Source organism: Erpetoichthys calabaricus, chromosome 5 (assembly GCF_900747795.2).
Source record: "Erpetoichthys calabaricus chromosome 5, fErpCal1.3, whole genome shotgun sequence".
Lineage (NCBI taxonomy): Eukaryota > Metazoa > Chordata > Cladistia > Polypteriformes > Polypteridae > Erpetoichthys > Erpetoichthys calabaricus.
In genome coordinates, this window is record NC_041398.2 from 28,015,775 (window position 1) to 28,087,863 (window position 72,089).

At 40.4% G+C, this 72,089-nt stretch overlaps 2 protein-coding genes and 1 pseudogene across 3 annotated transcripts; 1 reads left to right on the forward strand and 2 right to left on the reverse strand.

Annotated features, from left to right (window-relative positions):
- Nucleotides 1–15,384: 15,384 nt before the first annotated feature.
- Nucleotides 15,385–30,731, reverse strand: LOC114651572 (zinc finger protein 664-like). Of its 2 annotated transcripts, none has more exons than XM_028801393.2 (3): nt 30,503–30,731; nt 24,203–24,761; nt 15,385–16,792 (listed from the first exon to the last, which is right to left on the reverse strand). In XM_028801393.2, exons 2-3 carry the CDS (start codon nt 24,633–24,635, stop codon nt 15,897–15,899), a joined length of 1,329 nt encoding a protein of 442 aa, XP_028657226.1. In that variant the 5' UTR covers nt 24,636–24,761; nt 30,503–30,731; the 3' UTR covers nt 15,385–15,896. The 2 variants fall into 2 exon arrangements, with proteins under 2 accessions (XP_028657226.1, XP_028657225.1); XM_028801392.2 differs by having other exon boundaries at nt 30,499–30,731.
- A 4,512-nt stretch (nt 30,732–35,243) lies between these two features.
- LOC114651571 (gastrula zinc finger protein XlCGF57.1-like) lies at nt 35,244–43,325 on the reverse strand. Its single transcript, XM_028801390.2, has 3 exons — nt 43,170–43,325; nt 40,365–40,828; nt 35,244–37,053 (listed from the first exon to the last, which is right to left on the reverse strand). The coding sequence occupies exons 2-3, from the start codon at nt 40,666–40,668 to the stop codon at nt 35,912–35,914; spliced, it is 1,446 nt and encodes a 481-aa protein (XP_028657223.1). The 5' UTR covers nt 40,669–40,828; nt 43,170–43,325; the 3' UTR covers nt 35,244–35,911.
- An 8,408-nt stretch (nt 43,326–51,733) lies between these two features.
- LOC114651570 (gastrula zinc finger protein XlCGF26.1-like) overlaps nt 51,734–72,089 on the forward strand; it is a 24,723-nt pseudogene continuing 4,367 nt past the window's right edge.

Sequence of the window (72,089 nt, forward strand, 5' to 3'; positions counted from 1 at the left end):
GAATTGGTCATAAAAAGGGATGTGATCTTCTACAGGTCCTGATATACACAATGAGCTGAAGCCAATCACACACAAAAAGTTCTACTCTTTCATGTCTTTATTTTACAAACACATTCAACGTTCACAGTGGTAGTGGAAAAAGTAAGTGAATCTTTAATAACTGGTTGACCCTCCTTTGGCAGCAATGACCTCAACCAGGCGCTTCTTGTAACTGCAGATCAAACCTGCACGTCATGCGGGGGGTATTTGAGCCCATTCTTCCCTGCAGAACTGCCTTAACTCTCCCATATTCTTTGGTTGTCTTCTGTGTATGGCTCTCTTCAAGTCATTCCACAGCATCTCAATAGGATTGAGATCTGGGCTCTGACTGGGCGACTCCAAAAGGCGGAATTTGTTCTTGTGAAGCCATTGTGCTGTGGATTTGCTGCGATGTTTGGGGTTGTTGTCCTATTGCATCACCTAGCTTTTTCTGAGCTTAAGTTGATGGACAGACACCCTCAAATTATCCTGGAGAATTTGTTGATAAATTTGTGAATTCATTTTCCCCTCAATAATGGCAAGCTGTCCAGGCCCTGATGCAGCAAAGCAGGCCCAAATCATGATGTTCCCTCCACCATACTTTACTGTAGGGATGATGTTTTGATGTTGATATGCAGTGCCTTTACGCCAAATCAAGTTCTGCTTGTTCCTCCCAAATAGTTGAATTTTGGTTTCATCTATTGTTTATATTGTATCAGTATGCTGCTGCTGAAGAATGTGAATTTCCCATTGGGATTAATAAAGTATCTATCTATCTATCTATCTATCTATCTATCTATCTATCTATCTATCTATCTATCTATCTATCTATCTATCTATCTATCTATCTATCTATCTATCTATCTATCTATCTATCACTCCACAAAATGTTTTCCCAGTACCGTTGTGGAGTGTCCAAGTGTTCTTTCGTAAACTTCAGGCGTTCAGCAATGTTCTTTTTTGATAGCATTGGCTTCCTTCTTGGTGTCCTGCCATGGACTCCTTTCTTGTTCAGTGTTCCACATATAGTTGACTCATGAACAGAGATGTTAACCAGTTCTAATGACTTCTTCAAGTCCTTTGCTGTCACTCTAGGGTTCTTCTTTACCTCATTGCTGACTTTGCGTTGTGCTCTTGGGGTCATCTTGGCAGGGCGCCCACTTCTAGGCAGAGTAGCCACAATACCAAATTGTCTCCATTTATAAACAACTTGCCTAACAGTAGACTGATGAATATCTCAAATCTTTGAAATGACTTTGTAACCCTTTTCAGCCTTCTGTAGATTTACAATTCTTGATCGTAGCTCTTCAGACAGCTCTTTTGTGCGAGGCGTGATTCCCATCTGGATATGCTTCTTGTCAAAAGCTCAAACTTTATAGTGTTTGTGATCAAACAGAGTCATTCGAGGCCACACCTCTGAACTCGTTTCATTAAATGGACTCCAGGTGTGTGAAATTCGGACTGCAATGAGCGTTTTAAAAAGTCATTAGCTTAGGGTTCACTTACTTTTTCCAACCTTCAGTTTCACAGTTTGAATGATGTATTCAGTATGGTCAGAAATTCTCTGAAAATCTGTGTATCTTTAGTCATAGGAGACTGTGTTTGTTCATTATGGTGACTGACATGAAGATACGACCATGGGACCATTTATATGGGAATTAGACATAAATATTGAGAATTCCTAGGGGTTCACATATTTTTTACTTTGACTGTATATATATATCTATATATATATATATATATATATATATATATATATATATATATATATATATATATATATTCACGGCATTCGTAGTCTGAATCACAATCTGATTGTATGGGTGGTTACCTAACAGGTAACACTTGTGGTTGGCCAGCACGTCAGCTAACATCCGCCACGGTGCCCTCAGTTGTGAGAAGCAGATCATAGAATGGTTGAAATAGTTTACTGTCAAATAATGCAAAGAGTACGCGACACGTGTTTCGCCCTAATTCTGGGCTCATCAGGCGTACACACTCACTGCATCCCCTCTCAGGAATCGAACCTCGAACATCAGCACCAGAGGCGAAGCCCCTAACGTTGCGCTACGGCGTGTGGCTCGTTTATTTGACAGTATGTAGATCGAGGTAATTACATTCATGGCATTCATAGTCTGAATCACAATCTGATTGTATGGGTGGTTACCTGCCAGGTAACGCTTGTGGTTGGTCAGCAAGTCGGCTAATATCCGCCACGGTTCCCTCTTTTTAGTTGCGAGAAGTAGATCATAGAATGGTTGAAAGCCCAGAATTAGGGTGAAACACGTGTCGCGTACTCTTTGCATTATTTGACAGTAAACTATTTCAACCATTCTATGATCTGCTTCTCACAACTGAGGGCACCGTGGCGGATGTTAGCTGACTTGCTGGCCAACCACAAGCGTTACCTGGCAGGTAACCACCCATACAATCAGATTGTGATTCAGACTACGAATGCCGTGAATGTAATTACCCTGATCTATATGCTGTCAAATAAACGAACCACACGCCATGGCGCAATGTTAGGGGCTTCGCCTCTAGCGCTGACGTCCGAGGTTCGATTCCCGTAAGGGAGTGCAGTGAGTGTGTACGCCTGATGAGCCCAGAATTAGGGTGAAACACGTGTCGCGTACTCTTTGCATTATTTGACAGTAAACTATTTCAACCATATATATATATATATATATCCATCCATCCATCCATCCATCCAGTTTCCAACCCGCTGAATCCGAACACAGGGTCACGGGGGTCTGCTGGAGCCAATCCCAGCCAACACAGGGCACAAGGCAGGAACCAATCCAGGGCAGGGTGCCAACCCACCGCAGGACACACACAAACACACCCACACACCAAGCACACACTAGGGCCAATTTAGAATCGCCAATCCACCTAACCTGCATGTCTTTGGGACTGTGGGAGGAAACCGGAGTACCCGGAGGAAACCCACGCAGACACGGGGAGAACATGCAAACTCCACGCAGGGAGGACCCGGGAAGCGAACCCGGGTCCCCAGGTCTCCCAACTGCGAGGCAGCAGCGCTACCCACTGCGCCACCGTGCCGCCCTATATATATATATATATATATATATATATATATATATATATATATATATATATATATATATATATATATATATATAATATATATATAATATATATATATATATATATATATATATATATATATATATATATATATATATATATATATATATTCATTGCATTCGTAGTCCGAGTCCCGACGACCTGAATTGTGTGGGTGGTTACCTACCAGGTAACGCTTGTGGTTGGTCTGCCATTCGGCAAACATCTGCCACGATGCCCTCTTCAGTTACCTGCTAGTCAACGGAGGATGTTCAGTTATTTCTCCAAATATTTTTTGCCTTTCTCAGACATTTTATGAATGTGCACTTCTCTTTTAATTCCATTGCAAACGCATAAAGCTCTGATCTCTCCCCTGTACACTAATACATTAGTCTATAACATTTTTACAATTGGGCAGGCAGCATAATCATTTTTATTTCAAAAGGAAAAAGAGCATTTTTAACTATAAACAAAATACTCTAGTACCTCATGAGAAGATAGTTACACTTTAGGTGGGCAGTCTTTATCATTTTCGCAAATCCTAATGAGGGTAAACACCAGTATTTAGAATTTGTACACTTTGGGAGACCAGAGTGGTTTTGAGTCAAAGATGGACTCTTCTAGAAATAAAGAAAATGTAGAATTAACATTTGTTACAGATATAAGGCAAATTATGAGTGTGAGGAGGTATTTTTGTGTGAATCACATCCAGTCCCAGACATGACACACTCTCAAGTTCAGTCAGATAGTCTTTTAGTTTGATTCTGTGAGTTCTTCTAAAGGGGTTTCATTCATTCATTCAGACGTCAAACAAGTCAATAAGTAATTTCCTGCACTCCGATTATTCAATACATTCCGAGAAGCATTTTGTGGTGTTTTAAATGTTAATTTATTTACGGTGTAAAGTTTTCAGTTTCTCTGAAAAAAACTTTTTTACTTGCTTTACAAATTTCTTTTCCTAGTGAAGGTGGCTGGTGTTACTGGCACCCTCTCTGAAATATATGTGTATTTTTTAAGCTTTGGGGTGTATCATGGCGTGTGTCAGGAGTCTTCAGGTTGGGCTCTGCACCTCCTCATCTCCTTAAACTGTTGGTTTGTAACAGACAGAAAGAGTGGGCGCGTGTGTGTGTTTCTGTGTGTGTGTGGTTGGTCAAGGACTGACACTCCGAAATAAGAATCCTCTGAAGAACGTGTGTGTCATCATTCTCCCAGAGATCATTGCTATCAATGCTTCTTCTCCTCTATCAGTTGACTCTTCTCCAAAGTATCTGCTTTATGCTGATTATGTGTTGTAGCATGTTGCTGAGTTGAACTGATCTCAGAATTACAAGTATTAGATGGGTCTGCATTTCAAATAAAAATATATTTATTGCACTGGACAATATTTGTGGGGATTGCCTGCCTCATAAACATGTTTGTTTTCTTTCATGGGTGAAGACATGGCAGCTGAGTAACACCACAGTGTAATCTGATTTTGTATTCAATTCAAGTCAGTTTACCTTAAAGCTGTCCATGCATCCTGAACTTTTTGGTATTTTAACCAGGTGGTTCAGGATGTGGCCACTGCCGTGATTTCAACATGTATGCTTTGTGTTTGTCTTTTGATGTTATGTTAATCTATTACTTTATTAAAGCAAAATCTCCCTTTGGTATATTGTGTGATTATTTGCCATCCACATTCAACACAGATTGATTTTTCTCCCTCAAAGTTTGAACAATTTGGACATTACTTTGAGTTAGTTGTGTTTGTGGAGTCTATTGAAATTTTTATTTGTGCTAATCACGCTGCTGTTGTTAAAGTTTTAAACATGTTAAAAGGAGTCTGAGGCTATTAGAAAAGACCCAGAAAACAGGCCAAGACCTTCAATGGCTTGCCAAGAAATGGCCTCACCCCTGGCAGTCAGCCCCCAATCTAACACAGTTCTATGACATAACTAACACTTCATTTCTTTTCTCCTTAATTCAATGTGCTTTGCAATATAATGCATGATATTTGCTGATTACAATCAAACCAGAAACATTTTTTCCACTCAGACAAAAGTTAGAATCACTGCTTCGCATATACAGTGTGTCACAAACTCCACAAAGAGCCATGGCAAGGTTTGGGGCAGCCACCCGTATATTTGGTTCCCTTGCTGCAAATTGCAAGTAAATGATAGCACTGATGTGCACAAACTGGAGTCCAGAGCAGAACTGAGCGAATAGGGGAAAGGTGGAGGCTTTTAAAGGGGAAGACCGGAAGTGAGGTCAAAGGGGCCGGGATCGGAAAGGTCTTCAGCCATAGGCTCGAGCCTGGACGTGACATCAAGGGGGCCCAGAGCCAACAAGGCCTTCGTCTATAGGTCTGGACCCAGAAGTGACGTCAACAGGGTCAGGTGGAACTTCCAGTGAATGGTCTGCAGGAAAGCGAGAAAAAGAGTCCGTGCATTCTGCTACATCCCAGTCAGATTCAGAATTGCCCTCACTCAAGCCCTTTAGCTGTCTCCCATGCGCACGTGTGTGACAAGTGGCATGCAAAAGTTTAGGCCCTCTTGCTTGAAATGTCTGTTACTGTGAATAGTTAAATGAGCAGAAGACAAACTGATCACCAAAAGGCATCAAGTTAAAGATGACACATTGTGTTTCAGCATGTACAGTATCTCACAAAAATAAGTACACCCCTCTCATTTTTGTAAATATTTTATTCTATGTTTTCATGGGACAACACTGAAGATGTGACACTTTGCTCCAATGTAAAGTAGTCCATGTACAGCTTGTATCACAGTGTACATTTGCTGTCCCCTCAAAATAACTCAACACACAGCCATTAATGTCTAAACCGCTGGCAACAAAAGTGAGTACAACCCTAAGTGATAAATGTTCAAATTGTGCCCAATTAGCCATTTTCCCTCCCCGGTGTCATGTGACTCATGTATATGGGGTTCGTGTTAAATTTAGTGTTATCGCTCTCACACTCTCTCATACTGGTCACTGGATGTTCAACATGGCACCTCATTGCAAAGAACTCTCTGAGGATCTGAAAACAAGAATTGTTGCTCTACATAAAAATGGCCGAGGCGATAAGAAGATTGCCAGCACCCTTAAACTGAGCTGCAGCACGGTGACCAAGACCATACAGCAGTTTAACAGGACAGGTTCTACTCAGAACAGGCCTCGCCATGGTCGACCAAAGAAGTTGAGTGCCCGTGCTCAGCATCATATCCAGCGGTTGTCTTTTGAAAATAGACGTATGAGTGTTGCCAGCATTGCTGCAGAGGTTAAAGGGGTGGGGGGTCAACCTGTCAATGCTCAGATCATACGCCCGCCACACACTGCATCAAATTGGTCTGCATGGCTGTTGTCCCAGAAGGAAGCCTCTTCTAAAGGTGATGCACAAGAAAGACAAGCACACTAAGGACATGGATTACTGGAACCACGTCCTGTGGTCTTATGAGACCAAGATAAACTTATTTGGTTCAGATGGTGTCAAGCGTGTGTGGCAGCAACCAGGTGAGGAGTACAAAGAAAAGTGTGTCCTGCCTACAGTCAAGCATGGTGGTGGGAGTGTCATGGTTTGGGGCTGCATGAGTGCAGCCGGCACTGGGCAGCTACAGTTCATTGAGGGCATCATGAATGTCAACATGTACTGTGACATACTGAAGCAGAGCATGATCCCCTCCCTGGGTCGCAGGGCAGTATTCCAACATGATAACGACTCCAAACACACCTCCAAGATGACCACTGCCTTGCTAAAGAAACTGAGGGTACAGGTACTGGACTGGCCAAGCATGTCTCCAGACCTAAACCCTATTGAGCATCTGTGGGGCATCCTGAAATGGAAGGTGGAGGTGCGCAAGGTCTCTAACATCCACCAGCTCTGTGATGTCGTCATGGAGGAGTGGAAGAGGATTCCAGTGGCAACCTGTGAAGCTCGTGTGAACTCCATGCCCAAGAGAGTTAAGGCAGTGCTGGAAAATAATGGTGGCCGGCCACACAAAATATTGACACTTTGGGCACAATTTGGACATTTTTCACTTAGGGGTGTATTCACTTTTGTTGCCAGCGGTTTAGACATTAATGACTGTGTGTTGGGTTATTTTGAGGGGACATCAAATTTACACTGTTATACAAGCTGTACATGGCCTACTTTACATCGTATCCAAGTGTCATATTTTCAGTGTTGTCCCATGAAAAGATAGAAGAAAATATTTACAAAAATGTGAGGGGTGTACTCACTTTTGTGAGATACTGTAATTCAAGATTAGTGTATTGTTTATGTGTTGTATAATTGTACAGTGAAAAAAGGAAAGGAGCACCATGCAATAGTTTGTGCACCCCAAGATATTTGTGGTCTCAGATAACGTTTCCCAAAGTGGTCTCAATGCTTCATTAGCTCATTAGGGCTATGCCTTATTCACTGTCTTCATTGGGAAACCCCCTGTGAAACAAAGTGTAAAGCTGTATAAATTCTCGGACTCCTCAGACCTTGTCCTAACAATCAGTCGCCATGGGCTTCTCTAAGCAGCTGCCCAGAACTCTGAAAAATAAAATAAGTGATACTCACAAAACAGGAGAAGGCGACAAGAAGATAGCAAAGAGTTTTCAGGTTGCTGTTTCCTCAATTCATAATGTTATTAAGAAATAGCAGTTAACAGGAACAGTGGAGGTCACATTGAGGTCTGGAAGATCAAGAAACCTTTCTAAGATCTTAATAGCCTTCTCTCTATGTTCATAGTAATGGTGTCTTGATTTAAAAATTAGTTGTTTTGTTTCTTTAGTTGTGAAGAGGTTGAGTTCTGAATGCAGAGCCTGCCTTTTCCTATGAAGTGCCTCATTTGGAGGCCTGGTGGGTTCTTGATCTATTCTGGTAATTTTGATGGTTAGCTCTGATACCTTCTTGGTTTCTGATTTATTTTTATGGGAAAGATATGAGATAATCTATCTTCTTAAGAAAGCCTTCAGAGTTTCCCAGAGTATTCCTGCAGAGACCTCTGAGGATGTATTTGTCTCTTAAAAAAACTCAGTTTGCTTGGATATAAATTCTGTAGAGTTCTCGTCTGCTAATGAAAGTGGGTTAAGACGCCATCTCTGAGATGAGTATGTGGGGCAAAGTGGTTTAAGCTTCAAGATCAAAGAGGCATGGTCAGAGATAACAATAGCGTTGTACTTACAAGATTTAATCGTAGGCAAGAAATTGTTATCTATAAAGAAATAATCAATTCTTGAGTAACAATGATGCACTGGTGAATAGAAGGAATATGCTCTTGAGTTTGGGTTTAGAAATCTCCACGGATCTAATAAGTTGTGATCAGTTACAAACAGCGTAATTGTTTTTTCAGTGTTAGATTTCGTCGCCCCTGTGGCAGGAGACCTGTCTAGGTCCGGATTTAAAATACAATTAAAGTCACCAGCCATTATAATTTTATGAGTGTTCACATTGGGATGCAAATACATTTTGGATGAAGTTCTTATCATCCACATTGGGTGCATAGATATTTATCAAAATCACTTTACAGTTAAATAAATTATCCATGACGATCACGTATCACCCTTCAGGATCAGATACTCCATCTGATACTACAAATGAGATTGTTCTATGTATGAGAATTCCCACACCTCTAGTTTCCTTTGTAAAGCTGGACTGGAATATATGGCCAGTCCAGTCTCTGTGCAGCCGAAACTGATCCTTGCTTAATAAGTGAGTCTCCTGTAAAAATACTATTTTAGCGTTTAGACCTGTTAGGTGAGAGAATACTTTCTTTCTCTTTAATTCGTGATTGAGACCTTTAACATTCCAAGAAACCTTTCTGAAAGAACTGTTCGTTGGATTGCTAGAGAGGCAAATAAAAACCCCTGTTTGACTGCAAAAGACCTTCAGGAGAATTTAGCCGACTCTGGAGTGGTGGTCCAGTGTTCTACTGTGCAGCGACACCTCAACAAATATGACCTTCATGGTAGAGGCAGCAGAAGAAAACCTTTCCTGCATCCTAGCCACAAAAATCAGTGTGCCTGAAGCTTGCAAATGAACATCTAAACAAGCCTGATGCATTTTAGAAACAAGTCCTGTGGACTGATGAAGTAAAACTAGAACTTTTTGGGCACAATGTGCAAAGGTATGTTTGAAGAAAAAAGAGGGCAGAATTCCAGGAAAGGAACACGTCTCCAACTTTTAAGCATGGTGGTGGATTGATCAGGCTTTGGGCTTGTATTACAATCAGTGTCACAGGGAACATGTCATTAGCAGAGGGAATAATGGATTCAAATAAATACCAGCAAATTCTGGTAGTAAACATCACACCATCTGTACAAAAATTGAAGTTAAAAAGAAGATATGTCCTACAACAAGATAATGATCTTGAAACACACCTCAAAATCTACAAAGGAATCGGTGCAAGCTGACAGTTTTGCCAAGGCTTTCACAGTCCTCCAACCTAAATATCGTTGAAAATCTGTGGATAGATCTCAAAGGGACAGTGCATGCAAGACATTGCAAGAATCCTACAGAATAAGAAGCCTTTTGCAAGGACAAATGGACAAAAATAACCCAAGTAAGAACTGAAAGACTCTTAGTTGGCTACAAAAAACATTTACTAGCTGTGATACTTGCCAAAGGGGGGTCTTATTAAGTATAGACCATGTCGGGTGCCAAAACCTTTGGTTCAGGCCCTTTTCATTTTTTTGGTATTTTGTACCTGTGAATGATGAAAATGTAATCTTGCTTAAAATATTAAAGAAATGTGTCATCGTTTTGGTGATCAGCTCATCTTCTGCTCACTTAACTATTCACAGTAACAGACATTTTAAGCAAGAGGGCCCAAACTTTTGCATGCCACTGTAGATATTTTATAGTTAAATTCAGTACATAAAAAGTCCGTCCCTGATCAGCAGCCCACTATTGCTGCGATCCATCATGACTACTTCCATGAGACACTAATAAATTTTTTAGGTTACTGTTGGCCAATTACTAATTAATGGATTTAACAAACTAGTAAATGCTTTGCCAAGGCTCTGAAGTGCTCTTCACTGGGGGACATGGGATTTAGACAGGGTTGGATGGTGTGATCTTGGATGAGTATTGGGCCACTGGTCTGTGAAAACACTCACTCAGTTCTCTAACTGCCCACTTCAGTCATTGGTTCTTTACAGCTTTTATGCTTAAACACATTTATGGTATTTGTACCAAATTAGTAAACACACTGTATTCTGTGAATCTAGGGGAGCAAGAGAAAGAAAAATGGAATTGGCACGTTACATAAGTCCGGTGGTGTGCTGCCCTAAAGTGAACATCCACTGGCTTCTTCAACGTCCTCTTCAGCCACAACACTCGCACTAAATTGTTCCTGCCAGATGCTTGGTATCATGTTGATTTATGTGATTTATATTCCTCTGTCCATCACACAAATAATAGAAATCACATCCTTACCTAAAGAAAAATAGTACCAGGACTATGCCATCAGGTGATTATTTCCAGATCCCTTTTGTTGTTACAAACATGCAATGGACATATGGAAGACATGTTTTCTTACACCAAATCTGCTGCTGTTTCAAAGTGGATGTATTTGGTAAGTGTTTAGGCTTTTATTTTCTGGAAGTGCTCTGTGCCCCATAACCTCCATTAAGCCTCCACCAAGATCAGGCCAGGCAAGATATTTTTTAAAATTTATAGAACACACTTAACTTTAAAGCACAAATGGCATATGGCAAAAGCATATTTTCCATGTTTATGAAGAAATAACTTGGATTTGACAGGTGGTTGGACATTTTCTTTAAGAATATTCTGATCAATTGCACAATTCCTGCTTCCTTCACTCCAACTGTCTACACCAAACATAGAGGGCCTCTGTGCCACACAAAGTGTTCTACCTTTGGCCCATCTATCCATTGAACAAAAAGCTTGGGGATCATGCAGGTGTGGGAGATGAGCACATCTGTTCCTCCTTGATGGCAGCGATTTCCACCTTCCTCCTCTCCCATGAGTCCCATTTTGACTCCATCTCATGAATACTAACCTTAGTTCAGCCTACAGAGGCCTGCACTACTTTGGATGTCCTTCTGAGATCCTTCTGTCATTGCTGTGCACTTCAGGTCATTTTGGTAAGCCTGCTTTTCCTTGAAGATTCCTCACTGCTCCAAATGTCCTTCTTGTGGAGATAATGGCTCTCACTGTGGAGTCCCAGAGCCTTAGAAATTGCTTTGTAACCTTTTTCTGATTGGGAAGTGTAACATAGTTCGATATATGTTTGTTTTTATTATTAATGTCCAACAATATCCAATTTTAAACATGCAGGGAAGCCAGTTAACCCCAGCTGTTGCTTGGGCACATTTATGATCCTACTAGATCAGATAAGAACCTTTGTGTAGTATTGGACTGGGGGGTTGAAGGCTCTGCATCAATCAGGTTGCAACTGATTGCACAAGAATACTTGGTTGTTACCCACACCCCTGATGAGTATCAAGCTATCTGTGACATCAGAAGAATAGATTTAGTTGGACAGGTAGGATGTAGGAGCCTCCAGAATGAGGAAAGCTATTTGAAACCATGAACACTCCTTCCATGAAGACAGCCTGGGGGAATACATGTGGCCAAAATTAAAGGCCAGTTATGGAGTGTAGGCTAGTGGCTGAGATGAAAGGTGTCAAGGTTCGTCTTTCCAGCTCGTCAGAGGTAAGCACTACCAAACTGGGACACAAGGGAGTGCAGTCACTGATTATCTTGTCAATCTTTTAACCCACAGCTCTGCGAAAACGCCCAATGTTGGCAGCTGAGTCTACCCCTTCTGGTACAAGCACTACAAGAACAGAGCACTCTCAGAAGGCGGCGCCTCATTTGGGAAGGAGCAACCCACCGGATGGAGCTCCAACCTGAAGCCTGACTGCTCTTCAGATCCTTATCGCTATTGCCTATGGCAGAAATTGCTTTTTGTTCTATTTTGTGCCACCTTGTGCCTGTTATTTTGCTCACATTATTATTTCAGTAAACGAGGTGACCCGATTGGCACCCCAAAATTTCATTTGAACCAGTTCATTCCTCTCAGTTGTTGACAAAGGACATTAACAGGCTGACAGGTGAACTTGGTGTGGGTTTTGGGAATGAGTCATGCTGAAGAGTTGAATCACTGACACCGCAACTTGTGCAAGAAATGTGTCAAGGACTAGAAAAATTGATGATGGCAGAAGCAAGCAAAACATCTCTCTCTGCTACCCCTTTCGTGCTGCCATCTCTGCTGGAGAAGAGACTACAATGGACAAGAGGCTAAATCAACACAGAGCCACTTGATAATAGGCATACTGGACACAAGATGAACTTCTTATTATCCAGGTTGTACTGCTATTCTTTTAATCGCACAATTGAAAACCTAAAGTTGATCTATAATAAAAAGTGTAACTTTCTTTCCTGTCTGTTCTTGCACTCTATCTAATTGCCTGGCATGATAGTAGGTTGTTGGGAGCACACGATGATACAGCGCATTGCTGCACCCACCACACGATGAACCACCTGGATTGGGATCCTAGAGCAGCCGTGCAATGGGTGACACCTCAGCACCACAACAGTGTGAGGTTTTTTTTTTATGCTGGCTGGAGTGCCAATCCTACCACTAGTCCCCAAGTTTTCCCTGCAATTCTCTAGAGAGGAGAGGAATGAAGGCCAGTAGGACCACCAAGACAGAATATATGTGTGTAAATGGGAGGGAGGTCAGTGGAATGGTGAAGATGGAGGAAGTAGAGTTGGCGAAGGTGGATGAGTTTAAATACTTGGGATCAACAGTACAGAGTAATAGAGATTGTGGAAGAGAGGTGAAGAAGAGAGTGCAGGCAGAGTGGAAGGGGTGGAGAAGAGTGTCAGGAGTAATTTGTGACAGACGAGTATCAGCAAGAGTGAAAGGGAAGGTCTGCAGGACAGTAGTGAGGCCAGCTATGTTATATGGGTTGGAGATGGTGGCACTGACCAGAAAGCAGGAGACAGAGCTGGAGGTGGCAGAGTTAAAGATACTAAGATTTGCATTGGGTGTGACAAGGATGGACAGGATTAGAAATGAGGACATTAGAGGGTCAGCTCAGGTTGGATGGTTGGGAGACAAAGTCAGAGAGATGAGATTGTGTTGGTTTGGACATGTGCAGAGGAGAGATGCTGGGCATATTGGGAGAAGGATGTTAAGGATAGAGCTGACAGGGAAGAGGAAAAGAGGAAGGCCTAAGCGAAGATTTATGGATGTGGTGAGAGAGGACATGCAGGTGATGGGTGTAACAGAGCAAGATGCAGAAGACAGAAAGATATGGAAAAAGATGATCTGTTGTGGCAACCCCTAACAGGAGCAGCCGAAAGAAGAAGATTGAACTACAATGACCAGGCTGGTAAGAGTAAACATATAAGGACTGGGTTTTGGGGCAATCTGTTCAGGTCTACATAGTAAAGAGTCTAAAGGGGAAAACAGGGTCATCCTAGGACCCCTACCACAACAACATGGGTAATTCCAACAAGTTTTTTTGCTCATCTTTTCTGGAATTGCCTTTGATGGAGGCCTAGGTGTTCTTCTATAATTCTTGTGGCCATGACATCACTCTCATGGTGAGGGTCAGTATGTGCAGGGGATTTAGGTTCAATATGGCTGGCTGCGTTCAGTCATATGAATCAAATAAGCGATTCATGCCAGACACATACTGTAGGAACTATTAAAGATACCTTTCTGTCTGTTCCACCTTCCATTTTCTGACCCAGTTCTCCTATTCTAGGAACAGCAGGCAGGAACAAAGCCCTGTCAAATGTGTGAGGGAGTAACTAAGGTGGAAATAACATTTTCACGTGGGCAATGCAGGTGTTGGATACCAATATTATTTAAGAATATTAATTTAGAAATTATGTTAATATGTTTACTCATGTTCATTTTACCTAATATTACATTTTGTGCAAACATCTGATGCCATTCATGGTAACAGATAATCAAAATAGAGGATATCAGAAAGAGGGCAAAGACTTTTGTATATAGCAATGTTTATACAATGCACTCCTAGAAATGAATAAACAACATAGAAAAACTTTTACTCCCATTAAGTGTTTCTAAATGATTTATTTCAAAGTTGACAAATATAAAATGGTTTACCCTGCTACCTGTTTCTAATCAATTTAAAGATGACAATGATTAAAGTACAGAACAGGACAAGCATAATTGGCAGTGTACAGCAAGTTAAACAGGAGCATTTTATTTAGCCAATGCCCTTTGCATGCTCATTACCCAGTGAGGGCTTTAAAAATACAGTATATAAAAAACAAACAATACACTGTACAGTATTCAGACTCCTTCACTTTCTGCACACTTTATAAACGGAAGAATGTGCTATTTTTGTCATTCAATCTACACTCAATAACCCATGGCAAAGTGAAAACAAGTTTTCAGAAAGGTTGGCAAATTTATTCAAAATCATAGAAGTGTTCAGACACCCTAATTCAGTACTTTGTAGAAGCATCTTTGGCAGCACTCACAGCTTTGAGTCGTCTTGGTTAAGTCTCTACAAGCTCTGAACACCTGGATTTGTGCAGTTTAGCCCATTTTTCCTGGCAGAGCTTCTCAATTTCTGTTAAATTTGGTTTAGAAGAATCTGTGCCCTGCCAGCTTCACGTCTCTCCAGAGATGCTCTATGAGGTTTAAGTCTGGGCTTTGGCCAGGCCACTCAGGAACTCTCAGACACTTGTTCTGAAGCCCCTCTAGTGTTGTCTTGGCTATATGCTTTGGGACATTGAACTGTTGCCCCAGTCTGAGGTCACATGCACTGTGGAACAGGTTTTCTTCAAGGACCTCTTCATGTCTTGCTGCATTTATCATTCTGCAGTAGCATGATGCTGACATTAATTTTTGTTTCATTCAATAAGAGAATTTTCTTCCTCATGCTCTCAGAGTCCTTACAACGTCATACACCTTTTACTCAAGAGTGGCCTGTGTCTAGCCAGGCTTTCATAAATGCCTTAGTGGAGTGCTGCCGAGGCCGTCATCCTTTTGACAAGTTCTTCCGTTTCAGCAGAGGACTTTTGAAGCCGGTTAGTGTGACCATTGGGTTCTTGGTCACCTCCATAACCAAGGTACTTTTCTTGCCTGTTTATTCAGTTTGGCTAGATGACCAACTCTAGGAAAAGTCCTGGGGGTTCCAAACTTAATACATTTTATGATACTTGAGGCCACTGTCTTCCTGGGAACACTGAAAGCTTTGTAAATAAATGTAATCTTTTTTCTCCGATTTCTGCCTCACCACAATTTGTTAGCTGAAGTTTGTCGAGACTTCCTTAGACTTCATGGCTTGGATTTGTCCTGGACTACACTGTGAATTGTGGGGCCTTCTATACACAAGGATCTGTGTGACTTTATAAATGATGTCTGATCAATTGTGTTGGCCACAGTTGGACTCCAAACAAGTACCAGACGCATCTCAAGGAGCATTAAAACAAACAGGAATCACCTGAATACTCCAAGAAAAGAGGAATTCTAATTAATTAGCAAAGCTTTCTGGAAACATGTCTCCACTTTGTCATTATGGGTTATTGAGAACAGACTGACAAATATATCCATTTACAATTAAATCTACAACACAATATAGTATGTACAAACTGAAAGGGCCTGAATACCTTCTGATTTCACTGCTCTTGTTTTAAATATATCTGAGTAGGAAAACTGAGCAAATCCAAGTAGCTGCTTTAGTTTTCTTCTGCTCCAATATCACAACAACACTGTACGTTTTCTTCCCACATTTAATAAATCTAAACAAGGATTTTTAAATTATTGATAATTTTTAAAATTGGAAATACCTGCCTAAATCTCTCATTGCAATCACTCGGACTTGTTTCTAGTGTGAATTCTTGTGTGTTTCTGAAGATGACCTAGCTGTGTGAACCGTTTGCCACATTCAGAGCAGCAATATGGCTTCTCTCCTGTGTGAATCCTCCGATGTATTTGCAAACCAACTACTTGTGAGAATCGTTTGCCACACTCAGAACAGCCATGGGGTTTCTCCCCAGTGTGAATCTGAAGGTGTCTTTGAAGATGGCCTAGTTGTGCAAACTTTTTGCCACATTCAGAACAGCAGTGAAGCTTCTGGCCAGCATGCATTTTCTTGTGCCTCTGAAGGCTACCTATCTGTGAGAAACACCTGTCACATTCACTACAGCAATATGGCTTCTGTCCAGTGTGAATTATCTGATGCATTTCAAGATTCCGTCTCTCCATAAATCGTCGGCCACATTCATAGCAGTAATATGGTCGAAGCCCAGTGTGAATTCTCTTGTGTCTCTGAAGGTTGCCTATGAGTGAGAATCGCTTACCACACTCGCTGCAGTCATAAGGTCTCTCTCCGGTGTGAATTCTCTTATGCCTCTGAAGATGGGAGTTGTCTGCAAATCTTTTGCCGCAATCTGGACAGCAAAATGGCTTCTCTCCAGTGTGAACTCGCAAGTGTTTATCGCGATGAGACTTGTTCTTAAAACTCTTTCCACACTCGTGGCAGTGATGCAAAGTACCTGGATTTGTACGCTGCACCTGATGGCAAACTTTACCAGTGCCTGATGGTGGCAGTGTCACAACATTCAGACAACTATATGGCAAAATGTCCAAATTCATGTTCCCTGACCCAGATGCCATATTTCCATTATAGTCTTTCTGTTGAGAGCTGCACTGAAAAGAATCCTCAGAAAACGAAGACAGGGAGAAGATGCCTTCCTCTTGTAAACCTGCATGGAGAAAAAGACAATTAGTTTTTGAACCGGAGAATTCTCAAATCTGTTTAATATCAGGGTCCTGAAACCTGTCTCAGAAGGAACCAGCTTAGATATTACTATCATTAGACGCAGAAAAGGCATTTGACATGATCGAATGGAATTACCTTTTCACTGCATTGGAGAAATTTGGGTTTGGCCCGAATATTTGTGCTTGGATCAAACTACTGTATACCAGTCCAGAAGCTTCAGTTTGTATTAATAACATTTGCTCAGACTACTTTAAACTAGAACGTGGTACCAGACAAGGATGTCCCTTGTCGCCACTGTTGTTTGCAATCGCTATTGAACCACTGGCGGTTCACTGCCGAAATTCTTATCAGATTAAGGGGATTGTCAGAGAAGGACTGGAACAGAAAATTTCTCTATATGCAGATGATATGGTCTTATATATATCGGACCCAGAAAACACTGTCCCCGCTGCTTTAACAGCACTAACAGAATTTCAAAAGATATCTGGTCTTAGAATTAATCTGAATAAAAGTATACTCTTTCCAGTGAATTCACAAGCATATAATATTGGATTAGACACCCTACCTTTTACCATAGCAGATCAGTTTAAATACCTAGGGGTAAATATCACAAGTAAACATAAAGCTCTTTATCAACAAAATTTTGGCGTCTGTATGGAAAAAATTAAGCAAGACTTGCATAGATGGTCAACCCTTCATCTCACTCTAGCCGGAAGAATTAACATTGTTAAGATGAATATCCTTCCTAAACTTCTCTTTTTATTTCAAAACATTTCAATATATATCAATAAATCGTTTTTTACACAGTTAGATTCAATAATAACCTCATTCATTTGGAACTCAAAACACCCACGTATCCGAAGAGCGACCCTACAAAGACCTCAGGCAGAAGGTGGCATGGCTTTACCTAATTTTCAGTTTTATTACTGGGCAGCAAACATACAAGCCATAAAAACCTGGACACAAATAAATGAACATACACAGGCTTGGCCCGCAATAGAAGTAAAATCCTGTAGTACTTCTTTATATTCCCTGCTCTGCTCTCCAATAAATGAAAGTTATCGCAAATATACTAATAACCCAATTGTGCTTTACTCACTCAGAATATGGAACCAAATTAGGAAGCATTTTAAGATGGAAAATCTTTTATCAGTGGCACCTCTGCAAGAGAACCACCTCTTTCAACCTTCGCAAGTATATCCAGTTTTTAATACCTGGAAAAGTTCTGGGGTTAAAATGCTCAGAGATCTTTATATAGACAACATATTTACATCTTTTGAACAATTACGTTCAAAATTTAACCTCCCAGCTACACATTTCTTTTACTATCTTCAAATTAGAAATTTTGTTAAACAGAAATTGCCCGATTTCCCCCACCTTGCACCCTCCACAATGCTGGAAAAAATACTGCTCAATTCCGAGGAAACAAACACTATTTCCGCAATATATAAAATCTTATTAGATTCCCTACCTTTCAAAGATCCAAGAGGACATTGGGAAGAAGATCTCTTAATCAATATATCAGAAAAGGAGTGGAAGGTAGCAAAGCAGAGAATTCACTCGAGTTCTATATGCGCAAAGCACAGAATTATTCAACTAAAAATTATATATCGAGCTCATCTGTCTCGCTTAAAACTGTCCAAAATGTTTCCAGGCCAGGATCCAACCTGCGAGCGCTGCAACCAAGCTTCTGCCTCACTGGGTCACATGTTCTGGGCCTGCACCAAACTAACATCATTTTGGACAAAAATTTTTAAGTGCCTCTCAGACAGCCTTGGTATCACAATCCCTCCTAACCCATTAACAGCTGTGTTTGGTGTCCTTCCAGATGGACTTGAATTGGAGAAGGACAAGCAAACGGTGATTGCATTCACTACACTCTTGGCACGCAGACTTATTTTGTTAAATTGGAAGAATCCTAATTCTCCTCTTATAAGTCAGTGGGAAACCGATGTTTTATATTATTTGAAATTGGAAAAAATCAAATTCTCAGTTAGAGGATCTGTACAAAATTTTTTCAAAACATGGCAGGGTTTAATCAATATTATTTTAGAATAAGAGAATTAACTATTATTGCATTTAACTCCCTTCTCCATCTCTTATTTATATAGATATTTACTTCTCCCCTTCTTTTGTCTAATGTTGCCTTATTAAAAAGCTTAAAGAAATTTTCCTTTAGCTAAGCTCTCCTTCTCAGGGGTGGGGTTTGATTTGTCTTCAAATTTGTTGGGTTATAAATTGATCTGTTTGTATGGAATGATTACAATGAAAATTAATAAAATAAAAATATTAAAAAAAGAAGGAACCAGCTTTAGACTAAGTGTTAGCCCATCACTCACATCCACATCCATACTCACACAGAACCATTTTAGAGCCATCAGCTAACCTAAGTTCTATATTTTCAGAGTGTGACGTGTGAGTCCCTGTCTTGCACTCCAAAACACGAGGCTGAGTCTCAGTCCTTCTGCAAAACCAACTTTATTCAGCTTGAAACAGCAATAGCAGGGTTATTTATTGCAGCGGGATCTACCGCTCTCCTATACACAGACACAGCAATCCGGCAGGGTCATGGCCAAGTTATACTGTTACCTGCATTTCTAATGTTCCTTGTATCACATATCGAAGACAGGAGCTTATAGCACAATCTCGATCGGCTTGTAGTTGTTTCCGGGGCAATATGCTGCTGAACTGCAAACCTGTGTTTGCCTCGGCAAAGGAGGAACAGTGCCGTCCCGTTGTGTGTGTGCGTATGTGTGTGTTGGGGGGGTCGGGGAGTGGTCCGGGAGTGGTCCTAAAACAGTTCAGAAACCTCACAAGAGATGTGGAAGATAAAAATGGTCTACCCAGTGAACAAACCCTACAAAAAGGACATAGAAGCACTAGAAAAGGTCCAAAGAAGAGTGACTAGGCTGATTCAGGGCTACAGGGGTTGAATTATGAGGAAAGATTAAAAGAGCTGAGCCTTTACAGTTTAAGCAAAGAAGATTAAGAAGTGACATGATTGAAGTGTTTAAAATTATGATGGGAATTAGTCCAGTGGATCGAGACTGTTATTTCAAAATGAGTTCATCAAGAACAAAGGGACACTGTTGGAAACTTGTTAACTCTTTGAGGGCTGAATATTTTTTCCAAAAAGCAGTTTCTGAAAAGCAATGGTTTCACAAAGAAATCAACATAAAACGTCTGTTGCTGCATGCTGTGGCAGCCAGTTTGACAAGAATGTGCGGCAGGCTTGCTGCCAAGCTGTCTTCACATGGCTGAGGCAGCATCAGCAGCAGCGATCAAGGTTTCTACCTCTTATCATTGTTAAGTGACACTCCTCCCTGGCGAACATAGGCATATCAGCTACATGAACCCATTCAGCACCATGATTAGCTGGGGACCAGTCAACTGAAGCTGGAACCTCACATTCGTTTTCGATCACTTGTATGAAAATCAGAGTCCAACAAGTCATAGTCCAGTTCAGAGATAATAAACCAAATGTCGTCCACGCAGTAGTTTGCTTTATGCATTCACTTTGATCTCTCGCTAGATGTCAGTGCCATTTTTGCTGTTGTTTGCGCCTTGCTAGTCACACAAGCGCAGGAAATCTCGATCAAACCAATGAAGCCAACTTTCCTTCTAGCAACAAGAGTCCAGCTAAAACATAACAGTTGGTTTTGTCACAGTTTACAGTTGATTACCATCGTCAGCTCCTCCTTTTGACAAAAGTCGAAATCAGCCCTGAAAGAGTTAAGGGGAAATTTCGCACAAACATTAGGAAGTTTTCTTTACACAAAGAACAACAGACACTTGGAATAAGCTACCAAGTAGTGTGGTAGACAGTAAGGGCTATCCAACCTTTTTTCCCCCCTGAGAGTTACTTTTACAAAATGAAAACGGCCGAGAGCTACTCATATTTTCTAACGTTTATTCTCATAGCTTATTTCAACCCAAACAAATTGAATAAGCTTGTTTTGCCTGAACATTTACAAAATGTTGGTGTCCGCAACTCATATTTTGCTTTAAAACATCACATAAAAATATTGAGTTCACCTGCAAGTGCATTTTGTGTGTGTAGTGCATCTCACACTATTGAATTAAAACATGAATGTTGTCAAAATAGAACAATCCAATTACAAATACACAGATATTCCTTATTAATTTGTCATTTTGTTCCCTGTCACTGTTTCACTTTATTCACATGTCCAGTTGCATGTCTGATGTGTTTTTTAGTCAGATGACTGGCACTGCATGGAGTCAACAAGAGAGGCAGGTGTATGGTGGAGTGGAGCCACTGAGGTTCACTCTTATGGAGTCATTTAAATGTTCGTCTGTCAGTAATGTTCTGAACTTTGATTTCATGACATTCATGTCAGACTCACAGAGGTATGAAGACCCAAACAAAGCAGACATTTTCAGAGCTGCTTGGTGAAGATTCTTATAGTTATCTGGCTCTACTAAGCTCCAGAAATGCTGATGAGAGTTTAACTGCACATTATTTTGAAGGTTTACTAATATACTGTATAATACATAAAATCCAATGTCTCTCTGTCTGTATGTCTGTCGGCTTTTCACAAGAGAACTACTTCACGGATTTATATCGGGTTTTTTTCTATAACTGGCTTGAACATTCCGGTTGATTTTGTGACTTCTCTCATTTTGCTATGTATCATAGTTGACTTGTGGTACTGATTTATTTGTGCGAATCCAAGAAACACGCAGCGGGACGAGTTTGGCGGGGCCTTCCTCACTCACTCGCCAGTTCTGGGGCGTGTGCCTTAACTCTGCTTAGCTAGCGAACGAGAGAACAATTGAATTCAACTTTGTTTGATATTTAAAATAAATTGTTACTTAGGTCTTGATGAGTTTGAGTCCGGATATTCTCTTAAGTGTATGCCACATTGAAAAGATAGATTGCAATTCAGATTGTGGATCGTGAGTTTGTGTTAAAAGGATCATGATATGATTTTTTGGAAAGCTCGCCCACCCCTAATTTGACTAATCAAGTTTTCAAATTTATGTAGGATTCATTAACCCTTTGGCGAGCTACTTGGAAAGGGTTTGTGAGCTATTGGTAGCTTGCGAGCAACATGTTGGAGACCCCTGTTTTAAGGACTTTCAAAACTTGACTTGATGTTTTTTTGGAAGAAATAAGTGAATAGGACTGGCGAGCTTTGTTGGGCTGAATGGCCTGTTCTTGTCTGGAGTGTTCTAATGTTCTAACCCAGTCTGGCACTGGAGAATGTGCCAACTAGTGATGTTACAACAGACCAGCCGTTGATGAAAATCAGATAAGATAAATGATTTTTCTTTTAAGACTCTGCTTTTCTAAACATTATGGCAAAGAAGTTGTAGTGCTCCTCTAGGCTATGTGTTATGAGATGGGTGTCTTCCTCTGAAAATGAAAGAGAAGCTGCTTAGATAAGTTCAGAACTTTTTCATTCTGTCCTCTGACTAAAAAGGATGCTGTGAGCTTGTTTGAAACTAAAGGAGATAGGGCTGAGTGGTGTTTTTGATTAAATAATTTAATTAGAATTAACATTTTAAAGCAATACTCAAATATTAAAATTGTGGTTTTTTTTGTACCAATTGGTACAGTTAGACTGTTGAGCAAACGATAAATATGCCAACAGAGGAACACAAAAATCAAGCTACTAATCATCCCAGTTTGATCAGCTAGACACGTGTGTACAGTTGAAGCATATTAATGCAAAGATGGAGATGAGCAGCATTTCTTTAGTGAATGGACTTGTTGCAAAGAAAGGCTCTGACTTTAATACAGTTGCCTGCAACTGGTTTGGATATAAAAGACTGGATGTTATAGAATTTCAATCAAATGTTTTTTAATCAATACATGATAAGTTTTACAATTTAATATAAGAATATACTTACTGTAAATGAAGTTGTAACAATGGATTAATAAAAGCATAAGGATTGAAGATAACTAAAGGGTTAACTAAACACAGCTTAAACCTTGGGCACGTAAGGCTTTTGCTTCATCTTAGAGGAGCCACCGAAGTAGTTACTAAAGTAAAAATGAAGTAAATGAGTAATGAACACCCCCTTAAAAAGTGAGAACAATCTAGTGAGGAAGCCCAAACACCCTCATTATGAGGCAGTGACCAGATCAATGGGAAAACCATAGGACATTCCTATTAACAAAGTGAAGTTTAGATTAACGGAAGAATCAACATGCATACGAAGTTACTGGTGGCTATAGATGATTGGTTAAAATGATAGAATTCTGTATATTAAGAGTTAGATGAAGTGATGTATTAGGTAAGGTAATGGTAATAGAAAAGTATAAAGGAATTAATTGTATTAATGATTGCTCATTCCATGGACTGAGACATTTGTGTATATCTGTATGCAAATAAGGAATCATTTTGCATTTTCATCTGGTCTCGTGAATGACTTCTTTGATAACAGAGGAAAGATTTTTTTCCACTACAATGCTGTTTCAAAGTGGGAGCATATCCATTTTATTTCAGCACTTAAAACAGAAACAATCAGCAGAATGGAATGAATGTGAAAAAGCACTGGATGAAAACAAGCTTAAGCTTATTTAAGCTTAATAATAAAATTATTACTATTAAGATTAAAGGTGGGTGGCATGGTGGCGCAATGGGTAGCGATGCTGCCTTGCTGTTGGGAGACCTGGGGACGCTTCCCGGGTCCTCCCTGTGTGGAGTTTGCATGTTCTCCCCGTGTCTGCGTGGGTTTCCTCCCACAGTCCAAAGACATGCAGGTTAGGTGGATTGGTGATCCTAAATTGTCCCTAGTGTGTGCTTGGTGTGTGTGTGCGTGTGCCCTATGGTGGGCTGGCACCCTGCCAGGGAGTTTGTTTCCTGCCTTGCGCCCTGTGTTGGCTGCAACCCCCGTGACCCTGTAGTTAGGATATAGCAGGTTGGATAATGGCCACTGTCCCACCCACAACTACAAAACCTTCTGTGTTTATTTCTTCCTGCAGCATTGAAATACAGAATGTAGCCGGTGTGAATTACTGCAATAAGTGATTATCAATTCAAGTGAAAATGCTCAAAAATCCTTAAGGGAAGTGGCACGGTTCAGTTGAGGGAATGACACCACATTTTGCACCACCATGACACCAAGCTCGGCTTGTGGCCCCTGAAATCTTGAACATGGGCCAGATCTGGACTGCCAACTGATGACACTGGATCTAATTCTTACGTCCCGTTAAAATCAGTTGGCAAAGGGTTTACACAAAATTTGTTCTGTGAAACAGAGAGAAGGAGTAACATTTTTTATTTTCTGTTTTTGCTTATTCAACTTTGATGCCAATATTACTGCTTTGAGGATTTATTAACCAGACCATGGACAATTCCATTAACTCTCTGACTTATGTAATATACAGTACACCTCACCTTCACCACATCGTTTAGGCACTTACGTTTTCTATGCTGTCTTGCAGATGATGGTTGTTCACAATCTCCCTTGCACCACATCTCTCCACATGTATTCTGGTCAGAGTCTAAGATCTCAGCCTTCACATGCTCCTGAGGATGGTACTGCAGCCATTGGAGTGAGTCAGAATCAGTTACCTCTTGTTTTACAGCTGAACACATCTTCAAAATGGAGTCATTCTTTAACATTGTACCTTCCTTTAGTAGGTCCTGTAGGTCCAACATTTCATGGCTTTGTGATTGAAGACCTGGAAGTCCAAATTCAGAATTCTCCTCTTTAATGCTAGCATCAGCCCACTGGCAAGCTTCCTGCTTCAAGAAGTCACCCTCTTGGAGCGACTGGACAGATTCCCACTCACAGTCCTCTTCTTTGACACTGACCAATCTTAGTGCTTCAATATCTTCTTTGTGAGACTCCATGTTTGTTCTGCTGTGCCTTGCTCTTCCTCGGTCAATGGCCTCTCTTCTCTGTGGCCCTCTTCCTACTTACAGTTGTTGTCTCAAAGTGCACAATTCTTCACTGCACAGCCAGCTCCCCATTTTGTCCTGTGGAAACAAGTTATAATTCCTTCATAATTTATTTACTTATTTATTATTTTGTTTTTGTTTAAAAGTTATTTTAGCCTATGTTCAGCACTTTGGTCAGCGGCTGTTGTATGTAAAGTGCTTTACAAATAAAGTTGACTTGACTTGACATAATTTCAGAAACAAAACTTAGAACTTTCCATGGCAGCTATGCATATGAAACTTAGACCAGACTTTGGACTGGAATGTTATGATTTCTGTGATTTTCTGTCATTTTATTAAGTTAATTATCAGTCAATCAGTATGAGAAAAATGCTGTTGTGTTGAAAAGTTATTTCCCCCCACCATAAATGTATACATATACTTTTATATATACATATAACATAATTTCCTCCAACTTGCAAGAAAACGTTCCAGGATCGACTATATTATCACACACTCCTATAAATATGCACACTGTACAGTACACACATAGGAGTGGGCGATAAATTGACTGATCCAATACACTTGATGAACTTATTCTTGCAAGTTAAATAAAAATTTTTAAAAAGTTACACCAGTATACTAAAAATATCCTGAAACACAAATTTAAACATTAACGATACAACATGCAAATATGTAGATGTAAAAGAAAATGGGAAATATGATTTTTTTTGTTGGTGTGTCAGTGTTTTAAAGGTAATGCCTTTCAGTGTAGACCTCTATGTGGATTGTGTGTAATCAGCTGGCCTGTCCCCTTTAAGAGCACTAATCACAGTGCTGTGCGTTTTAACATCATTGGCGAGTCCATGTCGGCTCTGCCGTTGATCACGTGCACGTCTAAAGTGAAAGATTTCCGGGACAGGTAAAAAAAAATCATGTCTTGTGTTTGCTCTTTAGTGGTATAAGTCAATAAAATGGAAAGAATGAAACCACATTATGATTACTTCAAGGCTGAGATGCTAGTGAATCGATCCGAATAGCTGAGCCTTTTCATAAATGAAGAGATGTGCCTGTGTGCACATGTAATCATTTACAGTAGATAGATAGATAGATAGATAGATAGATAGATAGATAGATAGATAGATAGATAGATAGATAGATAGATAGATAGATAGATAGATAGATAGATAGATAGATAGAACACAATATGATAAATTGATAGAAGTGAAAGCATGCACTTCAGAACAGGTAATCCACCTGAAGCTAGGCATGTTTGGGCCTTGCCAGTATTTAGATTGGAGACCAACCAGGAAATGTTTAATTTGCTGCTGGAAGATTTGTTGGTGAGGTCAGAAGGGGATCCCAATATCCCGATGCAGTGATGGGGACACTGTGCTGTAAAAATGGCACCATGCTTCAGATATGACGTAAAACCGAGGTCCTGACTCTCTGTGGTCATAAAAGATCCCTGGGCATCCTTCGTAAACAGTAGGGTGTATCTCGATGTCCAGGATAAATTGCCATCCATGGCTTAGTCATTCTCTCAGCTCTTCCCCAACTAACAGCTAATATGTGGTGAGCATTCTGGCACAAAAATGGCTGCCGTTGGATCATCCAAGTGGATGCTACACATTAGTGGTGGTTGAAGTGGCTCCACACTCACTATGTAAAGTGCTTTGAGTAATGAGAAAAGCACTATATAAATGTAAAGATTATTATTACTATATGAAAGATAGATGTGAAAAAACACTATATAATAGATAGATAAATTCAAACTTCAGTCTGCTATGTGTGAGCAGGTTAAACATTAATAAAGTGTCTGTGGTTAGAATGTCCATCTGCCAAACCCAAATATCTAGGGAAGGGTCACAGGGAAGCTGGAGCCTATCCCAGCATAAATTGGGTACAAGGTGCCAGTCCATCGCAGGGTGAACCGTGGTATGCAACTCAGAAAGAATGGCTGTTTTAATAATTTAATAATGAGCGTGCTCGCATTGGGTAGTGGAGCAGGTGCGAGGAATTGTCTGTGAGGATAGCTTGTCTCCAGGTTGGTGCGAGCCGGTCGGCCGTCCATGCTTTGCCTTGCCAGCATGTGCGGGTGGTCTGATTGTCTCAGTATCAGCCCACGGCAGCAATAAGACGATCGCACCTGCAACTGCTTCCCCAGCCTATAAAAAGGGGAGCGCAAGGCGCAAGCTCACGAAAAAAAAAAAAGAACAACAACAACGCAGAAAGAAAGCAAGCCGGTGTAATGCAGGTGGACGGGAGTGAAGCCCTGAGGGGACCGTGTGGCCATCGCTCAGGAAGGGGGGGCTGTAGGTCACTCCTGTTTAGCTACTTTGGGAGCAGGAGCGATCACTACGCTCTAGAGCAGGGGTTCCCACACTTTTTCGGCTTGCGAGCTACTTTTAAAATGACCAGTTCGAAATAATCTACCTATATTAAAAATGCTACAGTATATATAAATAAAAAATGTGTTGTTGTACCTTGCATAACTGAATAACCCTTATGGCACAATAACAATTCCATACATTTATGGTCACTACAGTATCTGGATTTAATAATCTTCATGTGGGAAAAGCAGGGCCGGATTTTCCTATAGGCTAACTAGGCTTCAGCCTAGGGCCTCAAGATCAAGAGGGGCCTACATTCAAATTGTTAGCAAAATTAAAATTACACTATTCTAAAAACAGTGAACACTAAAACACTGAACCGAAAATAAGGAGAAATTCTACGCATATGACTAACAAACATAAAAATGTATTGGTTAAGATCAACGCGTTAATTTTCCACACAGGTTAGTACCAATCACAACATGTTTCATTTAACATATTGATATATATCACTGTAATGATGTATTTTATTATCTCTCATGTAATTTACAAACTTAAAAATGGAAGGTGAAAGGGCCTCATAAGTGGAATAGCCTAGGGCCTCTTTTCATATAAATCCGGCCCTGGGGAAAAGGCTGACTCGCATAAATAAGTAGAGCCTATTAATGCAGTCAAGGAGGTAGCACATTTCCTCATGTGTAGGCACTTTTCCTCTGTGTTTAAGTTCCAAAACTGTCCATGAGCCCCATACTTCAGCTGAATGTCATCCTGTAGTGTCAAAATCTCATCCTCCACTGTTGAGTTTTAGGTGAAACAGTGTTGCAATTTTTGATGCGGGTGAATCACCCTCAAAATCTTCCCTAAATGCAGCGTTCAACCTTTAAGTATTTACGAGTTTTCATAAGTTTTAATCGCGCCCCCTAACGTTTTTTTGAAACCCTGATAAAATGTATTCCTATATTTTTTTCCTGCCGATACACCGCTACAAGTTTAAATTTTTCCTACGAATAGCGAAATTACGCCACATATGGCAACATTCGTGCCCCCTATTGCTTCGGCGTGTCTGCCTTTGCTTTTGAATTCAGCAGAGTGAAAAATGACGGCTGTTCGATTTAACTGTGATTTTAGTTCCCTCTCCTTTCTCTTTCTCAAGTCGCTTTTCAGAAGGAAGTCAGTTTCATAGTTTTTATGAACAGTTCGAAAGTGCCTTTCCACATTTTCCTTCTTTGGAATATCAATTATAGATTGACAGATCAGACAAACGCACTTCGATTGTGACATTGTGAGAAAAAAAAATCCTCTTCCAATTCCACATCTAGCACATACCCCGAACAATTTTTTTTTAAAATCCCTTCTTTAGTCGATATAAACTGGAAGGCTAACTAGATCACTTAGACAGCCGGCGTTTTGCAGTAGCTCGCGCGTTTGATCGTGCGTGCGGGATGACCCGTGTGTTAGAAGAAAAGAGATCTCAGACTGGCCGCCCTGTATGTCAATCAAGGGGCAAATGCCATAGGGAGGATATATGATTGACTGACATTTTAAAAAAAATGTTTTTGAATGCAACGCGATCTACCTGTACTACGATCTACCGGCCGATCGCGATCGACGTATTGGGCACCCCTGCTCTAGAGGTACTTTTGCCGGGTGAATCCAATGGCAACGATAGAAGTACAGAATGCCCGTGCCAGGTGGAGCCTGGATTGGCAGCGGTTCGGGTAGAGCAGGACTCGGGGTGCCCGCGGACGCCATTGGGAATGATGGTGGGGACACAGGCCGGAAGAAATGGGTATCTGCACCCGAGGGTCGACATCTCTCCTGGCTGCGAGGTCCGAATAGGATAAGCCAGAGGGGCGTCAGTTTTAAAGGAAGGCACCGGAGCTTGTCATTTTTAAATGAGTTTACTGCCAGATGATTGGTTTTAACCTCGTTTTTAAAGGATTTTTCTATTTATGGGATTTTAAACTCCACAGCACACTGGAACAATGTTTTGATTTCTTTCTTTTAATAAAAGCACTTGAACAGTGCTTTTTCAAAAAGAATTTAATAGCAATCATCCTGCGTAAAATCGATCACTTTAAGTCCTCCAGCCTCATTTCTTTTGGAGGTTTATACAAAGTCATTTATGCTAGAGCAGCTGTTACTTGTATGATCAAAGTGACCCGCCACATGACGCTTTGTACTTTTAGACCCCCCTTATACTGTAATTAGAAGTCTTTCTTTCCTATAGATAAATGGACAGATAGACAGACAACCTGACTATCCCTGTACTATTAAGCATAAGTTAAAATCCCACCGTAGCCAGGACACCAACACATTACCTGGCCCACTAAGAATCCTGGGTGGTATTCAAACCCAGGACACTGAATTAGTGAGGCAGCAGCAGTGCTAACCACTGCACCACAGTGTCACCCATCACTTCATCAACAACTACAAAAGTGCTATTGACACACATTTTATTAAAGAGCTACTAATTTGCATTATGTGGAAAACTGGATGATTATCACTGACAGCCAAACACCAAGAAGAGCTGAAGGGACAGCAAACCGTGACAACTCTTATCTTGTCCCAACATCATCTCGGAGCACCGGCACATGTCCCATAAGTGCTCAGATCTACCCTTACTAGATATCACGGCCACAGTCAACATGGAGCACCAGTGATGTCATCCTGGATTGACAGTCACACGGATGTGTCCAACAACTCTGCTGATTTTGACCACTTGCACCAGGGATTTTGTTCTGCCAGTCATGAGTCAAATCGCATGCCCACTGGTGAGGAATGAATACAGAGTGTTACATTGGAAAGCGAGTGTATCAGAAGTGGCTCTTTTATGAGACGGTTATGAATTTCCATTTGTAAACAGACATGAAGGATTTTTGCATTCCTCTTATATCAGAGGGCCATGGAGTGTTCCCCTTCAACATTTTGCGGTAAAAATGGGATTGTGTTAGTGTTAGTATAGTAACCCCTTGTTCCAGGAAGACAAATTCATTTGATTCAACATAACTGGAAAAAAAGGCATACCTATATCCTATTCTAAACCTGCTTTATTATAATTATTATTAAATGGCATGACAATTTTAAACAGTGCGTTTTCATTTATTGGGCTCTGAATATTAATTCTAATTCTTTAATAAGGTAAGGACTTTTATTTTGACATGTTGCCGTAGCTGCAGGAGCGGAAGTCCTTTATTTCAATGGATGACTTTTTTTCGATGGATGGACGCTTGCCAGCGCACGCTGCAGTTAATGCTCCCGGTTGCTTTATGCGACTGTCTCTTGTTACTTCTTTTTAAATCCCCATTAATACACCTCCCTCCTAGAATTTCTGTCGCACGTATCAAACTACAAGAAGTACCCCACGAGTGAACTGCTTTTCTAGAGCCAGGCTCTGAAGGTCACATAACACAAATAGAACGGTGCACACGTCCAGACCCAGTGAAGCGATAACTTTTACACGTGTTACGTAAAACCGCTGTGCCCGTCCGACGAATCATTACCTACTTGGACGTCTCATCATGTAGATCGTTAAGCCGGAAACAAGACTCCTGCGGGAAGAAATGATCGGATACTGGACTTCATTTCCCAGAAGTCCTTGGAAGCAACGTTAAAGACTTAACGACAGTTAAAGACCAGTAAAAACTCTATTTCCCAGCAGCACTTCAATCCACAGTATTTACGTCTCACAGCCGGACGTTAAAAGTACAAATCCAAGGGGCACTCGGAACAGCTATGCTCGCAAAGACTCCAAGAAGGATCGGGCGCTAGTTACGCATTTGTAGCTTGGGCTTCTCTAAGAAGTGAAGTCCTTATTGTAGTTTTTAAAGGCTGTAATCGTCAAACCGTTCGTTTTATGTAAGGGCTCATGCCATCAACATAAAGTAGAATGAGAGATAGAGAAGTGGAGCGGCGTCGGTCGATGGGCACAAGCTTCAAGTAACATCCGAGTATTTGGTTTGGGTGACTTTTAACGGCCCGGTAGCTGGTGAACGTTTCCGTTTGGAAGTGGAAGAGGAGAATGGGGACCATTGCAATAACAAAACAGATTAAAGCGAAGCATAGGCGTCAACGTTTGAAAATTATTGAGGGCGCACTTTATATCGACGCACGTCCATCACAGACTACATAAAGGTGTGTCTGTATAACATAGCCAATCGCCTTCTTACTGCCCGATTTCCAGTACGACTGTGAAGTTAGCTACTTGTTCATAAGTAAAACAAAGACCATCCTAATTTTGACAGTATTGTGACAAGACACGCTTTTGTTAAATTGCATTTGAGTTTTACCCATCCGAACGTACGTGCCAGCGTGAAACTGATTGGCAAACTCGGCATCTACAAAGGCGTGTCCGTCAACAGTAAAATGAGACAATTCAACAATGGAGTGGCATAAATGAATACAACGGATGTCTGTAAGCTGTACAGTCAAGAGTCCAGATTTTAACCCTATGAAAAATCCGTGGCAAGACCTCAAAACTCTCATCCACCACTGGTCCTCAAAGCAACTGGCACAGCTTGAGCAATTTTGCACAGAGGAATGGGCAACCTGCTTCATCAGGTTATGAAAAATTACTGAAAAAGATGACTTGCTGTAATCACCGTGAGAAGTGGCTCAGCCTAGTACTGAAAACGTAGACATCTCAGTTATTGTACTTTCATTTTTAACAGCATACAATTTTAAAAATAAACATTCCCAGTCAAGCGGATCAAAATCTCAGATTGTGATAATTATTTACTCGGAAAAACGTTAAATATCTTTTCAAGGCACTGTAGATAGGTAGAAGGGAGATCCACTTCCTCCAAAAGCAAACACAGAAAACACAACATAAAATGAAGTAAAATAAATGACAAACTAATGAGTAAGTGCATGGCCCAGAACACTGCATTGGACTTGGAAAGTATTCAGACTGCTTCACGTTCTGCACACTATGTGTTGTTGATTTAATTTTAAATGGATACATTTGCCATTTCTATCATTAGTCTAAACTCAATAACCAATACAGACAAGGTGAAAACATGTTTTCAGAAAGGTTTGCGAATTTGTTAAAAATCGAAAACTGAAATCTCTCATTCATAATAGGATTCTGAGCCATAATTCAGTACTTTCTAGATAGCCTATTTGGCAGAAATTACAGCTTGACGTCTTTTGAAGTAAATCTCAACAGGCTTTGCACACCTTGATTTAGGCAGTTAATCTTTCTTTCCCTGATGGCTTAGGGTCATTGCCATGCTGACAGGTGACACATCACCTCAGCCTAAAGTGGCATGCACCCTGAAGTGTCCCCCCCCCCCCCTTCCCCATCACTTCTGTGTAATTGGCTGCATTCATCTTTCCCTCAATTCTGACCAGTCTCACCATCCCTGCCACTGAGATTCATCCCATAGCATGATGCCGTCACCATCTTGCTTTGCAGTAGGTATGGAATTAGGCAGCTGATGAGCAATGCCTTTTCTCCAGACTTAGTGCTTGGACCTACTCAGATACTTCAATGTTGGGGTGGCACGGTGCCACAGTGGGTAGCGCTTCTGCCTTGCAGTTAGGAGACCTGGGTTCGTTTCCCAGATCCTCCCTGCGTGGAGTTTGCATGTTCTCCCCAAGTCTGTGTGGGTTTCCTCCCACAGTCCAAAGACATGCAGGTTAGGTGCATTGGTGATTCTAAACGGTCACTAGTGTGTCCTTGGTGTGTGTATGCGCACCCTGTGGTGGGCTGGTGCCCTGCCCGGAGTTTGTTTCCTGCCTTGCGCCCTGTGTTGGCTGGGATTGGCTCCAGCAGACTCCTGTGACCCTGTAGTTAGGATATAGCGGATTGGATAATGGATGGATAGTTCAATGTTTGTCACATCAGACCAAAGAAATGTTTTTCTCCTGCTCTCCAAATCCTTTAAAATTGTTTTATGCCTTTTACTCAAGAATGCCTTCCGTCTAAACATGCTGCCATTGCTATAAACATCTTATTGATGGAGTGCTGCTGATGGAGGGCATCCTTCAAACAGGTTCGTCCATCTCAGCAAAGGACTTCTGAAGTTCAGTTAGAATAAAAATAGTGAAATAAAAAGAAGACGACAGTGTTAAGTGTCTAAAGATATGGCAGAAAATGCAAATATTTGTTCATTTCATATAACTGAATTTAACACAAATGCAACTTTCTGAATACAAAAAAATAAATGAGGTCAATTTAAAATGACTGCCAGATTATGAAACTGACTGTAGCAAAAAACTGCAGATACAGAAGGTCACCCAGGACTGAAGTCAGGAACCGCTGTTCTGTACATCACATACCTCTAAACAAATGTTTTCCAGAACCTAAATTGCAACTAATTTCTGTATATCCTAGAAATTTGATTCTGTTCATCTGGACAAAGTTTTTAAGTGGGAGAAATATTTCAAGACTTATCCAAGTCTCTTCCTCAGTCTCAATTGACTGCCGGTTTCCCCAACCTTATAAACAGTACCTTTGCTTAATCACAGAGACTAGCACCATTGACAAAGGGCCAGTTGATCAGTGATATGCAAATTGTCCACTGATTAGTAGACGTGTGAACCATTCATAGAGGGTTGAGGAATGGCTGCAATCACAGCATTGTAAGATGGCGACAGATGTACCCTTAGGCCCCCTCCTCTGTTCAGAGATGGTCGTTCCTTTTTCACGTAAATGGCCTCCTTGATTCCTCTCTCAAACCAGCGCTCCTCCCTGTCCAGGATGTGCACCTCTTCATCTTTAAAGGAGTGACCACTATCCTGTAGATGTAAATAGACTGCGGAGTCCTGGCCTGACGAGGACGCTCTTCTGTGTTGTGACATGCGCTTAGCCAGTGGCTGCTTGGTTTCCCCGATGTACAATTCACGGCACTCATCCTGGCACTTAACTGCGTAAACTATGTTACTCTGTTTGTGCCGTGGGACCCGATCCTTGGGATGGACCAATCTTTGGCGTAGCGTGTTTTGGGGTTTGAAAGCCACTGAGACCCGGTGTTTCGAGAAAATGTGCCTCAGCTGTTCCGATACTCCTGACACATACGGGATCACTAAGGGTTTTCGCTTAGGCAGTAGATGTCCTTCCTCTCTCATGAATCGCTTGGAGCGTTCTTTAGGTGTCCTCCCTGCTTTGACAAAGGACCGCTGGGATATCCACATTTACTCAGGGCCTTTTTGACGTGGTGTTCTTCTGCTTCCCTGGCCTCTGAGTCTGTGGGAATGGCGTTAGCTCTGTGTTGTAGAGTCCTAATGACACCTAGTTTGTGCTCTAGTGGATGGTGAGAGTCAAACCTTAGATACTGGTCCGCATGTGTGGGTTTACGGTACACATCCACTTTCAAATGTCCCCCGTTGACGATGGAAATTTCACGGTCTAAGAAGGCTAGCTTGTTATTTTTCATATCCTCTCTGGTGAACTTGATGTGTTTGTCCACCCCGTTGATGTGGTCTGTGAACTGTGGTACCTCCTGAGATCTGATTTTCACCCAGGTGTCATCCACATATCTGAACCAATGGCTCGGTGGTGTTCCAGGATAGGATGATAGAGCCCTCTTTTCCACTTCTTCCATATATAGATTGGCTACTATAGGTGAAACAGGGGAACCCATGACACACCCGTGCTTCTGCCTGTAGTACTGGCTTTTGTATATGAAATACGTTGATTGAAGAAACATTACTAATGCATGAATACCTAATAATCAAGTTTTTGCTTTTTTCCCCCAAAAAAGCGTTTTTGAAATGATTCTGCTTAGGGACGGTAACTGCCTCATAATAAGAAGACCAGGGTTCATGTCTTGGGTGCTCCCTGCACAGAGTTTGCATGTTCTCCCCTTGTTCATGTGGGTTTCCTCCCACACTCCAAAGACATGCTTGTTAGGCGATTGCTGCTGTTAAACTGGCCCGTGTGTGTGTGTGTTCACCCTGTGATAGACTAGCACCCTGTCCAGGTGCTGTTCTTGCCTTGTGTTCAGTTCTTACTGGGATAGGTACCAGCTTCTCTGCGACTCTCCCCTGCAGAAGTAGGCTAGGAAAATAGATGGATGCTGCTCAGAAAAAGGCTAGCTCCCAAATGCATCGATTTTTGATTATTTTACATTATTATCACATACACAGAAATGAGACTGAATTATCTGATGACCTGTTCTCTTCAAGCATTCAAATGTATGAGCACATCCATTCATTTATGGGGGACATCAGGAAGATAAAAGCTTTTCCTTATCCCTAAAACACATTTTTTTTTTATCATTGTTAGAACAAAAATAATGTTCAATTATTCCTTCACTATCATACAAATTTATTATTTGCTTAAATAAACAAGACAAACATTGCCATCACATTCACACATTTCAAGCTTGCCCAATGTCCTCTTAGCATTTCAGCCTCTTCTTATTTATATTGTCCTAAAGTGGGCAAAAAGTAAAACCAAAAAATAAAAAAAAACCTGAATGGTCTTCACAAGTAGCACCTTAAGGCAAAAGATATTTTGTTCTTCATTTTACCTACCATTTAGTTTCACAGTCGGTAACTCCATTTCACAGTTCTTAGACCAGGTTTAAATCATAGAATGGAGTTTGTACAATCCACAATCATTTGGAATTCCATTAAAAAACTGTGTTAGGCTAAGATACAGTGCAAGTGAAAATAAAAGTAAACGTGAGTTTACAAGCCCTTTACTAGATTTGTAATTATTGAATAGTAAGTTGGGCTCTTAATAAGAATACATTGAGATAAACTAGATCTCCATCCAGGGTTCATTCCTACCTTGCCACCACTGCTTTCAGACTATGCTTTTACTCCCTGCAATCCTGTGCTAGAAAAAGGGAGTTCATGGAAGTAGCTAAAGAAGAACCTTTCTTACATCTTCACCTCTTATTATTTTATCCAGCATGAATCCAATAGTGTCCTTGTGCAAATATTGGCTTGTAACACTCGCAAGTTTTATCTGGAGTGAATTCTTGTGTGTACTTGAAGGCTGCTGCTATGTCTAAACTGCTTACCACATTCACGGCAGGAGAAGGGTTTTTCTCCCGTGTGAATTCTTGAGTGTGCCTTAAGCTGCTTGTGCTCTGTGAACTGCTTACCACATTCTGGACAGCGATGCGGCTTCTCGCCAGTGTGAATTCTCAGATGAATATGAAGATCCGTCTTTTGGAAAAATTGTTTGCCACATTCAGAACAGCAAAATGGCTTTTCACCAGTGTGAGTTTTTGCATGCCTCTGAAGATTGCTTGTACGCGAGAACTGCTTGCCACAGACTGGACAGCAGTGCAGTTTCTCTCCAGTATGGATACTTGTGTGAGCTTGCAGGCTAGCTTTGTGTGTGAATCGCTTACCACATTCAGAGCAACAAAATGCCTTCTCTCCGCTATGAATTTTTAAATGTGTCTGAAGGTTGCCCATCTGAGAAAATCGTTTTCCACATTCAGCACAACAATGTGGCTTTTCCCCAGTGTGCACTATTGCATGAGTTCTAAGACCACCTTTCTGTGCAAATCGTTTGCCACATTCTGGACAACTGTGAGGTTTCTGTCCCGTGTGAATTCTTGAGTGGGTCTGAAGGTTTCTGAGTAAGGAGAACTCTTTACCACAATCAGAACAGCAATGTGGCTTCTCACCTGTATGTGTCCTCGTGTGAATCCGAAGACTGCCAATCACAGAGAAACATTTGCCACATTCTAAGCAGCAATGGGGCTTCTCTCCACTGTGGATTCTTGAGTGTTTATGGAGGCTACCAACTTGTGAAAAACATTTGCCACATTCAGAACAGTGATAAGGCTGCTCTCCTGTGTGAATTCTCCGGTGCACCTTGTAATGAGATGCACGTTTAAAACTTTTTCCACAGTCTAGGCAGTTGTAAAAGGCTGCACAGTTGCGTCTGTGAGTCTGTTGAGTCCTGTTTATGCTGATCTGTATCTGCTTCTTGACAGGCACAGGATCAAAGTGTAAAGTAGTCCATTTCAGATTCTCTTCCCCCGACATGAACTGATGCAGATTTTCACCATGATCCTCCCGTTGACTCCTGTATTCAAGAGTGTCCACTGTAACAGAAGACAGGGAGCAGATGACATCCTCTGGTAGATCTGTTTTAAGGCACAAACACAAACCCAATTTAGACAGTAGGTCACTCATGGGGGAATGATGATGTGATCTAAAGTGATGGTGTCTTTTTCAAACTGGCTTATAAGTCTTGAATGCCAAAGTCAGTTTTTAATGCCATGCTGGCTCCTGGTGTGCCCTTCCGCTTCCCCTTCCTGAAGACAGCACTGCCCCAGCAAACTCTTACAACGCAATCAAATATTCAAGTCAAGTTTCTTCTTATGCATAGTCAGTACAATGAAATTGATATTTGCATGTCTCCTCAGAAAAGTTGACAAAAATACAATCAATAAATAAATAAAACATATACTTGGCATGGACTGTATTTAGTCATGCTATGATACCCTAATTGACTTAACAATGGAAAAGTATCTAGTTTATTTCCATAAGATGTAATGTCAGAATCCATATTACTAACCGAGAATGGTAAACCGGAAGGCACGGAACCAGGTACACGGCGATGGATGCAGGAGACATAGTGCACAGGCGCCTACAGCTCGCGTCTCATAAACCGCAAGCAAAGTCTGATCCACCGCGAACGAAGGAGTCACGGCTCAAAAACGAAAGAGCTCAACTAATGAAGGAGTCACGGCTCAAAAACGAAATAGCTCAACTAACGGCACACAGAAAAGAGGATTCTGCACTGCACCCCAGAGTCAAACGGAAGACACTACGGCGTCTGCAAAGGTCCACAAAGATAGTACGGAAGGCGCGAGAAAGTACGAAAGGCGCAGGCGCCTACACCGCGCTTCTGAACTAAACGTTCACACTACACAGCATGGTCCAGGTAATAAGAATAAACGAACTCTCCATATTAAACGTACGGCATCCTCACACGTCCAAACCATATAGCATATGTGAATCACATTACAGTGATGCATTATTAACAGTACAAACACAGAAAATGCTCCGTATTAACAGTAAGTGCAATTATCCATATTACTAACGGTAGACAACGGATAACTAATGGAGTCACGGTCACGGCTCCAAAACGATCCAGCTCAACTAACGGAGCTACAAAAGCGAGCCCGCATGGATAAAAACAATAGATGCAGGCGCCTACAACACACGTCTGAAACCGCGGAAGCAAAACTGTCTCGGCTCCAAAACCAAACAGCTCGACTAACGGAGCTACAAAAACGAGCCTGCATGGACAAATACAATGTAGATAGACACCTACAATGCTCGTCTGAAACTGCGGAAGCAAAGCAGGCACGGGTTCAAAATGAAAGACCACAACTGACAGAGATACACAAACGAGCCCGCCTGGATAAAATCAATGAACACAGGCGCCTACAGCGCGCGTCTGAAATGCCGCAAGCAAAGCAGGCACGGCTCCAAAAAGACAGAGCTCGACTAACGGGGCTACAAAAACGAGCCCGCCTGGATAAAACAAATGAACGCAGGCGCCTGCAAAGCACTTCTCAAGCAATGCAACCAAAGGAGTCACGGCTCCAAAATGAAACATCTCAACTAACGGATATACAGAAGCGAGCCCACCTGAATACAATTAATGAACGTAAGCGCCTACAACGCGCCTCTCAAACAGCAGAGTCAATAGAAAAACGGCAAAGAAAGGAATGACAGACGGCCGCTAAACTATTCCGCCAATTAGCTGACAACGCATTCTGTAATGAGTCCACTATTAGTGAACATTCATTAGGATTAATGAATATACTTCCTTCGTTCGTCATCTACACCTTTACACTCCAATATATCTCATACATTCATCAATGTATTTCGGGTTACCCAACACCGGGGGTAGGCGAGCGAAGCCCCCTTGTAATTGCTAAGAGACTGATTTATCACAGCCTTTGCTTACTGTAGCTGATTTTCTATGGGTTTCTGTACAGTTTTTTAGTAGTTCGTGGCCTTGTCTTTGAATTTTTAAGCCTCAATCAAATGGTTTGAGTTGCCGTCCACATGGTTCTCACAATACATGGCAGGACTTGCTGCCCATTCTTCTTGACAGAACTGCTATTAAGTTAGGTAGGTTTGTGGGCCTCCTTGCTCAGACACACTTTTTCAGTTTTTTTTTGGGATTCAAATTGGGGCGTTGTGGTTACCACTCCAAAACCCTGGTCTGTTGTCCAGAAGCCATTTGGTTACAACTTTGGAGATAAGCTTTGAACTACTGTCTTGCTGGAAGACAAATTTGCAACCAACTTTGAACTTTCTGGCCAATGACTTGAGGTGTTGCTTTACAATTTCTAGATACTCATCCTTCCTCCTGATGCCATTTATTTTGTGAAATGCCCCAGTCTATGTATCCCAACAATATAAAGCTGCCCTGCTTCACAGCTGGGATAGTGTTGTTTAGTTTAAAAGTCTCACACTACTTCTTCTATACATCATTCTAGCCAAACAGTTCAATTTTTGTTTCATCTGACCACAGAGCATTTCTCCAAAAGGCCAGATCTTTGTCCAGGTGATCATCTGCAAACTTCAGTCTTGCATTTTTATTTCTCACTTGGGGTATGGGCTTCTTCCTTTTGTGACAGCCCTTCAGGACATGGTGATGAAGGACTTTCTTACTGGTGGATGTAGATACTTTGATATCTGATGCCTCAAACTTTGAAATTCAGTTTAACCTTTAACAACAAAGTCTGTTCATCCCAGGGAGGCATATTGTGCTTCCATCTTGAGTGATGCAATGTCCATGTGGACCCTGCATATTTGTATTTGCGCACAAGTGTTTGTGCAGAAGCTTGTGGTACCTTTAGTTGTTTGGAAATTGCTCCTAAGGAGGAACTGGGCTAGTGGAGGTCCACATTTTTTTGGCAGAGTTCCTTGGATTTTTCCCAGAGACAGCAAGGCACGAACTCTAAATGCAGGTCAGCCCTTAAATAAAGCAACAATGGCACTCTCAATGAACTTCAAGACAAATCATGAGATCAACTTCTTGCCTCACCTTGGTGAATGTCAACCTAGAACCCACTGAAAATCTGACATAGTAAATAAAAGTTAAAATAAATCTGACTCTTAGCTATTATTTTGCCATTACCACTTATGGAAAATAAAGACAATGCCCTAATTGACTTACCATAGGGAATGGTAACATGACATGTGTGGAGGTGTGAAACATGGAGTTAGAAAATATTTAGCCGAGGTGGATGGAAACTGTAAGAGAAAGGTAGGGAGAAGGAGTAGCTAATGGAATTAAATCAATGAGAGGTAATGTATCTGGAACAAAACAATGCATTCACATGGAACACTGAGAAGCTATCTGCTTCTCAAACTCACTGTGAGGTGAATCACCATTTAAATTAAACAAAAAAAAAGTGCTTGCATTTACCAGGTTGCCTTGAAGATAGTTTGTCTTGCTCTTCTCTGCTGTCACATATATGCTTGCATTCAAACTCCAGTGACTCTGGCTTCAACTGAACTGAATCTTCTTGAAGAGTGGAAGGCCTTGAACATATCTTCGCAGCAGAGCTGTTCCCTATAGAGTCCTCTTCTTTGACACATTTTACAATTTCATGATTTTGTACTTGAATGCTGTCAAGTAAAGCATCCTCATTTTTGAAAGCTACAGGCCCCCACTTACAATCTTCCTGTTTCATAGAGAATGCCCCTGGTGTTAGGTGAACAGGCTCCATTATGCCGGCTATGTGCAAAGCAATCTTCAATGATACTGCCACTGCCGCCTCCTCCTCCTTCGTGTAATGACTCCTCTGGTCTTCTTTGCCTTTACACACTTGGTCGGGAGATTGTTGCACATCACACAGTCTGAATGTTGACAGCCCAGCTTACTTTTGTCTGTGGAAAGAACAGGGGAGAAAGTCTTAACAGCTGTCCCAGATATAATTGAATGTATTTAGTGCAACCTTTAATGGTCTTCTCTCTTCACCAAATGAACATAGATTTCTGTTAAACTTTTAACAACTACTACTTTTAGCAAAACATTTAACATTTACCATTAAAATTTCCTATGGCATTTGTAGTTCAATTGATGGTTTAAGTGCTGCTGTGAATGATGTTTACTACCATCCTTATTGTGCACTGTTGTGTTCTTTGCTGGAGCTTAGCCAAATTAAATTACATGCATCAACTTATTGAAACCACCATCTTTACATGATTTCTGTTCATAATTCCAATGAGCATTTATAAAATAATAAATTATCCAACCATGCATTTTCAAAACTCATAACAAGGGCAGAGTTATAGGGTAAGTTGGAGCCTACCCCAGTAATCACCAGGTGCAAAGCAGGAATAATCCATAGATGGGGCGCCAGCCATCACAGGGAGAACACACACACACACACACACACACACACACACACACACACACACACACACACACGGAGCAATCCACCTAACCTGCATGTCTTTGAACACTGGGTAGGAAACCCATACATGCATGGAGAGATAAAAGCCAAACTTAGAAAGTCAAGGTTAATGTTTAAATTCATGTAAGTGTTTGTGTAATTTTTATAAAATATCAGTTTCACAAAGCTACTTAGATAATGGTATAATCTATTAACCCCTGTAAACTAACATTTAATAGAACTTTCTTTGCTGTTCCTGTAATAACAGAATGTTAATTATTCAGTTAGGATATAGGCTCCCTATATATATTTATTTATTTATTATAAAAAAAAATCTTGGGAGGGAGACGAGATGTGATCTTCTTGGAAGACAATTTGACATCTTGCGAGAGACACTTTAACGTCACGCGAGACAAGGCAGTGAGACAACATTTAAAACAAGTTTAAGGATATCTAACCTAGCAGTTGTTGGAATGCTTTTGGCAGACAGACATCATGTGCTCCCAGCTCTTAAAACAACGACAAGCGGCGCTAGCAGATGATCCAACCGCTTCTCCTTAGCGTGCGTTCAGCGTCCACCTACCTACATGAGTGACAAAGATGCGAAGTGGCAGATGCTGCTGTGCAGGCTTTTAAATGATCGACGTGCAGCGCGACAAACAGAACACGCAGCTCGCAAGCAGCAGCAGAAACACAGCAGCTGATCCGACGGCATCTCCTCAGCATGCGTTCAGCCACCCCCCTTCACAAGAGGAGCAGCGGTATACGTCCGGTGAGAAAGATTTAACCACGCCATACACGAATGAAAAAGCCTTAAAACTTACCAAAAATAAGCTAAAAATGATATGGCTGATCTGCATCTTGAGATTACACATTATTATAAAACAGAGTATCCATGTTGTTTTAAAAAGGTAAAAATGCAAACCATTGTTGAGAAATTTCGCAAATTTGAATGGTTGTCTGTATGTTTCATTTAGCCAGCTTGCCCATTCGTCTTCGTCTGTGTGGACTTTCCTTGGAAAGGCGATACCAAGTGCCGTTATTGACAACATTGAAGGTTGATGCAAAGATGTGATTTGCTGTTTCTGTTCTGTAGACAACTAGACAATAACAACTGAAAAGTTACAAGATCATTTTTATTCTTTCACTATACAGAGGCCAATCCACCTAACCTGCATGTGCCGAGACTGTGGGAGGAACCCGGAGCACCCGAGGAGAGATTGAAAACAACACGCACATGTGAACCCCAGTCTCCTTCAGTGTTTAACACAGCGCTACTACGGTGACACCTTGTTGCCCAATTATTAATTGCAGTCCTCAGTATCTTCCATTTGCTTCTCTAATCCAATAGAAAAGCACGCCTCAGATGATATGGCCACTTGAATCACAGCAACAACTAGTCTGTGGCAAATACAGCCGTGAGCCTCTACCCACAAGGAAATGGGCACTATACTGCTGGGTTGGTTGACAGGGGGATGATATGTGCACAGTCAACGCCACTCATGAAAATTCCCTGCACTGAAACAAGTGGAAAAAAACATGCAGAAAAGCGGACCCTACATCAACTCTGGACAAACACTAGGAAGAAGATTAATCGAGTCATAAGTTTTTCTCTACTATAGGCATAATAATAAAAACGATATATGGGGAATGTGGAGTAGGAAAAGAATCGCTTATTATGCGTAACAGGGATAGCAAGTTCAATCGACGTCTAATTGTGCTGTTGTATTCAGCACGGTAAGCACGCATTTCCCTTTACGTCGTTCTGTGAGCGGATAGGCCTACGCAAAAAAAAAAATCAGAGGCTAATTAGTCAAAGTTTATCAACTCACCGAAACCGTTTCCAATCGCTGCATCGCAGGTTTCCCGCCGTCTTTTAGATCCCAGTATCTTCTTTGAAGGCTTGGCTCGTCCATTTGTATTTTGTGTGCGCTTAAAATTACATATTTTTGTTATACCAAGCAAAAAGTTCAGCTAGCAGAAGAGCGCCTGCGCTATAAACTTGATTCTGACTGGCTATTTACTCCGATAAACATGATTGGCTATTGGGCGTCAGGGACATAGACATATATAGATAGACGCCGCATTCACTGTGTTGCCCAGTCGACACGTTACGTCAGCGCGTCCGCCATATTGCGAGTGGCAAAAGTGCTATTTAAACTAATACAGGTAGACGTGGAAACCGGGTTTTCTGATGATAAAACAATAACGTTTAAAACAGTATCGTTTACATACAACAGATTTTGGCGAATCGTTTAAATGCAATTATTTATATCAATTTATACACTAATAATGGCAATTAAATATAATATTATTATTATTATTACTATTAAATAATTCCTCCCATATAAGTAACATTTCTGCCATCTTCCATCTCCAAAACATTTCTAGAATTTGTTCTGTTCTTACCCAACACAGTATTGGTGGGAGCGGAGGATGCCATCATCTATATGCTACACCGATCCCTCTCCCACTTGGACAGAGGCAGTGGTGCTGTAAGAATTATGTTTCTGGACTTCTCTAGCGCCTTCAACACCATCCAACCTCTGCACCTTAGGGACAAGCTGACAGAGATGGCAATAGATTCATACCTGGTGGCATGGATCATGGACTATCTTAAAGACAGTCCTCAGTATGTGCGTCTTGGGAACTGCACGTCTGACATTGTGGTCAGCAACACAGGAGCACCACAGGGGACTGTACTTTCTCCGGTCCTGTTCAGCCTATATACATCGGACTTCCAATACAACTTGGAGTCCTGCCATGTGCAAAAGTTCGCTGACAACACTGCTATCGTGGGCTGTATCAGGAGTGGGCAAGAGGAGGAGTATAGGGACCTAATCAATGACTTTGTTAAATGGTGCGACTCAAACCACCTACACCTGAACACCAGCAAAACCAAGGAGCTGGTGGTGGTTTTTAGGTGGCCCAGACCCCTCATGGACCCCGTGATCATCAGAGGTGACTGTGTGCAGATGGTGCAGACCTATATATACCTGGGAGTGCAGCTGGATGATAAATTAGACTGGACATGCCAATACTGATGTTCTGTGTAAGAAAGGACAGAGCCGGTATACTTCCTTAGAAGGCTGGCGTCCTTCAACATCTGCAATAAGATGCTGCAGATGTTCTATCAGACGGTTGTGGCGAGCGCCCTCTTCTATGTGGTGGTGTGCTGGGGAGGCAGCATTAAGAAGAAAGACGCCTCATGCCTGGACAAACTGGTGAGGAAGGCAGGCTCTATTTCTGGCATGGAGCTGGACAGTTTAACATCTGTGGCAGAGCGAAGGGCACTCAGCAGGCTCCTATCAATTATGGAGAATCCACTGCATCCACTAAACAGTGTCATCTCCAGGCAGAAAAGCAGCTTCAGCGACAGACTGCTGTCACTGTCCTGCTCCACTGACAGACTGAGGAGATCGTTCCTCCCCCAAACTATGCGACTCTTCAATTCCACCCGGGGGGGTAAACATTAACATTATACATAGTTATTGTCTGTTTTTACCTGCATTATTATCAATCTTTAATTTAATATTTTTTTTTATCAGTATGCTGCTGCTGGAGTATGTGAATTTCCCCTTGGGATTAATAAAGTATCTATCTATCTATTGAAGTATTGGTTAATGCCCTAGACACCTCATGTATAGATTACTGCTATTCTATCTGGCATCCCACAAAAAATGTATCCATCGCTTACAACTTCTTCAAAATTCTGCTGCCAGGATAATAACCTGCTGTTCTAAATCCACTGAACATATTACACCTATTCTCTCTCAACTTCACTGGCTCCTTGTTAACTACCGAATACAATACAAAATACTGCTCTTAACATTTAAAGCTCTCCACAAACTCACTGATCTCCTACAGACTTACAGTCCTCTCGCTCACTCAGATCCTCATCTGCAGCTCGACTTTCTGTACCGCATATCAAACTCTGTTCTATGGGAGCTCGAGCGTCTCTCATAGTGCTCCTCAACTCTGGAATTCTCTTCCCTCTCATATACGTCAGCTCGATTCAATAACACATTTTAAAACTACCCTCAAAACTTACCTTTTCAAACTGGCATACAAATTGTGAATTTTGCACTGTTACTGCCAGTTATCTTTGTTTGTTTGCTAATTACTGCTTTTTGATTTATCATTCTGTTGTTTTAATTTTACTAATGTTATTTAACTTGTTTGTAAGGTGACCTTGAGTGCTAAGAAAGGTGCCTATTAAATAAAATGTATTATTATTATTTTTAATTATTGAGATGAAAACTTGACCAATATCTGAAAGTCAAAATAGTAAGACTGCAACTGGCAGTCTGGTCTTTCTTTTAACAGTGAAATGATTCACTCAATGACAAAAATAAACAATTTTATTGTTTATTGTTTTAATAATTTCTGAAAACATTTCACTCTCTCTCTCTCACACACACGCACATATACATACACAATATGGTTACTTAAATATATATAGGATAGGATCTAAAATCCATGAAACAGAACTGTCTTACATAGCTTTTTCCGTGTGTTGCCACTCTGTAATTTGAGAGTATTCAGTCTGGCAATATGGTGCAGCCTTAGTTTGTGGAAGACAGATACAACTAAAGACATGAGCATAAAATGATGGTTGTCAATTTTAAACTGTGTTTCCTTAATGTGCTCCTTGAGAAAAAACACATTATCTGAACCAATAACAGCCCGAATAAACTGATTGATCAAAGATACACTGACAGCTTGCCCTAATGTAGACTGTCGGATAACATGCTCAGCTACTTTGTCCACCTTGACTGTACCCTCAGAAGGAATCATCAAACCTCCTTTGTTTTTTAATGTGAGCAAGTGGTAGCTTTGATCATATGATGCCGGTACATCATCTGTTACCAAACTAGCACGGCACACATCACAGAACTGCTTTCTCAAAATCCCATCTAAGGGCTAGCTCCCACTGCTTCCTGAGGTGCATTTCTTTGGGAAACCTTCAAAGTTTGAGAAATGTTAACAGCTAACAACAATCTAAATAGTTAATGACTAAATATGTTTAGCCAAAACGTTGTTTGGAGGCTCACTTGAGCACATACATGAATAGCTTTGCTATCTTAGCCTGGCGTAGCTAAAGTTAAAATTATAAAACAGGATTTTCTAATGGCCAAATATAACCAAAACAATTGTTCAGCCTTACCTATGAAATGTAATCCCCCAGAATCTGGTTTGGAGCATACAGCGGTTTGTACAATCCCAACCAGCACATGCGTGAGGCATCTTTATCCACTACTTCACTCCACAGCAGTGCCACTCGCAATATGAAGGTGACGTTGATGTACGATGCTACGGGTCATGCGGCATCTAGTAATTCTATGTCTATGGTCAGGAATCCTAAATACAGTACTGGAGATTTTTTAATGCTTTATTTGTAACTAAAGACAAACTATGAATATAAATAATTAACTCTAAATAATAAACAATATAACATATATCATACAATTTAAAGGTCAGCGGTATTGAACTAATTTACATTATAAGTTTCAGTTAACACGTCAGTTTAGCTTTTTTTTATTTTTAATTTTCTGAATAGATAGATGTGAAAGGCACTGTATAATATGTAAAAGAAACCTTTATTTACAATTACATAACAGATAGTCTATATTTTTTACATGAAAGTGATTACACATTTTTTCAGAAAAGTGTTAAAACTTGGAAATCCAAATATTCATCTTTAACAAAGCATAAAAATATCGTTAATTCACCATATTTCTTGAAAATCTTTAACCTGATAGATATATAGATAGATTGACAAAACCTTGTTACAATGCAAAAAATGTGTTTTTTTACAGAAGCTCAAGAAATATTATAACAACAACAACCATTACCCTCATGCAGCCATTAAAGCTGTTATCATTTAGCTTTTTTACTGCATTAATCAATTAAATGAAAATATTTTCATAACTTCTAAGGTTACAGAGGTGTACACACATACACAGTACATTTACTGCATATCTATTTTTGGTGATTAAGGAACGTTACTAGTTCTATCTATCTATCTATCTATCTATTTTTCATCTGTGTGCAAATTTAACTTGGTTCTGCAAAACAAGGAGAATCAGATATCACAGCCAAAATGTAATTAAAAACACTGCTTAAAGGTCTTTACCAAGAAAACTTTTACAAGAGTTTAAAAATGAAGGTTTTCTTTTAGAGTTTATCTGCAATCTCGGATGTAGACAATACACCAGTGCTGACCTTTTATTCTGTATAACCTAAGATACCATGCACTGTGCATACTTGGGTCATTACCTTGGTAATGCTACAACAAATGCATTAAAATGGCAGTGCCCATGAAATTTAAGATGGCATCAGAAATAGCACAAAAAATATCATTAAATACCCACCCAAGACAAAAACCATTGTAAAATTTTAATTGAAAACCCACAGTAGAAGAGCTAATATTGAAAAGAACATAATGGGAAAGGACTTCATAAAAAAATGTGTTTTCATTGTTTTGCAAATCTGATACCATTTATTCATGGTTATTCACTGTATAGGTCCAGTTACAGGTCTAAATAAATGAAGGTTCTTTCTGGAACCTTCATGTGGATGGGCCTTTTGGGAACAACAAAATGTTTTCCCTAGGACATTGCTCTGAAAAACCAATCCAGCACCTTTACTTTTTAGAGTGTACTTTAACTTTTTTTCTGTTTAGAATGTTTTATTTGCAGCTTTTTCAGCTACACAGGTGCAGCATTGAGTTCAGGAGCTCTTCTAGGGTGTTGTATGTACTTTATAGCAGGTGCAGAAGGCAGCTGAACAGCAGGAAAATTCAACATCACCTGGCAGGGCAAAATATTGAGGGTTCACAAGAGTCATCACAACTTGATATAAAAAGTAAACAAAAGCAAATCCATAGCAAGAAAAAGATAGCAGGAAAAAGAAAGGAAAAAAAAACTTGTAGCAATGCTACTTAAAATGTCCTACATCTCACAGCAGCTCCAGAGGTACAACTCTATTGGACAGCTTTGGGGGGCACAGGGGCTGATGGGAGGAAGACTGAGCAGGTGGACCTCTTTAAAGGGAAGCTAAAAGACACAGAAGGTATCACAATCATCCATTTGTTTGTTAATATGCCTCATGCACACAATTGGATTACGACTTGACTACCTTGAATTACAGTTTCTGTTTGGATGACTGTGCTGTCCTGTGCCTGCCTGTCGTTGTGACTTCACCCCGATTGGATAAGTCTGCATCTGGGGGAATCACTCACAATCAGTACAAACCCTACACCTCATCAAGAACCGACTAAGATAAAACTTTACATTGCTTTTAGAAAGCTATTCACAGGATATTTCAATCACACATTGATCATCAACTGCCCCTGCTGTACAGGTCTGTTTTGGACATTGTTGTTAATCTTCATTGTTTGTTGCTAATATTGTAATTGATTATCACCATCATGGAGCTGGTGAGTGCGTTTGCCTACGTGGTTTTGGCTATATTGTGTGTTCTTTTTTCATTTTTTGATTAATATATTTCATTGTTAACTATCTATTCATTGTGCCACTAACAGGGTCTCTGCGTGTGAGTGTGTGTGTGTATGCTGGGTCAAGGTAGGGTTTGTTCCTGGGATCCCAACAATAAAATAAACAAATCACCATCTTTGGATGGTGTGAATCTTAGTGTAACCTTGACCGCTACAAACTACAGTAGATAAATCAATTTACATCACTGTTCAAGTCGAGAAGAGTTTGTGAGGGAAAAGTACTAATTCTAATATAGATAGATAGATAGATAGATAGATAGATAGATAGATAGATAGATAGATAGATAGATAGATCTTTATATGCTCTATAGAGAAAATGTAGATTTTTACAGATATTCAAAAAATATTATAACAAAAGAAAACAACCCCCTCAATTACATATCTAAAAGATGAAACCTTCTGACTTTGCTAAAGATTAAATAGTTAGATTTGTAACCAAAAGCAGTGGAACCAAACCACCACCCACCCAAGAAGATCAGGGATGAAGGATTGGAGCTACCATTTCTAATTCTATACACAGCTGAATTATATAGCCTTTGGCTGCAGTTCATTCCACCTTTACCATAGTAGGAGGGGGCATGGTACTTTCCAGAAGGGCAGGTGATATCTAAGGGTTACAAACTTGTACAATAAACAGTATAACAAACACACTGTCATCTGAGGACGTATACATGTGTGAATATGGCACAGAATATGACCATACCTGGCTGCCTTCTCTGCAGGACTCATACAACACTTGCTGCCTTAGAAAGACAAACAGGATAAGTAAAGACCGCCGTTATCCTGCACAGTCCTGTCCTCACTCCTCCTTTCATTTCTATTAGCATTTGCATCAGTAAATTTAGAGACAGGAGCCTTGGATTAACTATTAAGCAAAACAAGCACGTGCCTTAGGTCATGCGTGGAGTTTGCATGTTCTCCCAGTGTCTGTGTAATAATAAGAATAATAATAGGTTTCCTCTGGTTGCTCCAGTTTCCTCCCACAGTCCAAAGACATGCAGGTTAGGTGCATTGGCGATCCTAAATTGTCCCTAGTGTGTGCTTGGTGTGTGTGTGTGTGTTTGTGTGTGCCCTGCGGTGGGCTGGCGCCCTGCCCAGAGTTTGTTTCCTGCCTTGCACCCTGTGTTGTTTGGGATTGTCTCCAGCAGACCCCCGTGACCCTGTAGTTAGGATATAGCAGGTTGGATAATGGATGGATGGATATATATATATATATATAGACATGTTTGAATCTTGCAACTATTAGTATTGTAATTTGGATGCATAGTATAATTTCCTTAACAACTATATATATTTTGACCAAGTAAGATCCGGTCTTCAAACTAATACTACATAGGGCAGGGGTCTTCATGCCTAAGTATGCTACAGATACTTATATGAAAACAGTAAAAGCAGAGGAAAAGAACCGTCTTTTTGTATTGCTTTAAAACATTAAAACTAGATATATTACTTGTAGATATTGTATAGCTTTTCTTCTGGGTGTTTCTGACACATTCACTGACACTTTTATAGTGTTTAGAAGCTTAACATAACATAATAACAAAGTGTTTTGCATTTTGCAACTTATGCTGCTATAACATATATCTAAAACATAGAAAAAGAACTGAAAGAGAAATGCCTGACCTTAATTTTAAGGGGGGGAACATGAATATTAAATGATGGATGATAAAGTTATAGTCATTTAAATCAAAGTGAACAAAATGGGGCATGAATTTAAAGGGTTGGCTAACAGAATGTTAGGATATACAGCAGAATGTGTAGGGTGCAAGTCCAGGAAGGTTATACTAAAGCCTTCTAATGCAATAGTCGGGTCCAGGCTTCAAAAAGAGCATAGCATTGCTAGAGAAAGTGCAGTGAGGAACAAATAAGCGGATTCAAGGATTGCAGGGGAAGAGCTATAAGGAGAGATTGAAGGAGCTGAACCTCTGAAGAGGTGAAATGTTCAAGTGTTTTAAATGATTACATTTATTAGCTGCGTGTTCTCTTTGGGGTTTAAAACAACCCGAAGACGCCCTAGCAGTCTTACTACATACGTGAACTTGGAGAGGCATCAGCTAACTCTTAAAAGAATTACCCAGCGTAGAAGACGTGGCCCCAGCTGTGTTTGCTGCCTCACTGGCTTTCTTAGCTATATCGCTGACGTATCAGTCCTATTAATCTTTGTCACGAGAAAATACCTCCAGACAGACAATGTTTTAGTGAAAACTTCAAGCCGTACCCTCCTTTGCACGTGGCTGACCGACAGTGATTGCTTCGTTTCCACGTTGTGTCTCTTCATCTGTGTCATTAACACAACGTCGTTGCTTCGCGGTGGCGTTTGGTACACACGTCATTCGCAGTGAGGAGCATGCATGCGCCATCTAGTGGCTGCGGTTGAGCGTGAGCAGAGCAGACTGTAAAACCCGTTTTTTTATATATGTCTAATGTTAGCACAGTACATCAAGGCTGTTGCTTTCAATTGAGTTCAACAACACTGAGGCACAGTTAGGAACTTAGTAAGGGTACATTTTGAATAAACATTAGACATTTTTCTTCACGCAAAGAACCACGGACACATTGAATGATTTTCAAGTAGTGTGGTAAACAATACGACTTTAGGGACCTTAAAACTCGACTTGATGTTGATTTGAAGAAAAGACGGATAGGATTTGCTGGGTTTAATGGCCACTTCTCTACAAAATCTTTCGAATGCTGCTATATAATCTTTAGGGAAATGACAAGTTCGTTCTAAAAGAATCGAAACCCCGTTACCTATTGGCTAAAAGGACCTTTGCAGCCGCCCTTGTCACTTCTCCGCCCACCGCTATTCCGACTTCTGATTCGCTTCCCTCGATCTCCCAAGCGCTCCCCAAAAAAGCGCATGCGCGTTATGGCTGCGCCCGTGCTGAAAATCTGCGATGGCATGACGGACTTCCGGGAAGTTTCTACTCACTTTTTTCTTCTAAAGAGGAACTGTCTTCTGTTCTTATTAGTGCATAGCAGGCACGGCACATATTGTAGCATTGCCAATTTCTTTTAAATGACGCTTTTCAATGGGCTGTCTTTCGTGTCCTGTTTTGTCAAGGACGTTTGCACGGATACGCGACCCCCGTCGGTGAGTTTTGTATTTCTTTCTAGTTTATTAGAGGTGCGCTATCTGGGGTGGGGTTTACCAGAGGTAGCGCGAAGAGCTCTGGTGAAATACACGAACTTTAGCTAATGATATTAATAAAACAAAAGTGTCTTTAAACGGGATCCAAACATTTTGATGAAGCCCCCATGTGATCTTGGCATTGCTGTACAGTTCCGCGATTAATAAGCATACGTGGAGTACTCTGCAAGATTTGATAAGAGCCACTTTAAAGGAATAAACGTATAGAGCAAAAAACAAGACAAAATATTTTACTGCGGTAACTGGTAGCTGTCATTATTTTATACCACTGGCAGATTATGTTTAGCTTAAAACATTTTGCACACTTTCAATATTTTACTCCTAACAATGCAAAGCAAAGGGTAAATCTAACATGTTACACTTTTTTAAATAAACTACATGTAAATATAAGTTGAAACAATGTACTCAAGTGTACAGTAACATTTTGAGCCACCTTAAAATCAGTTCAATGTCATGAGGGGCTGGAGCCTATCTAGGCAGCACTGGGCACAAGAAGGAGATTAGATAGATAGACAGTGGGTGGGAGCCAGCCCATCGCATAGGTTGTATTAAAAGTATTTAAAAATGAAAAGAAAGAAAGACATAACATAATACTTAAACCTAATGCATTCAATTTAGGGTTGTTGGGGAGCCAGATTTTATCTTGGCTGCATAGAACCTCAGCACACTGGCAGGATCAGAGTTGGTGCCAGAACAAATTTAGCAACGTGAGATTGGGTTTTCACTGGGGAGTCTGACACATGATTGTATTACAGACAAAATTCACTTTACTTTAAGTTTACAACAGATATTCCTGAGAGTGCCTACACAACAGACTAGAGCAAGCAGACCTTCATTGTATATAATGCAACGTCACAAGTTGACACTGCTGCTCAACAAGTGCAAAGCCAAGATGAGGTTGTACCTGAGGTGGCACCCAGGGTCATGCATACATAAAGAAAAACACAGCAGTGAATTTGCCATTCATTAAAATAAATGGAGACCTACAAGTTCAAAATCACTCTTCTTTAGCATAGTCTATCACTGTGTATGGCTAACAAGGCTACAAAAATCCTGCTGTTCATGTACTATTGGCTTAATATTTAAGTGTCAAAACACTTTACTGTAAATAGAATAAAAAGCACAAAGGCTGATGTGTCTTGCTACAAGATTAAAACACACAAACACAAAATCGGAGTTTAAACCACTGAACTCAAGAAATCTAAGAACTGTGCAAAAGTTTTGTTATTGAAGTTGATGTGTCCCTGGAAAAGCATGCAGTGACAAAATTGCTCAACAGCATTTAACTGTTCTTTGTAATAATTCCTCCATTACATCTGCTGTACAAATATAATTTCAATTATTATACAGAAGCATCTCATAAATGGCAATATTACTGAACTATTTACTGGAAAGACATTTACACACAAGCTATAACTCAAACACTGTACAGAAATAGAGAGAAAATGCAAAATTACATGAAAAAACGTGTAATTGTACTGTGCAAGTCCGAAAGTGGCACTCATCTGGGTGTTACTTAATTTACTCCACCGCTGATTCTGGAGAGAACACTTCACAACCAGTGGGTACATAATTATGATGCACCACTAATAATATTTTAACATGTAGATGAACCTTTTCATTGTTTTTAGGAAGACAATTTTGCAGGCATTCTGGGAAATGTGAATTGTGGAAACCTGGTAGAAAAGGCATTGGGATATCTTGAATGAGAGCGCAGTTGTCGGTGTGCTTTGTGCCACTTGAAATTACAATGCATTACCATTGAGAAAAACTGTTACATTTTTCACCAAACAGCAAGTCTAATTTTTGCTATGTAAAATTTATTATGTTAAATACATGCATTTAAAATTTTATATTTAAATACATATTTTTTTTAAGAATTTGTATTGAGAGAATAAATGTGTCTGAATGGTGCTATTAATACTGTCAGCCATGTGCAATGTACACTCTTGCGTACGAAGACATATATACACACACACACACAAATATATATACTTGGGCCAATTTAAAGTGGCCAATTAATATAACTTTCAATTCTTTGAGAATTTAGGAAAAAAACAAAATACACATATAACAGTGTTTCCTAACTGTCCTGGGGGCACACTATGGCTGCAGGTTTTTTGTTCCAACCAGATTCCTAATCAGTGACGACACCTGATAGCACTGATTTCATTTATTAGCTGGGATTATTTTTTTTCTTTTATTCTACATTAAAAAAACACAGCAGCATGATTTTTTACATTTATAAGACATTTAGAAATATTTCTACTTTTGATATAGATTTAAATGCTTAACTCTCTTTTGTTTGATTTCATTATATTTTGCCTGTTCTCTGTGTAGTTTTCCCCCCTTTGTTATATCTTATTAATGACAATTGAAAATGAGCAGAGCAGACATGCTGGCAAACAACACTGAATAATCAAAGGCTGCAAGTAGTTTAGCATCAGACCCACTAATTAGTAAATAATGGATTAATTAAACAATTAGAACACCTGGAAAAGTAGAATGAAAATCAAGATGAAAATATTGTTAAAAAGAAAAAATACATTATTACCATATAACTGATTGGTACATTTTAATATATATCTATCTATATATATATATATATATATATAGTGGAACCTCTAGATACGAGTTTAATTCATTCCAGAACTGAGCTTGTATAGCGAATTTCTCATATCTAGAACAAACTTCCCCACTGAAAATAATGGAAATCCAGTTAATCCGTTCTGCACCCCAAATATATTAACATAAAAAATCAATTTTCCTAACAAATAACACTGATAAATTATATATACTGTAGTCTACCTTTAATAAATAACACTGGTAAATAATATAACTGATTATTAAAAGAATCAAAACAGGTGTCCAAAGTGCAGTAGAGCATTCAATAAATCTTTAAATAAATAATCCTTAAAACAGTTGTGAAGTGGAGGTTTAAAATACACAAGAATAACAATCCTTTAACACGAGGTTAAAACGTCAAAAGGATGCCGTCTTTAAAAAACAGATGACAATCGCCGGTGCTTCTTCTCTGTTAGCGTCTCACCTGTGGGCTCTGCAACAGGCAAGACACTCTTAATGCAGCTGACCTTCTCTACAGCGTCCTGCTTCAGCTGTTTGGCTCGCCTGTTCAGCTACACGCGAGCCTGCACTCGCCCGCCTGCCTGCCTGCCTGCCTGCCTGCCCTCCCTCCCTCCCTCCCTCTCTCTCTCTCTCTCTCTCTCTCTCTCCCTCTCTCTCTCCTCTCTCTCTTCTCTCTCTCTCTCTCTCTCTCTCTCTCTCTCTCCTTTTACTTTTTCTCCCCTTAACCGGCTCGCGCTTCTCTATATATGCGGGGGAGGACATGGCAGCTGCAGCCCATCAGCCACAGGAACAATCATGGATGTGGGCAGTTTCCCACCTGTGCACTTAAGTGAGAAAACGCAGACACCGCAGATCGCGGCTCGCAACTGCTACCACGCCCCCTTGCCAAGCCGCGAGCTATACCCACAGCCTGGCTCGTTACGCGAGCCCATGCTCGTATTTAGATCTGAATTTTTCGCTCATCACTTTCCTCGTATTTTGAATTTCTCGTAATACAGAGGTGATCGTATCTCGAGGTTCCACTGTGTATATATATATATATATATATATATATATATATATATATATTTACCAAACTTAGATTACTATATTGTTCCCAAAACAAAGAACTTGGGAAATAACACATCACTTAATTAGCCCAGGAGTCCAATTAAAAACAGAAGCTGGTTGGAACAAAAACCTGCAGCCACAGTGTGCGCCCAGGACTGAGGTTGGGAAACACTGATATATAATTCAAATGTATTAAAAAATGTCCTTGAAGGGCCAAAACCGTCGTCGGAATGTATAGTAAAAGGAACAGTTGCATGTTTAGGTTACATGATGCCAAATTAGTGCAACTTAAATTTCAATTATAAATTTCTTGTATTTTCGCTCTTCTTTCTTTCTCTTCCATCAGTTTGTTGCTGATGATGAGGTCACAAAATGTCTCCATTGTGTTCTTTCTATGGCCAGATCCACTGCCTGTCTAATACTAAGGTTGCGTGTTTCAAGGTCCTCCCTAATGCTATTCCTCCAGTGTTTCTGTTGTCTTGCTCTTATTGTTTTCTCTGTGATGTGGCAGTGCAAAACCCTTTATGGCACGGGTGTCAAACTCCAGTCCTGGAGGAACACAGTGGCTGTAGGTTTTCATTCTAACCATCTTCTTCATTAGTGACTATTTTTTTGCTGCTAATTCTTATTTTGCCTTTGTTTTAATTAGCTTGACTCAGGCCCCTTAGTTGCTTCTTTTTACTTAATTAGCAGCCAAACAATAATGAGACACACAACAATCCGCCACATCACCAGGTCATCTGTTCCCATCACACAATATCTGAAAATACAGAAAGGTGATGGTCTCAGTAAAGCTGATCTTTCAGGTCACCAAAACATTTTGATAGTGTTGTTAGACAAAACAGAAAATCAACAGTTTTGGAAATGTCTGCTGTGGCAGAATGAGAGCAGCAACAGGACAGGGAATTAAATAACGATTTTAATTAACAGCAAGAGTCATCCATCCATCCTCTTCTGCTTATCCAAGATCGGGTCGTGGGGGCAGCAGCTTGAGCAGAGATGCCCAGACTTCCCTCTCCCCGGCCACTTCTTCTAGCTCTTCCAGGAGAATCCCAAGGTGTTCCCAGGCCAGCCGAGAGACATAGTCCCTCCAGTGTGTCCTGGGTCTTCCCCGGGGCTCCTCCCGGTTAGACGTGCCCGGAACACCTCACCAGGGAGGCGTCCAGGAGGCATCCTGATCAGATGCCCAAGCCACCTCATCTGACTCCTCTCGATGCGGAGGAGCAGCGGCTCTACTCTGACTCCCTCCTGGATGACTGAGCTTCTCGCCCTATCTTTAAGGGAAAGCCCAGAGACCCTACGGAGGAAACTCATTTCAGCCGCTTGTATTCGCGATCTGGGCGGCACGGTGGCGCAGTGGGTAGCGCTGCTGCCTCGCAGTTGGGAGACCTGGGGACCCGGGTTCGCTTCCCGGGTCCTCCCCTGCGTGGAGTTTGCATGTTCTCCCCGTGTCTGCGTGGGTTCCTCCGGGCGCTCCCGGTTTCCTCCCACAGTCCAAAAGACATGCAGGTAGGTGGATTGGCGATTCTAAATTGGCCCTAGTGTGTGCTTGGTGTGTGGGTTGTGTTTGTGTGTGTCCTGCGGTGGGTTGGCACCCTGCCCGGGGATTGTTTCCTGCCTTGTGCCCTGTGTTGGCTGGATTGGCTCCAGCAGACCCCCGTGACCCTGTGTTCGGATTAAGCGGGTTGGAAAATGGATGGATGGATGTATTCGCGATCTTTCTTTCGGTCACTACCCATAGCTCATGACCATAGGTGAAGGTAGGAACATAGATCAACAGGTAAATTGAGAGCTTTGCCTTGCGGCTCAGCTCCTTTTTCACCACGACAGACCGAAGCAGAGCCCGCATCACTACGGATGCTGCACCGATCCACCTGTCGATCTCCCACTCCATTCTTCCCTCACTCGTGAACAAGATCCCGAGATACTTGAACTTCTCCACTTAACAGCAAGAATCAGCTTCTCAATAAGAGATTGGTTGGAGTGAGATTGGTTGAAGTTTGAAGCCCCAATTTAGCTGGTCATCTGTTGGCTCGTTTCACATCTCATTTCTGTTTGACTGCCATTTAATGAAGAAAAGAATAAATTCAGAGGACTGAATCCTTATAAACAGGGCTATTAAAATGAAGGGAAGAGAAGTTAATTATCAGTGAAAACTGATCACTGATTAGGAAAAGGGTTGGAATAAAAACCTGCCGCCACTGCAGCCCTCCAGGCCCGGAGTTTCACACCCCTGCTTTAGCATGGGTGGGCAGATTCAGTCCTGGAGGGCCGCAGTGGTTGCAGGTTTTTATTCCAACCCAGTTGCTTAATTCAAAACCAATCCTTGTCAATTATTTAATTTCGTGGCATGCTAGTGCTTTGACTCTGCCATGTCAAGTCATTCTCATATCCTAGATTTTTTTTTCCTTTCTAAGAATGTCATCCAAATGATTTGAAGTCAAAAGCAGACGAGTTATTCTCAGTGCTTTACTTTTTTCTCTTCACTTTCCTTCCAAGTATTTAATTAAACCCAATAGTGCATGATAAATACACACAGGTGTAAATGGAAACAAGCTAATTGGTGAAATGCTGGTTTCTTTTGTCATTTGCATCTTATTGTTAATAAGGAGCAATTAAAAACCAAGACTGCAGCTGTTTAAGACTAAAATAAGCAATAAGGGTTCAAAATCTTAACAAGTGAGACAACTAAAGTGAAGCAGAAATGTTACTTGAGCAATAAGTGCTTCTTATTAAGCAATTGGGTTGGAGCAAAAACCTGTAGCCACTGCGGCCCTCCAGGACTGAATCTGCCCACCCCTACTTTATGACAACAATCTTCCATTCATTCTGGTAACATATCCAAACCACAGGAGTCGTCGTTTCTGAATTTGATTGTTTAATGTGTCTTTTTCCTATGCATATATTTTGTTGCACAGTGTGTTCATGAAGTATACAGATCTCTGTTCAGCAGCTTGTATCATTTGAGCTGTGACGTGATCTGTACCTGGTGCTTTTTCTTTTTTCTGTGCCATAATTGCAGCTTTCACCTTATCTTCAAGAAAGTTCCCCATTGTTTGGCTCTCATTTGTTGATTTTTTTTTTCCTGTTTCAGTTTCTGTCTTTTGTCACTGGGTTCAAGGATCTCATCTGATATCCTTGGTGTCCTTTTTTCTTAGCTTCTGTAGCATTTTGTAGTGGAGCTCAATTGACTTCAATATAAAGTTATATTCGCTTTCTTTTGCCTCTGTTAATCGCCAACCTGCAGCCCAGATTGTAGTTTTGTGTGTTTACCTGTGGGGAGCAGTTATTAGGCAGTCCAGAATGTTTTTAACCTGTGGGGTTTGAGACTCACTCTTCATTGGATTTGTGAAATATGGATCAGTTGGCTTTATTAGAAATTAACCTTGACCTCCTTTTTTTAAAAAAAATCCTTTTGATATGGCAAAGAAGGCAGAGAAAACATCACCACCACTACTGGTTGCACCCTCTGACTGCACAGTGTGTGAAGAAAGGAAACTTTTGTGTAATCTATGAAGAAATGCGATGATACACATAAGTTCTTCAAGTACTGTTGGATGTCAGTTTTGATTGCCTGCTGTAGCTGGTATTACACGTCAGTCAACAAATATGAGTCGGTGTTAGCCCTGTTAGCTACTAGGCACCTTGAGGTAAGCAATATACCCTCTGGCATTAATAATCCAAAGTTACGTCATTAGCACAAACCTATAAGTTTTTGCCATTTGTGTTGTTCTTGCTATGACTACCAGTGTGGCCATTGCTATAATAATGAAGTGTTAAAAAGCACATACCCTAACTTACATGTATGTTTGTATTATTTATTTTTAATTTGAACGTTCTAACCTTTTTTTTTTGGCTAATTTCGCAGCACTAATATGTATGAGGTTGATCAGCATAGTCCATGGATGGTTGTTTTGAGGCAGCAACCAGATGGATTTTGAAGCATGATCACGCATGCACATTGTTTTAGTTTGGGAAAATGGTTCAAAGGTTTTAACAGAAAATAAGCAGGCAAGAATCAGAGAGGAAAGGTCCAATACTTCAATTGTTTACTTGTTCAAATATAATATCAGTTACATACAATATAATAGCAGTATACATGCAGATATAGGAATTGTACTATTGACTTACAGTAATATATATAAAGATATATGATTTATACTATTAACTTACAGTAATACAGATATGTGAATTATACTATACTTACAGTAATATCAAAAGACCCAGAGCCATCATCCTAGACCAGTAGACTGAGGGAGCCCGCGTGTCAGTCTCGTCAGAGGATCAACTCGTGAGCCTGGTCCAATACCGGGCAGTGTGCACGTTCCCCACGGTTGAGCTTCCGAAGAAACTGAGGGCGGAACCTTCCCTTATATACTAATTGAGTGGCCTTACCCAAAATGGCTTACGTGTAAGCAGTGTATACAGAAGTGATCAGTTTCAGCACACACCCTTCCACGGGACGCAGTATTGTTTTTCTTCTACTTGGCCCTCACTGAGATGGTGCCTAGTATCAGAAGACACACAATAACAAGCGTTGCTTGCAATGAAGCCCCTCGAAGTGAAAAACAAGTACATGGCCTTGACTGTATTCCCATAACATTCTGAAACTCTTTATGAGAAGCAAGTTTTTGCACATTCTTTCGCTATCATCCCAAACATTCCAATCTTTGTAGCTGGTTTTGCACTGAAGCGACCAACCCCCCCCCCTCTTACTCCTTTATTTCATCCCTTCTCCTGTTACAGAGAAAACCTTTTTTATTACACACATTTACAAAGATGATTGTGATTTATAAAGGTAAATTGCATATATATCCATCCATCCATTTTGCAACCCGCTGAATCCTAACTACAGGGTCATTGGGGGGGGGGTCTGCTGGAGCCAATCCCAGCCAACATAGGGCGCAAAGCAGGAACCAATCCCGGGCAGGGCACCAACCCATCTCAATATATATATAATATATAAAAAAACATGCGTACGCCAAGTCTTATAAATCATCTTTTTTTTTTGGCTTACACATTTTCCTGTTTTTTACTGTTTGCATATTTTCACACACAAATCCATGCAAAGTTTTATAAAATGAGCTCCCTGGTCTGATTGTTGTTCTCGAAGCCTGTTCAATTCTTCTTTTTTTTTTCTTCACAACAAAATGGTTTTATTATACTAAACATTTTTCTGTAAGAGCTGATTTTCACAGTAAGGTAACTTTTAACTAGTACAGAAAATTGATCCATATACTTTATGGTTATTTACTAATGTGGCAAATGTAGCATGTTGCCATAAACTGTGTGCTGCTTTTACCACTAGGCTTAAAGCTAAAGAGCTGTTTCTTTGTAACAAATCAGACCCAACATGTTGAAAAAGGCTGATCACTAGCACTCAGTTTCCTATACTGTAAGGCGGCTAATATAAGGATAGGCCAATATCACCCTCTGAAGCACCCCGCTGTACATCCCCCTTTTGATATGAGTTTTAAACAGTCAAATGAATATGTACAGTATGCGAAACAAGACATTTCCAAGGGATTTTAGCAAAGCCAAATATAAATTTATTACACATTTAAAAAAGAAAGAGACAAAGATGAAAAAAGCAGCAACATTTTTCTTCTCCAATACACAATAACCCCCTATAAGCGTGAATGAAAAATATATATACAGTAATCCCTCCTCCATCGCGGGGGTTGCGTTCCAGAGCCACCCGCGAAATAAGAAAATCCGCGAAGTAGAAACCATATGTTTATATGGTTATTTTTTATATTGTCATGCTTGGGTCACAGATTTGCGCAGAAACACAGGAGGTTGTAGAGAGACAGGAACGTTATTCAAACACTGCAAACAAACATTTGTCTCTTTTTCAAAAGTTTAAACTGTGCTCCATGACAAGACAGAGATGACAGTTCAGTCTCACAATTAAAAGAATGCAAACATATCTTCCTCTTCAAAGGAGCAAACAAATCAATAGGGCTGTTTGGCTTTTAAGTATGTGAAGCACCACGGCACAAAGCTGTTGAAGGCGGGCAGCTCACACCCCCTCTGTCAGGAGCAGAGAGAGAGAGAGAGAGAGAGACAGATAAAAAAATCAATACGTGCCCTTCGTGCTTTTAAGTATGCGAAGCACCGTTCAGCATGTCGTTTCAGGAAGCAGCTGCAGCTGCACAAAAGATAGCAACGTCAAGATAATCTTTCAGCATTTTTAGACGAGCGTCCGTATCGTCTAGGTGTGCGAACAGCCCCCCTGCTTACACCCCCTACGTCAGCGCAAGAGAGAGAGAGAAAGTAAGTTGGGTAGCTTCTCAGCCAGCTGCCAATAGCGTCCCTTGTATGAAATCAACTGGGCAAACCAACGGAGGAAGCATGTACCAGAAATTAAAAGACCCATTGTCCGCAGAAACCCGCGAAGCAGCGAAAAATCCGCGATATATATTTAAATATGCTTACATATAAAATCCGCGATGGGAGTGAAGCCGCGAAAGGCGAAACGCGATATAGCGAGGGATCACTGTATAGTGCAATGCACACCCCAGCCCCTCCCAATATTCACACAATTGTCCAGAATTCAAGTTGGCTTATTATAATGAGTGGATGAGTTGTAGAAGCTGGCCAACAAAAGAATCTGAAAATTTTAAATGTAAAATGTATCCACTGTCAATTATGTACCATTATGAAAAAAGGACTTAAATGAGTTCCCCTGTTTAGACAGGTCTTTGTAGCCATAGATCCTTTTTATTTGGCCAATGCAGATGCTGATCCGTTTAGCTAGTTTTCCTGTGTTTTTCATCCAATTGCTGTTCTTTTCTCTCCTTTCAAGGAACAGAGTCATTTATGCAAATTACATCTACAACCGGATGTCCAGCCTTCAGGGGTGCCACTGTCAATCACCTGTCTATTCACCAAACAGCATGTATGGGCATAAGCAGGCGATAGAGACAAGTGTCAAACGCATAACATTTTTTATGTGGCAGCACTACAATTTGGCAAGAGACGCTCAAGCTGAATCTAATAATTATTCTTTTTTGTTGTTATTATCCACACAGGCAAGCCTTGGTGTGGAAGAGCAAAATTGCACATCAGGTCAGGTGCCCTTAGAAATGGACTCTGCAGTATGTGAGGAGGAAATCTCGGGAAGCTCCATTTCCACCAGAAGCCGGGAAGTTGTATGGGACTCTTCTATTTCTTTCAAGGATTGCTCAAATCCAAGATTAGTCATCATGAAAGGGAAGATTGGTGACCCTAATTATGGTTTGAATAAAAATATCTGTGACTATCAGCAAGTTGTTATCAAACAGGAAGCCAATGACCCTGCATACAACTTTATTAAACATCAGGGCTTCATTAAACAAGAAGTGTGTGACCCTGAATATGAAATCATTAAAAAAGAGATTGGTGAACCAGAGGTTGACATCATCAAACATGAAGTGGGTGACCTTAGATGTGATATTATTAAACAGGAGGTTTTGGACCCTGAATATGATAGCAGTCAAACATCAGAACATGAAGACTTCATGAATTCAGAGGAGGATCACCTTAGGCTAGAGACACCCCCAGATATTCAAGCCATGGTGAATTTAAGAACTCTTCCAGGGAGACATGGCACTCCTGAGCTGCCTGAATCATTGCAGTGGGGGGACGAGGAAGAGTTCACGGAGGAGGACTTGTCTGATGCAGAGCAAGAGCAGGATCTACTTCCATTTTCTTCTTGTCAGCCTGTAATAAGTAAGTCAACCTGCATGATGAGACATAATAAGATCATTCATTCACATATTTAATGGTTTTCTAAGTACTCTGAGCAATCCAGAACATTCCATGCCACTGGATACAAGGAACTGGCATCCTGTCCAGGTGTTGTTCCTTCCTTGTGCATGGTGATTGCTTGGATACGCTGTCCTGTTCTTGATAAGCCGATCAGGAAAATGGATGGATGGATACATGTGAAGAGCATCAGTCCATCACAGGGTGACATGCACGTTCACACACCCACACTTAATCAAAGTGGCAAATTTGTGCATTCACTAAATTAATGTACATGGGGGCTTAGCTTCTCAATTAAAAATATACAGATGTCCTTGATACATCCATCCATCTATTATCCAACCTGCTATATCCTAACTACAGGGTCAAGGGGGTCTACTAGAGTCAATCCCAGCCAACACAGGGCGCAAGGCAGGAAACAAACCTCGGGCAGGGCGCCAGCCCACCTTAGGGTGCGCACACACACCCACACACTAGGGACAATTTAGAATCGCCACTGCACCTAACCTGCATGTCTTTGGACTGTGGGAGGAAACCGGAGTACCCGGAGGAAACCCACGCAGACACGGGGAGAACATGCAAACTCCATGCAGGGAGGACCCGGGAAGCGAACCCAGGTCTCCTAACTGATACATATTTACTATTATTGTATGATTTTACTTTGTGTTGCATTTAACATCCTTTTGGAACCATTTCAGCACCCTACAAGCTCAGAATGTTGTTAGTACCAATGCTTCAAATACCATTCAAAGCCACAAAATAAAATAAAAATTGTTATATTAGCCAGAGAACTCATAGTAAGGATATTAAAGTCTGAGAAATTTCATAAATGTTTAGTATAAGGAGTCGGAAATGTGTAAATATTTAAGTAGGATTTTGAACATAAGGTCAAGTTATAGTAAAAATGTTCTGCATGCTTTGTGTATTATACTTGAGCCTTTGCTCTGCTAATTATTCCATATTTTATGCCTTTGTAGTTGATTGATGCATAAATGTAAGAAATGTGCAGCATGCTTTCTCCTTTTGTTATTATGACTCATTTCTTATTTTACCCATTCTTGCTCGCTTTGTGTCAAAGGCAGCACCATGGAAAATACACACTGAGCAGCTTGCCACTTGCTTTCAAGCCACTTATGTTAAAAGGGGAAAAAAGTGAAAAGGAATTTAAATTTGTTTGATTCAGTATTATGTTTTTTTGTTCTGGTACTGAGGTCCATAAGCTGGTATTGAAACAGATGTCAGAATAAAAAAGTGTCTGGTGATATAGACTCAACGTAATTTTTTTTTTTGTTATGGAGGCTGCTGCAAACAGAAGAGAGAGAAATGTACACTTTTTAAAATCTGTTAAGGATCAGACTCCTAAAAATGCACTTAACACAGTTGCCTGGAGTCATGTGATGCGAGTCCCTCAGAATCGCCAATGCACTCACGCTTGAGTGAGGTGTATCTGTGGTGCGGTTACAACAGTCATTTACTGTAATAAGTAAACATAAAGAGGAATTTTCATTTAAAAAAAATCAATGAATAGATAAAGATGAAATATGAATTTAAATATGACTGTTAGTAGTACTAGGGTGTTGTACCTTGTTAACCATTATGAATGTAGTGAAAAGGCAAGCAAAATGACACCTTTTATTGGCTAACTAAAAAGATTACAATATGCAAGGTTTCAAGGCAACTCAGGCCCCCTTCTTCAGGCAAGATGTAAGCACATGATTACATCTTGCCTGAAGAAGGGGCCTGAGTTGCCTCGAAAGCTTGCATATTGTAATATGACTGTTATAAATGAACAAATCAAATAAAGTTGCCCTCAAAATTATTCAACCACCATTGCAAATTAGGTTTATTGGCAAAATTTACAAACTTTCATCTGTTTGCAATAAACAAATCAAACGAGAACAATTTAAATAGCTCAACACAATTAATATTACAAGTGGTTTCTCCACATTCAATACAAAATTCCACTTGTAATGACTACTGCATTCTCAAAATTATTCAACCCCTTCACGATAAGCATCTTTAGTACTTTGTAGAGCACCCTTTTTGCTGTTATGATCTGCTGCAAATGTACTGCATAGCCAGACACCAGCTTCTGGCAGCGTTCCTGAGGAATCTTCGGCCATTCCTCATGGGCAATGACATCCAGCTCACTAATATTATTGGGTTTGCATGCTGCAACTACCTTCTTCAAATCATACCAGAGATCTTCTCTTGGGTTCAACTTTAGAATCTTCCAGGAATTTTTCTGAAACCAAGCCTTGGTGGACTTTGAGATATGCTTGGGTTCATTGACCTGTTGGAAGTGTCAGTGATGCCCAAGCTTCAGCTTCCTTACTGTCATCATGAGGTTTTCTCTTAGGATTTCTTGATACTTGATTGAATCCATCTTACCCTCCACACTCTGGATGTTTCCAGTGCTAAAAGAACCAAAGCAGCCCCAGAGCATCACCGAGCCACTGCCGTGCTTCCCTCTAGGTGGGGTGTTCTTTTTCTGTATATGCTTCATTCTTCCCCCTTACACATATTCAGCTGAACTATAGGCCCGAATGTTCCATTTTTGTTTCAGTTCTTCACAGAACAGAATCCCAAAACTTGTGTGGCTTATTTATATGGTTTTGTGGGTATTGGAGCCGACTTTTCTTGTACTTTTGGGTCAGTAATGGTGTACATTTTGTGAGTTCGGGCATGGAGACCTTCAGCATTTAGTGTGCCTCTCACTGTGGAAACTGAAACCTCAGTGCCTACTGCCACCAAGTCTTGCTGCAGGTCTTTTGCAGTCACTTGAGGGTTTTTGGCTACCTGCCACCTCAGAAATCTGGTGGCAGCTGTTGATCGCTTCTCTTACTGTCACGTCCAGGTAAAGTAGCCAGCGTTCCTTGAACTTTGAACTTGTGATCTATGCTTCCAGCGGTATCTCTAGGAACATTCAGTGCCTTTGATATATTTTTGTATCCTTTTCCTTGTTTGTGCAAGGCAATGAACTATTCTGTTAACTTTTTGGATAGTTATCTTGACTTCCCCATATTTCTAACATGCAGTCAAATGTCACTGTGAACATGGCCCTGGCCAGTCCAGACATTTGATATGTTCTGTCTCAAGCACACCTGATGCAACTAATGAGGCCCTTGATTAGTCGCATCAGGAGTGCTTGTGACAACACCAGAATTGCAAATGTGTGCCGTTATGGGAGATTCTGTCCAGGGGGTTGAATAATTTTGAGACTGCAGTAGTCATTAAAAGTGGCATTTTGTGTTGAATATGGAGAAATCACTTGTAATAGTAGTCGTGTAGAGCTATTTAAATTTTTCTTATTTGATTTATTTATTGCAGACAGCTGAAAGTTTGTAAATTTTGCCAATAAAACTAATTTGCAATGGGGGTTGAATAATTTTGACTGCAAATGTATACAGTGCCTGAACTCGTTCCTACTTTGAGGTACGCTTTTGTTTTATAGCACCCTGACACAGTTTTCTGTTTGTTGCGAAATGCTAACTTGTAACCTTAAATTACCATGTAGAAAGATTTTGTCGTTCCTGAAGTTTATGCAGCTTGGAAATCAAACCTGAAATTGCTGAGGCATATTGCATGGCTGCCTTAAGTTTATCTGGCATGAAACAGTTTAGAATTTTAGCTATGGTGACATACACAAGCTGAGTAACAAAGAAAAATGCAGCTGCATATCCAAAAGACATTCATTCTTTGCAGGTGATCAGATTTGCAAAACGAAGTTTTTCTTGTTAAACTCTTATTTTAATGAAACCAGTCCTTGGTGTGTTTGTGTATTAGCAGACATGTCTACTTATGGTACAAGCTGTTTAAAAAGCTCAAGAGAAGTAAACTAAGCTGCCAGTTTAATAAATTACTGTATTAATAAGTTAGTGATTTTCAAAATTTCCGGTTATGAACACACATTGTGTACAGTAAGCAGTACATGTACAGTCAGAGTTTCTGAGCAGCCTGCTTGAAACTACATCTCTTGGCAAAGTTTTGGTTGTGCTGTCATCTGAACACAAAGCAAGTGGTGTTAATTAAATGCTGGTATCAAGCCCATATAAAGTAGCACAAGTAGAAAATTGACATCATGGTGTAACATTTAGGTGTGTTTGCATACATGAGTAGCTGGTTTGAAAGGTTGCACAGTTTTATATTTTCTAGTGACACTTCAAAGAGTTTATCATCACAATTGTGTTTATTACATATTTTTGTAACAGTGAATCATATTAAAAATTAAGAGCGATAATAGAATATAATTACATATACTAGTAGTGCTCATAAAATGTTTAATACCATTTTACAATATTATGTGACTGAAGTTGCTTTCATAAAGAGCAGATTCCAACTCAAGTGATTTGAAGATTCTTGTGCTAATTGTTAGTTGTTGAACATGGAGGGTCTGTGGCTAATTGTAGTTCAGATTTCTTAAATGTAGCATTTTTTCAGAAAAAAGTTAGCTGAGGAGATTTAAAATCTATGCAAAGTCTGAAGTAAAAATTTTAGGTTGCATCCAAACATGATAGATAGTGGACTATTGTAGTGCTTTATAGTGTCAGGGAAATACTGAATTATTATAATCTTCAGATAATGCAGGCATGTGGTTAATTTTGGTGTAATAAAAAAATGGAGTACATATTTACTCACTTTGGCAGAAAGTGTTACTGAGCCATCTTTTATACATTTCTACATAAGTTACTTTTATTTTTCACTTTTACAGACATAAACATCATGTTACTTACCCGATTGATTTCAAGGAGCAGGAGAAGTGAGGTGCTCTGACTTAGGGTCATTCACACAGCCGCAAAGACGAGTGCAAGATGGGGTGGAGGTAGAAGGCAGACTGTTGGCATACAATGAGACCCACTGCTGCATTCCGGAACATTAGGGGACAGTGATTAACAAATAAACAATAAGAATATCATTCTTAGTGAATTGAAAAAAATACACATCTGATGATGGACCTTCCTTATACAGTAACACTTAGCCATCTGACCCACCCCATACCCTGTCCTGTTTTGGTGTGCATGACTGTAAGTGTTTCATTGATTTTCCTTCAGGAGTGACATTTGAACAAGTAAACGTAGAAAATGTAAAAAAAAAAAAGATTATACAAGTTGAAGTAACCACACTAAGGTAAAAATTGAAAGAGTAAATTAATCTATAATCTGTAATTGAAGTCACACAGGATGTTTCTCCATTTTAAGATAGACAAGTTCACAAATTTTCCAATGCTTTTCAAAAATGTGTACAGCAAACTCTCTATGCGAGATATTGCAATGGAAATCCCAAATTTCAACAAAACTGATCTCTTGGGAACTATTTGCTTCTTGTGGACAGACAGACAGGCATAGCTATCCCAGCAGGTGCTTTTCACAATATATGCTATTGAAATAGAATAAAGAAAATCAATGTAAAAGGTTTGGGGTCTGACTGGAGCAACCCCATTGAATACCAGCGATGCTGGAAAATGTGGAAAAAATAAGTATTAAACTAAAGCAAGAGTTTGTGTTTTAGTTCAGGCTTCAGGTAAAGAGTTTCTGTGGGCTACTGTGGCTTCGACAGATACAAGTTCAGAAATGAATGCTGACTTTCAGCTGGTTCCCACCCAAAAAGTGAAGGTTAATGCCTCTGTCTTCCCCAAATTCATTACCCCCAACTTTTACCTGCCGTGCAAAGCCAACCAGCACACTGCAGAACATGTGTGAGTGTGTGCGCCTAACAATGAGAACACGCCTAAAAAAAGATATTCACAGTCCTTAGTGAAAGTTTGTTTAATTTGTTATCAATTTTCACAGAGTGAAGTTCATAATGTTAAGCACAGAATGGGAAATGGTAATGGATTTTTCATTATTTACATAAATTTGTGACTGAAGTGGTGGTAGAAAATTTCAGTGTAGTGAATTTGCAGAAAGCACTGGTGTGTAAATTTCTGAGATGTAGCTCTATAAATGAAGCATAACTGCTGGCAATTGGGCTCATAGATCATAGTGCCACATTGGAACAAGCATTGGAAAAACAACTGGCGATCAAATAGTGAATACTGACTAAACTCTGCACATTATATGTGCTTATATTTGTTTTCTCTCATTTTATTCATGTAAGCAAACCAAGTGAGGCATAGTTAATGTGAAAACTGTGCCACTACAGACCCATTATTTATTAACTAGGCCTACTGTCACTACTATTTCTCTCTCATATATTACATACTACCCATCCCCCATGGCTTCACCTGCATAGAACTGAAACAGGACAGCGAGGAGGGCCCTGCCCGGCTCCCTATCCCTGACGTCATGCTTCTCCTCCCCTCAGTCTGTCTCGGATTAGTGCGAATATATCTCTCCTGAAGTGAACTGTGATTCTTAGCGCAATGAAAGAAGTTGCAAAATCTACTGGAATGTTCAAGCAAATTCTAGAAAAAAGCCCGATCTGAATCTGTTCAGTAGTTCTCTTGTGAAAGTGAACAGACACAGATATTGGATTTTTTATATCTGTATATAGAAAGATATATATCTAAGGTCTGTGCATCTGTGTGTTCAGTTCCTTAGAGCAATCTGATTGGTCAGTTTGCAATGTAAAGAGGTAATGAAAGAGGAAGTGTGAATGTGAGATGTATGAGGTTGAGTAAAGGTATAGGAGACATGCTGAAAGAGACACTTCAAATACCTCAAGTATAAACGTGAACCGGATGCAAGAAAGGCACTTTGAAAATAATGACAGATTCTAAGAAGAAAGCTTTACAGGAATGCGTTCAAGAGAAGGGGGCATGTCAGTGAAGAGAGGTTCAGACACTGAGGAAAGGTGCTGAAAGTACACATACGGCAAGAGATAAATATTTAATTTTTCTGTTACCTGACTGTGACAGGTACCATGGCTAGCAATATCTATATATATAAAATTCTTTTCGTGTTTGAAACGGAAATTACGTATGACCACAGAGGAACAGGAAAAACATTCTTAATAAACCTGATTCTTGCCGAGAGAGCGAATGGTGACATAGCTCTGGCTGTAGCGTCCTGGGGAATCGCTTCTACATTATTAGATGGAGGCCATACAACACATTTGGCATTGCAATTACCATTAAACCTTGCTCACGACGAAAATCCAATTTGCAACATACGCAAGGGCTCTGGAAAGGCAAAAGTCTTGCAACATTCAAAGATAATAGTTTGGGATGAGTGCACCATGGCACATAAAAGAGCTTATGAAGCCTTGAACCGAACAATGCAAGATGTCAGAGATCCTACCAAAATAATGGGAGGTACTGTCGTTTTACTCGCAGGAGATTTTCGTCAAACATTACCAGTTATTCCACAAGGGACATCAGGAGATGAACTCAACACGTGTTTAAAATCCATGCTTCTCCCACGGTCAGTCATATGTCGTTTATTCTCAGGTAGGTACATCAAAAAATGTATACATTTATGCACGTAATGGGCAAACAAAAAATGTAGTATACTTGAAAGCACTGCAGTACTACTCAATGTATCTTTAGTTCTTAAATTTTACTGTTTAATAATTTATACGCTTCTTATATGTTGTTCAAATTCTTTTATCAAAATACCAGTAACGGCGCACTGCACGATAACTTGCAGTGAATATATTTGACTTGAGCATTCATAGTATTCATCCTCTTTCTCTGTACGTTTAGCATTTGTTTGCTCAGAGGTTGATGTGTTTGCTGCTTCCTGAGCAGCTCTTCTTTACTCCACCCTACCAGCCCGCTGCTTCTCTTTCATCGGCATCTTTTCACATTAAAACTGATTAAGTTAGTTTTTGTGTTGCGATTACTTAGTACGTTTTCTTTAACCTTTCACTTAATCTGGCACTTAAGTCTTCAATCTGCCTCAAGAATGATTAGCGAAGGTGGTAGGGAATGAGAATGGCGCCTGTATGCATCCGCCGCAAGGCTGCCCTGCTGTGCGCTGCGAGAGTTGATTCTACAATAAAATAAAATAAAGAGTAATAAAATCATCACCCTGAAAATGGATAGTAGACATCACGTAGTATATGTGTACCAAATTTCAAGTCAATAGGTGAAACGGTTTGCGAGCTACAGGTGATTTAAAATCCTGGACAGACAAACGAACAGCCACTGTAGCGTAATATAGAAGAAGATTTTACTGTTTAATAATTTATATTTATATGCAATGTGCTTCTTATATATTACTTCATATTCTCATATGATAATGATGTTAATAATGTTGTTTATATTGATTTATATGTTATTGTAAGTGCTGTTTATTTGTTGAAAAATAAAATTGGCAATTAACAAACTTATTTTATAAATACATTTTATTTTTTTCCCTTGCACTCAGTGAGCGAAGCCACTGGGTAATCCGCTAGTATAAAACTAAATGTTTGCTTGTCCAGTATCCAAATCCAAACTGTTAAACCTGTCTCCTCCAATTTTTGGAACATACTTTCCATTTTTATGATACATAAAAAAACGACAAAACCTCTGCTGTCTGTGCCCTGGATTAATGTTGTTTGGTGTCTACAAGAGGGCTGCTATCACCAGTGAAGAAAGACAACAAGGAGCACAAAAAAGAGGGATGTAAGGGCTAAGATGTCCAATGAACAGAGATTCCTAAATGTATGACATGATCATAACAGACAGATTTCCCACTGTCCCAATGTGCCCATTATAAACTGGTGATTTGCTGTGCTAGTTTGGTATTTTTGGTGACAAGGATGAATTCTATT

What these genes read in the sequence shown, in the direction of transcription:
- LOC114651572 (XM_028801393.2), bottom strand. Translation starts at nt 24,635, where the DNA reads ATGGAGTCTCACAAAGAAGATATTGAAGCACTAAGATTGGTCAGTGTC. An exon ending in TGCAAGACAGCATAGAAAAC is followed by an intron (nt 16,793 to 24,202) that starts GTAAGTGCCTAA and finishes TTCTCCATGCAG; the next exon opens with GTTTACAAGAGGAAGGCATC.
- LOC114651571 (XM_028801390.2), bottom strand. Translation starts at nt 40,668, where the DNA reads ATGGAGCCTGTTCACCTAACACCAGGGGCATTCTCTATGAAACAGGAA. An exon ending in ACTATCTTCAAGGCAACCTG is followed by an intron (nt 37,054 to 40,364) that starts GTAAATGCAAGC and finishes GCCTTAAAACAG; the next exon opens with ATCTACCAGAGGATGTCATC.